Source organism: Strix uralensis, chromosome 2 (genome assembly GCF_047716275.1).
Source record: "Strix uralensis isolate ZFMK-TIS-50842 chromosome 2, bStrUra1, whole genome shotgun sequence".
Classification (NCBI taxonomy): Eukaryota; Metazoa; Chordata; class Aves; order Strigiformes; family Strigidae; genus Strix; species Strix uralensis.
In genome coordinates, this window is record NC_133973.1 from 98000096 (window position 1) to 98072184 (window position 72089).

A 72089-nucleotide genomic window follows, 5' to 3' on the forward strand; every position below is an offset into this window, starting at 1 on the left:
GTTTTAGTACCCATATGAAGGACAGAAATAACTAGAAAAATATTAGGTGTTTTACTTGTCTGAGTGTAGGTGAAGGGAAGAAAGCAATTTAAGGAAGTGGCTGTCCTGGTTTTGGCTGGGATAGAGCTAATTTTTTTCTTACTAGTTAGAATAGTGCTGTGTTTTGGATTCAGTATGGGGCTGTTTTGTATTTGTGCTGAAAACAGTGTTGATAATTCAAGGATGTTTTAGTTATTGCTGAGCAGTGCTTACACAGAGACAAGGCCTTTTCTGCTTCTCACACAGCCCCACTAGTGAGTAGGCTGAGGGTGCACAAGAAATTGGGAAGGGACACAGCTGAGACAGCTGACCCCAACTGACCAAGGGATATCCCATGCTATATGATGTCATGCTTAGTGTATACAGCTGGGGGAAGAAGAAGGAAGAGAAGTTCGGAGTGATGGTGTTTGTCTTCCCAAGTAACCGTTACGTGTGGTGGAGCCCTGCTTTCCTGGAGATGGTTGAACACCTGCCTGCTGATGGGAAGGATGAATGAATTCCTTGTTTTGCTTTGTTTGCATGTACGGCTTTTGCTTTACCTATGAAACTGTCTTTATCTCAACCCAGGAGTTTTCTCACTTTTACTCTTCTGATTCTCTCCCCCATCCCACCAGGGAGGAGTGAGTGAGTGGCTGTGTGGGGCTTAGTTCCTGGCTGGGGTTAAACCACTGCAGTGACTAACCTCTGTGTCAGCTATATATTTAGTTAAATAAAATCTAAAGGAAAAAGGAAATGAGTTAAAATATTAAATGTAGAAATTTGAACATTTATCAAAGATTTGGAGTCTAAAAGAACAGATTTGGGACATACCTAATTCAATGTCTGAATGTGGAGCTCAGAGAAAAGATCAAGGGATAAAATTTGCTTTGTGCTTAGGATCTTTAATTGTTTATGTATTCCAGAATTTTGAGTTTGAATAAGTTATGCTTTACTCTCTCTCTCTCGGAAATGACCCACAAAGATGCTCAGTGTAGAGCACAAACTGCAGCATAATAAGGCATTCTACAAACACGCAAGCTACATAAATGTGTAAAGCAAAGCCATAATCTTTCAAAACTTCATCTGCAATAGTATAATTACATGATTACACCTCTGAACTTCTCTTTTCATCTTTAACCTGGTAATCAAAAATATTTTATTATAGAGATGAGTGATAATACTCCTGCATTTTGAAGGTTACTTCAGTGTCAGTAATATTCTATTTTTCAAGGTTCATAATATATTTGCAACTTCCTATAGTCTGAACTTGGCAATAAAAGTTTCATTCCTTCAGGTGAAATTGTAAAGGATGTGTATTGTTCTTTTACAGAACAAATCAGAAATAAGGATTCTTTCCTTTTTCAATAAAAATGCCAAATGAAAGACAGAAATTAATTACAAGCTTATTTGAAATTACTATTTTGGGAAAAAAAAAAAAAAAAGCTATAGCAAGAATTGAAAACTTACTTAATCCTTGACGAAAAACTTACAGGATTTCCTGACAAAATTGCATTTCTAATACCATTACAAATCTCAGTTATACACATACAAAGTGTAATTCTCAACTACAGTACAGTAATATTAAATAAGTAACTAATTCTAGGGCTGTGAAGCATAAAAAGTGATGAAATTAGCACAGATATTTGCCAAATCTGGATGGTAAATTCAGTCGATGTGAGGAGAGAAAATCTTGGAATACCTTTTATCTTTCAATTCAGGACAGGCCAGGTGGGTTTTCATCTGCAAGTGAGTAAAATGAGTAAGTAGGTAAAAAAGATAGGGAATGAACTGTTCTGTTGGAAAGTATGCCTCCAATTTTTTTTTTTTTTTTAAATACATAAAGCAGTAAGTGCAAGTCTATGATTCATGTTTTACATCATCTCCCAGTGTTTTGAAGTCAGTCACTGGGGGTAAAAAAATGCACAAAGTATTTTTCTGCATAAAAGATATGTGAAAATATATTCTATATACCTTCGTTTAAAAGTCAGATATTATTCTGACTGCATGGAATGAAACTAAACAGAAACAGTTAGTTTGAAATTAATGAAAAATGAAACAATAACAAAGATAAGAAAGGATATCTTATTAAAAGTCTTTGATAGAACCATGGAAGAGCTGTTAATTGGAATGTACCCTGTCTGATTTCATCGGGAAAACAGGATTTCTTTTTCTCAGGACTAAACCTAATATCAAAAAAAATTGCAAAACCTTTAAATTTCTGAATTAGGAAAGATAAAGTGCAGAAACTTGTCAGAGTAGCGTTTGCATATACATGTGAATTCATTAAAGAGTCTGTGTGTAACAGAGAAAAAAGAGAGAGCCAATGAGATGTTGTTACAGCAAAACAGTGTGTTGTTTTTTTCCAGACAGAAGTGTGATTAACTCAGATGAGAAAAAATGTAAAAGGCAAGTACCCAGAGGCTATATATATGAGTGGATTTCTTTTTTTTTTATCATTTCACTCAGTATTTTTTTCACTTTAGTTGTTGCTATTTATGTTGAAGTGCAGAAACTGTTCTTTTACTCTTTGAAACCTTTTGTCAGCCACTGGCACAATATCCTCAAGTGAAAAGGCTTACATATGTTGAAGACAGTGGGCTTGTTATCATAACATAGATGAATAGAGAATAGGAAGGGAATGAAGAATTATTTTATTCTATTTCAGGATGACTGAATCATATGATTTCATACTGGGAGAGGTGAAGTATTGTCTGATGAAGGAAGAGTATTTGAGATGAACTTATAATGAACTTAAAGTCATTCTGAAAACATGACAACCACCAATGACAGAAGCTATTCGGAGTGAGCTATATCTAAAAACCAGAAGTTCAATAAAAGAGACTTCTTAGCAAAGATGTGAGTTTCTTCTGCATAATAAGGTGTCAGTTATTGTTAATGGACCACCCTCATTATCTCTTCTGGAAGAGAGACTCAGGGTTTTTTTATATTTATATACACATACAAACATAAGGCTCATCTTCAGCTAATGATTAACAAAGAATTAAAGTGTTTTTTAAAAGTGCTGGAAAAGGTCCTTCTTGGGCCTTCTGTTCCCCCTGACTTTCATCAGATGTACTGTACCAATGCATCACTATGACAACAGTGATCGGAACTCTTATAGATTATGCATTGATGGCAGACATATTTATAGCACTTTTGCCCGAATCATGCACTGTTATAGTATTTCAGTACATCAGATGGAAAAAAAAAAAAAAAAGATCCATATTGGAAAAAAGGAATTATATACCTGAAAGATCAACAGAGGAATGAAGATTCTGTAATATATTTTGTGAAAAATAGAAGTATTGATTGTACAGGTGAGCCTCAACTTTTAAATAGTCCACATTTTCTGAGAGTTAAATTTAAAATAATCAATCAAAAACCGGAATTGTCTTGTTTGTTTAAGGTGAAAAACATAAACCTTCAGGTAACAAGTATGTATTAAAAACTTTATAAATATTTGCAAAATCAGACTACTGTCCTATTACTTCAGTAAACAAAATTGTATAGACCCCAGTAAAGAACTCAAGAGTGTTTTCATCATCACATGCTCATCCATGCAGAAATGGGTAAACTTGTTGATAATGAACAAAATTGTGTTAAGACACTAGTCAACATACCTCATATTAGTAAAACTCATTTCTCTTCCCAGTTCCAGTTTCTGGTGTGATATGAACAAGTGTTTTCTAGCAGACTACATACACTTTACTCTTATTTCCTGAGCTCTCTGTTTAGCAAACTGAGCATGTAGTGTGTGTTACTGAGTCTAAAAGAAAGGATATAGCATTGAGGGAACAGCTGAGGGCCTGCTGGATCTGTCCCTAAAAATGAACATTGAAAGTGGCACTCTGGCTTTCTGTCTCAAATACTGTCTCTTTTGCAAAGAGGCGTAATTTGCAGGTATTCAACTAACATGGAGTACAGGAGCACTAATTAGGAGTTATCTTCACTTGTTCTGCACAAGCAATTCAAACCTTGGGAAGCCTGAACTGTTTGTTTCAAGAGTCTGCCATGCTCCATTCCCTATCTGAGAAACTTTGAGTGATATTTATGTATACTTTAGGTTTCTTCTTAAGGTCAGAAGATATTAGGAAACTTGTGAAGAAAAGCCTCCATTGACACATTTGACCTTTTTCCATTTTAAGTGTCCAGTTCTCCAATGCATTAAAATGTCTGATATGACAAGATAAGAATTAAAAAAAAAGCAAAACAAACAAACAAACAAACAAAAACAAAAAAAAGCCCAGCCTGAAAGTATATAATTACAGACTGCACAATTGAACAAATGTATCAGAAATACTTAATTATGGTTATGTGGCTGATATAGTAAGCAGATTTTGTTCACTGTTTTTCAGTTTTGGAGGAGAGGGGTTTTTGAAGAAAGGTTGATGCACTATGATACTGAAAAACCTGATATAATCTAAACATTAATCCTATTCAGAGCACAGGGATGGATCAAAATATTCCTGGTTTCACTTCCAGCATATTTTTTTCTGTGATTTTATTTCTACACAATATATCAGAAGACTGTTATACTCGCATTTAAGCCTGGTATTGTCTTCTGTATCATACGGCTTACCTCAAAGTTTCAGATTATAACGTATGCCTTTCACTTCGTTGTTATTAAAGGACACGAGTTGCTCCTTGAAGAAGGCATTTAGAGAATTTGGCACATGGTCCTGAAAGCCATTTTGATAATATTATTTACTTAACTGACAGCTAGGGCCATCTGTCTGCTGTGCTTCTTTATCTGTTAAAGTATGTTAACTAGTGACAGGCTTTAAGTATATACATTTGTTCTGGTTCAGCTAGGATGGGGTTAAGTTTCCCCAGCAGTGGGGAGGGAGCTCTAGCCGGGTTATTCAATACCATGCTGACATCATATCTGGGCGCCCAAGCGCAGGAAGATTGGTAGATGCCCCTTTTGTGCGGTCGCTGTCCCTCACTGCTGTACCTATACAGTATATCTCTGGCTCTGTTCATTGTTATTACTGTTATTGTTATTGTTGTTCATTTTGTTGCTGTTACACTGTTGTATTAAAACTCTCCTTATCTCAACCCTGGGGTTTGTAGTTCACTCCCTGTCCCATCCGGTACGAGGGTGGGGGAGGGGCAGGGGCACCATGGTCTTGGGTCCCGGCAGGGCCTAAACCACCACATCATTGCAAAATTGTATATTACATCATTCAGTCTTGCAAGAAGGCCAAAGGTTGTCCATAGTAAAAGTAACGTTTAACAGTCCCTGAGATTCAGATGATCATTGCATCTTATTCATAAAGTAGTCAAATTCATTTAATCAGAAGGAAAAAGCTACCTAAGAGAATTTTCAGTGCAATCACTGACAGGTAGGAAATTGAAGGTTATTCTTAGAATGAGGGGTTTTGTGATACAGAAATAAATATTAAAGAGAGTCCAGGGCTTCACTGCTATTCCCATACCAAACCTTAAGCCAGTGTCTACCTTAAAAATTGTACAATCACTGTGTAAAACAAGAGATTGCAGATGAACACTGGTCACTATAGCATAGACACAGAATAACTTGTCAGTTAGCTACTTACATTTAACAAACCATTCCACTGAAGATGATTTTAATGAAGATTTTAATGTACCTGATTGCCGCAGTGCATCCATCTTCTTATTAAATTCTATTCCTAACTACTTTCTGTGTGACCTTACTTTCTATTCTGCTGGTGTGGGGGGACAGTAAGTGTTTCACTATTAAATTTTAAGCAAGACTAACAGGTGAGGAGGTGGAGACCAGCATCTCGAAAGACATAGTCTCTAAGCTGGAGACTGGATGAAATGCCCAAACTCTGGGCATGGATGATGGGTGATCTTAAAGTCAGTATTCGAAAGACCATTAAGTGTGGTTGGACATGTGACTTAGTAAGTGGTGGTATGTATAAGTTCCTATAAGCAAACTTACTAGTGGTTAGCCCTGAGGAGGAATAGGATCAGGCCATTTCCATTGCTCATGTTTATTTGAGTGCTGTTTGTGTTTATGTGAATGCCTGTAAAAGTACTGTTCACCTGTGCTCAGCTGTTTCTGTTCCTCTGTGTCTGTATTGTGTGTCTGGATGAGCCTTTTTGGGAGTACATGCTTAACCTCACTGCTGGCAGGACCCATCTATGAGAACCATACGAGTCTCTCTTCCAGCCAGCTGGGAAGGAAGTTCCCACCTGAGTCTTCAAGTCAAGACTAGGTTTTGCTTTCCTTTTACAAATACTAACTCTTTTACATACAAAAAAATCAGAAAGAAGAAATTGTTTTGTGAAAGAAAATTTCATAACTGAGAAGAAAATAAGATATCAATTATCAGCATTTATTAAAAAGACTATGTTGTCAGTATGTTGTTTTGTAAGGATCCGTTTGAGGTACCAAGGATATGCACTACATGAGTTTGAGCACAACCTCCTCAGGTTCAGAATCATAAGACCCAACTTACATGCAGAAATTAGAGCAACGGAATTAGAAATAAAGTAACTGGATCCACACAGGAATTGACCTGTCCTTTAGACGTTCCAATGTCTCTCATTCAAGTATAAAGCCAGATTTCTGATATTGGTGTATTCTTTTGTTGTGGTTTGAACTCAGTCGGTAGCCAATCACCACGTGGCCAGTTGTTTACTTCCCACCCAAGTGAAATAGGGGAGGGACAAAAGAAGAAATTCATAGGTTGAATAAAAAAATGTAGTAATAGTAACAAAACCAACAGTAACAATAGTAAGTTCAAAACAAGTAAAATGCAGCAGTGGCTTACTGAGCGTGGTGACAGGTACACAGCCTGCCCCCCCCCCCCTCTCACAGCAGCGATCCGACTGCACCAGAAAATCCCACCACGCCGACCCGGAAACTGAAACGAGGTGTGAGAGAGCCCATGTCCGCCTATATACTGAGCATGATGTCACATGATATGGAATACTCCAATGATCGATCAGGACCCGGCCCTCTAGCTGTGGTCCCTCTCAGCCCAATGAAAGTTAACTCTCTCCTGGCCAAAACCAGGACACCGTTGGGTGCTAAGCCTTAAAGAACATAAATTTTGTCCTGCAGTCTGAAATTCACTAAAAAGACAAAGTCAAAAAAAAGCAAGGTTGTAGTAGTTGGCATTTTTGTATGAAAATACATGTCTATGTAACAATAAAAAAAGGCAACACAAAATTGAAAAGTATGTTTTATATTTATCTGTATTAACAGTTCATTGATCTAATTTGTCCATCTGTTAAGAACTGATAGGAATAATTATTACTTATCCTTATATTTTAGTATATTTATGAAGATCTTCCACTGCACAAATCCATAGTTCTGTAATATAAAAGTATATATATATCCAAATAAGAAGGGTCTTCAAAAATCCAGACTGATAGATCAAAAAAGATAAAATTAGATAAAGAATAAAAATATTACTACCAAAACCTATCATTTTTGTACAAGAAAATGAATTCACTATCGAATGTATAGCTCATAGAACATGTGGCTTTGATATGAATAGACCAGAGGAAAACATAAGGCCAAGATTGTAAATAAAATTTGAAAAAATGATTGTGAAAGACACTTTTCTGTTCACAAAAAAAATGCTTATGCTTAAAAACAAATAAAAATTATCCATATACTTTCTAGGTCTTTATGGGGAAAAAGAAAGATTCAGGAAAAACAAAAACTATTAATAATATGTTTTCATATATTCATATATGAACCACATTTTCTTTGTATGTTTTAAATAAAAAAGTACTATCAAACAGGAAAAGAAATATTATTTTTTATCCAGAAACATTTCAGATGTTTATAATATGATAAATCCTATATTACTATCAGGCCTTATCCTGATATCCACATGAAGAAATATAGAAATTTTCATTAAGTCTTTTCAAAGTTTGGGGTTTCTTTCTTCTATATGAACTTTCATTACCTAAAATTAGTTTTCTAGTTAAACTAATCATCTGAGTCTCTTCTGTAATCACAGAGAGAGGAGCTACTAGAGGGTGAAGCTGCATATGAATCTTAAATTCTTTAATTTAGGATGGCATTCATATTCCTCTGAATATACATACCTCTCTACCTTAATAACAGAGGGAGTTTACATAATAGGTTTAGACATAAGGTACATCCTAACTGCCGAATAAAAGTAGCTCAGAGAGTGCACTCCAACACTGACCACTTATTTTTCATATTGTTTAACTCTTAGATCATTTCCTGACTCTGTTTTTCATTATTACATTTAGCCATCTTCATTAAAATCTGGCACAAAAGTTACTATCTTTAATCATCATGGATGCTGAACATTCGACATTTTATTTTAGGCCTAGGGATTAGCTAGTCCTCTTTTGTTTAGCAGTATAGACATAGCTTTACAAACCTAATTTTCAGGCAGCTAAAATTAAGCAGGACAAGGTAGAAGAGATATAAAGCTGTTATTTAATAATATCTGATTAACCTTTTTGAAATGTGGGCCACCGGGTTGGTGGGTAAAACTGTGTCAAGTTAAGATCTTTCTTGTGTGAATGCTTTGATCTACTTTATATTGTGGTCCTAGGAAGGAAAAACGTGAAAATAAGAGCTTCTAAGCAAGTAATATCTAGGTATTCTCTTGAAAGATCATGGGGAGCCTATTAACTTCACAGACTTGTACTGTTTCTCTCATGCATTAACATTTATTTTGTCAGAGTTTCTAGATTTAAAAAAAAAAAAAAAGACAAAACAACAAACCATTGACATTATTTATTCATGAATGTGTGTGTTTAGGTGACCTGGGTGGGGAGAGAGGAAAGGAAAAACTAATAACCTGTTTGAAAATATACATTAAGTTAAAATTTGAGACAAAAAACCCAAGATTTTTCAATTGGAAATGGAAAAAAGGGTTTATCTTTCTTAAGCATACACAGAGAATGGGTAAGTCTTAGAAAGCAAAATAAAATATATATGTGTGTGCATATGAGTATAAATATGATTGCGAATGAGAGAGAAATTGTCTTTAGAAAAATTATGATTTGACATAAATCTGGTATATTGAAATATTGTAACCACTGCTATTAATGAAGGCCTGGAATTAATGTAGGAGAAATGTGTGATTCTTTTTGGAATCAAAGGACTACTAGATGCCTAAGTTTAGAGGAAGTGATGTAAAGAAATCAACAGTAATTGGAATTGTAGGTAGGCAATAAGCTTACTCAAATTTATGAGTAACTTGAACCTAAATATTTCAAATATCAGACAAGTCAGTGACTCCAATAATGAAACAAGCAAAAATATAGCTGTATCAATTACTTATTGTAAAAATGAAATATAGGTCACATCCTCAGATTGCATAGCTCTGCACAGATCATTTGAATTCAAAGGATTGCTCTGATTTACATCAGTGGAAATTTGGACCATGCAGCATCCTTTTTCCTTCAAGATATATTTCATTGTCATCTAGCAGTAGCTAAAACTTGTATACCTTAAAGGGCATAAAAAAGGATGCATTACTATATCTGGAATATTTTCACTGAAGGATTTGAACTGAAATGTCTGGATCATTGGTTTAAAATTATATTTTGCTCTTTGAACAAATAAAACGTGAAGGACCTTGTGTATTCTTTGGATCTGGAAGAAACATTAAATTCACTGACTCTTGTACACAATTCGGGAAATGTCTATTACTAAATAATGGCTAAACAATACAAAGAACTTCAAAAATATAATGGGTAGATAAAGCTATTCATATGTGAATAGCACATTATCATCAACTGAATAACAGAATGGAATATCATTTATCATTGTCAGTCACTGGCAACTCATGCACAGTGTAAAAGACTGTTGATTACTGAATAATTTTGAATAATTGTCATATAAAATATCACCAGCTTATTTTACTCTCCCATTGCAGCAATAGTAATAATGTAATACCTCATTTTCTTACCACCTTTACATATATTTTATACCATTCCTTCCTTATTTTTAATTGACAAAGCAAAATAGAAATGAAAAGTGTGCAGAAAATCAGTAGAATTTTGAGTCTGATTTAATGTTTAACATTAAATGTCTTATGTGTGGTAAAATAAGTCTTTAGCTCATTGGAAGCAAATTATTTTCATAATATTTAGCACCTTTCTGATAATACTTAAGCAAAATATTATTCCTAACATAGAAGAACATTTTTTTTTTTTATTATCCCTAAGGAACAAAGTTCTTTAATACTTCTGTTCTTAGCACCAGATTAATTTAAATTTATCTTTGATAATAATAATGTGTTGCTGCTCAGATTGCTACTATAAATTCTAATTTTTAAAAATTACAGAACATCTACACTACCTCCAATCTGAAACTCTGTGAAGATCCACCAGAGAAGGATTCTTCGCTAGAATACAGAAACAACCTTAGAATTTTTAAGCTGGGAAAGCAAAAGAGAGGCAAAGGCAGACATAGGAAACAATTATTAATGAGAACCTTTGTATCCAATTACAGTACTTTATTTCAGTGTTGCTCTCTTTGTGTTTCTAGAGTTTCATAAATTGCAGGAGATTATGTCAATCAAATCCTACAATATGTATTGAAATCCTCAAGAAAAATGAGCAAGGTGGTACCTTTGAAATAAATGGGACCTACTCCACTCCAAGTAGGCTTTTAATGTTATCCATTAGCTGGGAAAGCTCAATGCCTGGAAAGAAGATGTAGAAGCACTCTCTACTCTTGTTGAAATAGAGATGCCATGCCACCAGTATTGAAGTTCATCAGGAAAACAGAAGAGATAATGCCTGTTTCAGTGTCCTGGTTTTTGGCCAGGATAGAGTTAAGTTTCCTTGGGCTAAGAGGGAGCACAGCTAGAGGGCTGGGTCCAGATCGGTCATTGGAGTATCCCATATCATGTGACGTCATCCTCAGTATATAAGGGGATGGTGCTCTCTCATTTCTATTTTCCAGTCAGCGCGGCGGGATTTTTGGCGTGGTCAGAATTGCTGCTGGGATTGGGCTGCATACCAGTCAGTGGCAACTGCATTGTATATTACCTGTTTGGACTTACTATTGTTACTATTGTTTTGCTACTATTACTAAATTTTTTTTATTCAACCTACAATTTTTTTTTTTTTTTCTTCCCCTATTTCACCAAGGCGGGGGGGGGGGGGAGGGGATGGGGGCAAGGGGGAGTAAATGACAGGCCACGTGGTGATTGGCTACTGGACGAGTTCAGACCATGACAGTCGGGTATTGTGCAAGCCTGGGTTTACAACCCTTTTTCGTGAGAGCATGTGAGACTACCAGTGCAAACAGAAATAGCCTGCCTGACGGCAAGACTCTGACTTCCCAAACACTCCCATCACCTGAGTAACTTGAACGTTTGGTAAAACTAAGCTTCCTCATATCTGATCTCCTCTGCCCAAAAAATTCTGTCATTCATGGCTGTGGGTTAGCTCAGTTTCACAAGCGGGGACAAGTACTGTCTCAGTTACTCCATGGACTGGAATGTGAAGTACTATAGATTCAGATGCATTCAAGATGCAGAATCTGCTCTTTCAGGAGGTGTAGACCAAATCATTTAGGTGGGAACTAGCAGTACTAACTACTGTAGCTGTAGACCTGCAGTGACTTCTGTTGTTGAGATGGGCAGTTGTAACAAGTCCAGAAGAACATGGGGGTTGGAGAGAAGGATTGGTATCCCAACATAGTCAGGCACTACAGTGCAGAGTTAGGCAGGATTTAATCAGATTAGTTAAATAAGCAAGACTGAATGAGCAACTTCCTAGAAAAGGGACAGTGAAGGGGTTTTAGGTATTGCTTTCTCCCTGGGGAAAACCATCCAGTTAAATGATCCTTAAAACCTCATCAATGCAGAAAAAAATGGTTAAAAAGATTAAATGGGGTTACGGGAGCAAAAGAATCAAGGAAAAGGCAAATTGCTAGCTTTGTCAAGCCTGGTTTGTAACCCCAATGATAATTCACTTAGTAATTTTAATTCATATTCTGCATGACACTTTTAGACAGTAATGACTACACATGGTGTGTCTGTGTTGTTTTCTCATTGCAGGCAGTACAATTGGTAATGAATTACCAGGGCAATTAAGATTGTCAAAGAAAAGGGAGCATTTTTATTACACTACCTAATTCTATTTGTTCAAATAGCTCTAAAGACTATGCATAACTATTGTAAAAAACTGTCCAGTGGCTGTCCTGGGAAACTGTGCAATAAAGCTTCCAACATGAAGAAAAATGTGATAGCTATATTTTCTAGATAACCAGCATGAGTTTGAGTGCTAAATAGATATTGTAAGATTTTCTGTATTTTGAATCAAAGATATTTTTCCCACATGACTAAGTTCAGTTCCGGGCTGCATAAACTTGCTATGAATGTTGCAAAGAAACACTGAAATTAGAGAAATAACAAATGGTAATTGTGGACAGTGTCTTGAAATCTTCTTGGATTTTTATTTTAATACTTTGCCATGTCTCTTTTGTTTTAATTGGAATCAATGTCCCTAGCCTTTTCAGATTTCTGCTGGGTCAAACACCATGGATATCATGTCATGATCTGGAATTTTCATGGCTCATACCCAGCCTTTTCCTCCTTAAAGATATTCAGTCTTGTTATTATGAGTATTCTCCTTTTGTTTCCATTTCTCTTTTTGTGAACCTCATCTGGAGTTACAAGAGTTAACGTTTTAGAGCAAAATCATAGAATCATACAATAGTTTGGGTTGGAAGGGACCTTTAAAGGTCATCTAGTCCAACTCCCCTCCAACCAGTGTTTCACCACCCTCATTGTAAAACTTCTTCCTTATATCTAGTATAAATCTACCCTCTTTTAGTTTAAAACCCCTTGTCCTATTGCAACAGGTCCTGCTAAAAATGCCCTCCATCTTTGTTATAAACCCCCTTTAAGTAGCAAAAGGCTGCAATAAGTTCACCCTGGAGCCTTCTCTTCTCCAGGCTGAAAAACCCCAACTCATTCAAACTTTGTTCATAGCAGAGCTGTTCCATCCCTCAGATCATTTTTGTGGCCCTCCTCTGGAACTCCTCCATGTCTTTTCTGTACTGAGGACTCCAGAGCTGGATGCAGTACTCCCAGTGGGGTCTCAGGAGAGCAGAGGGGGAGAATCACTCCCCTCAACCTGCTGGCCACACTTCTCTTGATACAGTCTAAGATACGGTTAGCTTTCTGGGTTGCAAGTGCACATTGTCAGCTCATGTCCAGCTTTTCATCCACCACTACCCCCAAATCCTTCTCCACAAGGCTGCTCTCAACCCGCTCATCCCCCAGACTGTATGGATACTGGGGGTTGCCCTGATCCATTTGCAGGACCTTGCACTTGGCCTTGTTGAACCTCATGAGTTTCACATGGGTCCACTTCTCAAACTTGTCCGGGTCCCCCCGGATGGTGGTCCATCTGTCAGGTGTACAACAGCACCACTCAGCTCAGTGTCATCTGCAAACTTGCTGAGGGTACACTCCATCCCACTGTCTATGTCACTGATGAAGATATTAAACAGTATGGACCCCTGAGGGACACCACTTGTCACCGATATCCATGTGGACATTAGGCCATTGACCATTACCCTCTGGATGCAACCATCACACCAATTCCTTATCCACAAAAGATAAGAAGGAAAATAATTTGTAGAATGATGAATATTTAAAAATGTGTTTGTGAAATTTATTTTTAATTTAACGGATATGGAATATTTTTTATTTCTTCTACCCAAAAAGATAAATTGAATATTTTTAATGTAAAAAATGCTTTGAAGTAAAAGGTTTCCATCTAAAATATCCTTGTGGATAAGACAAGGATTACGTATTTAATTTGGAATATAATATTTATCATAAAATCATAGAGTCATAGAATGGTTTGGGCTGGAAGGGACTTTAAAGATCACCTAGTTCAACCTCCCTACCATGGAAAAGGGACATGTTCCACTAGATCAGGTTGCTCAAAGCCCCATCCAACCTGGGTTTGAACACTTTTAGGGAGGGGGCAACCACAAACTGTCTGGGTAACCTGTTCCAGTGTCCCACCACCCTCACAGTAAATATTTTCTTTCTTCTATCTAATCTAAATTTACCCTCTTTCAGTTTAAAGCCATTACCCCTTGTTCTATCACTATATGCCCTTGTAAAAAGTCCCTCCTCATCTTTCCTGCAGTCCCCCTTTAAGTACTGGAAGGCTGCTATAAGGTGTCCCTGGAGCCTTGTCTTCTACATGCTGAACAACCCCAACTCTCTCAGTCTGTCCTGATAAGGGAGGTGCTCCAGACCTCTGATCATGTTTGTGGCTCTCCTCTGGGCTCACTTAAATAGATCCATGTCCTTCTTATGCTGGGGGCCCCAAAGCTGAATGTAGTACCCCAGGTGGGGTCTCATGAGAGTGGAGGAGGAGAATCATCTCCTCAACCTTCTAGTCATGCTTCTCTCGATGCAGTCCACGATATGGTTGACTTTCTGGGCTGCAAATATACATTGCCAAGTCATGTTGATCTTCTCGTCAAAAAACACCCCAAGTCCTGCTCTGCAGGGTTGCTCTCAATCCATTCTCCACCCAGCCTGTATTTGTGCTTGGGATTTCCCTGACCCATATGCAGGACCTTGTACTTGGCCTTGTTGAAATTAATGAGATTTGCATCTTCTAGAGAGTGCGTCAAGTCAGCAGATGGGTGTCTCCGTACCTCACAGAAGAGTCACCTGCTGCTATCACCCGTCACCTTTTCTCAGTTGTGCTGGTTGTTATACGGGCAGCAGGCCAAGTTGCCTTACTCAGCTCCAGCATCTCTCCTGATGTGATGGGTCTTTCCTCCTCAGTTTGCAGAGTGCTGAAGCATTTCTGCAAGGGCACCTCAGGCTTTGGGGGAAGTCTCTTCCTCCTGCTGGTCTTTGCTGTTGCAAGCTTCCATTCTTCTGCATTATTGGCCCCCCTCTCTTTCATGTGTGCCAGTGGGAGAGTTCTTGGCTGTTTGGCTGTGGGTCCACTGCTGACTGCACTACAGTATTAGAAAAGCATACATTAAAAAGAAAAAAAGTATACAATGTTACAAGTCATACATGATTGGAGTAAAAAGAAAAAAGTATACAGTGTTAAAAGTCATACATGACAAAGTATACTCACAAGGTATGCTCAGAAATTATAGTCACATAATTTAGATTATAATTGTTAAAAAGTGAGAGTTTTGTTTACATAGTAATGATCATTAATAACTTGTAAGAACCAACCATTTGCAAAAATATTTTGCTAATGAATGTATATAGTAAACTTTAGCTTTAAAGTTTAAAACTGACTGGGATTTGCTAGTCTTCTAAACACTCCATCACAGCCATCTCTAATTCCCTGATAAAAGTATACATATATTCATTTGCAACACAGGAGAGAAAGATAAACTTCTCAAGCTTTCAGACATTCACTTCAGTATAGGATCCTCTGTCCTCTGTTTCAGTGACCTTAACTATCCAGTCAGGATTATTTGTTTAAAGTCCATGTCCAACTTTTAGACAAATAAAAGTGAGATAAATTCCACCTGAAGTCAGATTTCTGGAGAAAGACCAGGAAGGTGATCAGAAGAAAGAAATGTCAGAGACAAATAGAGTTAGAAAATAAGTAAGGAATGTATAAAAAACTGAACAGGGAGGTAAGGAAAAGAAAGGGGGGGAAAAAAAAAAAAAAAAAAAAAAAAAGAAGAGCTAAGAGACCATTTGTTATTAACACAGCTGAACTGGAACAAACTCAGGAAAGAAAAAACAGAATATAACCAAAAGAAATAATATGAACTACGTTCATATGTCAGCCCAATAAATAGAAGGTTTATTAACAAAATATCACACCTAATGGATTGTAAAAGGATGGCATATCTCTCCCACCTTCCAATTTGTAGACCAGATGCCTTTAAGAATATCCTGTAATGATACTTTTTTAGAAATTCAAGATTGGTAAGAACACAGCCTTTGAGAAGCTGTATCTGGGCAAGCAAAACAAGTGCTCTTCTCCTGAATTACTAGTTTTAGTCCTGAAATTAATAGATAGAGGTTACATTTTTCAAGGCCTGATTACCCATATGTCCTATGACAGTACAGGTATACTAAGAAATCACAGGGTTTGGGTTTTTTTTTTAATAAAGAAGAAATTTAAAAGAAAATTAACATAATTTACAACCTATGATGATATCTTTATACAGAATTAATAAAGAAAAAGAATGAAGAAACAAAATAGTTAAAAATATAATCATGGTCTATATTTTTGAACAATTGTATCTTTGCCCTCCATGATATTAATATTCCTCATTACTATACTAAATACATTTTTCTATTAAAAGTAATAAAGCCTGTATGAAACTTGTTCATAAATATGTCCCAAAAAGAATACAGCAATTAACCTTTAGTTCAAAAATGCAAAATAGACCAAAAACTTTGTTTCTTTGTGTACTAGATTTATCCTTGACTGAGATTGGAATATGAACAGATAAACTATATGAAAGACAGCATTCTCTGCCATTATTTGAAAGGCATAAAACACTTGTAGAAAGTTATTATCAAGGAACTAGTATGATTTACAGAAGGGATTGTTACGGAGGCTCTCAAATAAACAATCAACCACCAAAAATTAAAAATTTATTGTCAACACAATTAACTAGCACTCCACAAATCACAGGTTTGAATGTCTGTAAGAGAACTTCCCAGGGTTTAAGGACAACTCAGAAGGCATAACAAAGCACTTCTTAGATTTTAACAACAACCCAAAACGCAGAACAAAGCCCCACTCCCTAGGGTTTAATGACAACCCAGATGCTCTATCACTCACCTGACAAGTGAGGGCTCACAACCTCGAGGACCTGCTCAGGGCAGCGTCTGGACCCAAGGCACCTCGAGGAGTTTCCTTGGGTGGCGTCTCGACTCAAGGGGAGAGTCCTTGACCGCAACGTGCTGCTCCAGGGGAGGAACTCAAAATGGCTCCCCCAGGGGACTCCATGTATACCCAGGCAGAATCTGACCTGTAGTCAATAGCAGCTCCCATTGGCCAAAGGTCACAATTACTGTGGAGCCCAGAGAACAAAGGCAGTCAGGAGCTGCTTCAGCAGCCAAGAAGCCTTATTTTCATTGGGTGGGTACACCTGCCAAGGGATCTTTTCTGATGGTTTGATGCTCTCTGCAGTTGTGTGTATTTTTATTACTATGGTTAACAGGATTAAAAACTGTATAAGAATTTCAATAGGTTGCTATATTTTTAATTTTAATACTGAATGTTCATAATATTTGATTTCTCAAAACTTCTTATTAACAATGAACAATGAACCAAAATCTTACATTAGATCATTAGAAAGCAGTATAGAGTATGCGATAAATAGCCTCTGTTATCCTGGAGAAAAATGTGTCGGTAACCATACCTTCATACTTTGAAATACAAATAAATTTATTTCCTAATAAAAAACATTAAGAGAATCACAGACTCACAGAATCATCAAGGTTGGAAAAGACCTTGAAGATCATCTAGCCCAACTATAAACCTAACACTGACCGTTCTCAACTACACCATATCCCTAAGCGCTATGTCGACCCAACTCTTAAACACCTCCAGGGATGGGGACTCCACCACTGCCCTGGGCAGCCCATTCCAATGCCTAACAACCCGTTCTGTAAAGAAATGCTTCCTAATATCCAGTCTAAACCTTCCCTGATGCAACCTGAGGCCATTACCTCTTGTGCTATCACTTGTTACTTGGTTAAAGAGACTCATCCCCAGCTCTCTGCAACCTCCTTTCAGGTAGTTGTAGAGGGCGATGAGGTCTCCCCTCAGCCTCCTCTTCTGCAGATTAAACAACCCCAGTTCCCTCAGCCGTTCCTCATACGACATGCGCTCCAGACCCTTCACCAGCTTCGTTGCCCTGTTTTGGACATGCTCAAGTAATTCAATGTCTTTTTTGTAGTGAGGGGCCCAAAACTGAACACAATAATCGAGGTGCGGCCTCACTAGTGCCGAGTACAGGGGCAAGATCACTTCCCTGTCCCTGCTGGCCACGTAATTTCTGATGCAAGCCAGGATGCCATTGGCCTTCTTGGCCACCTGGGCACACTGCTGGCTCATGTTCAGCCGGCTGTCAATCAATACTCCCAGGTCCCTCTCTGACTGGCAGCTCTCCAGCCACTCCTCCCCAAGCCTGTATCGCTGCTGGGAGTTGTTGTGGCCCAAGTGCAGCACCCGGCATTTGGCCTTATTGAAGCTCATACAGTTGGCCTTAGCCCATCGCTCCAGCCTGTCCAGATCTCTATGCAGAGCCTCCCTACCCTCGACCGATCAACACTCCCACCCAACTTGGTGTCATCTGCAAACTTACTGAGGGTGCACTCGTTGCCCTCATCTAGATCACCAATAAAGATGTTAAACAGGAGTGGCCCCAAAACCAAGCCCTGGGGGACACCACTCGTGACCGGCCGCCAGTTGGATTTAACTCCATTCACCACCACTCTTTGGGCCCAGCCATCCAGCCAGTTTTCACCCAGCGAAGCCTGTGCCCATCCGAGCCACAAGCAGCCAGTTTTGCCGGGAGAATGCTGTGGGAAATGGTGTCAAAGGCCGTACTAAAGTCAAGCTAAACCACATCCGCAGCCTTTCCCTCATCCAATAAGCAGGTCGCCCTGTCGTAGAAGGAGATCAGGTTTGTCAAGCAGGACCTGCCTTTCATAAACCCATGCTGACTGGGCCTGGTCATCTGGTTGTTCAGCACATGTTGTATGATTGTACTCAGGACGAGCTGCTCCATCAGCTTCCCGGGCACCAAAGTCAAGCTGACGGGCCTGTAATTTCCCGGATCATCCTTCCGACCCTTCTTATATATGGGGGTCACATTGGCTGATTTCCAATCTGTCGGGACCTCCCCAGCCAGCCAGGACTGCTGGTAAATGATGGAAAGCGGCTTGGCGAGCACCGCAGCCAGCTCCTTCAGCACCCTTGGGTGTATCCCATCTGGTCCCATAGACTTGTGTATGTCTGTGTGATGCAGTAGGTCACTGACTATCTCCTCCTGGATTGCGGGGTGGTCGTTCTCCCAGTCTCTGTCTTCTGGCTGAGGAGGCTGGATTCCCTCAGTACAACTAGTCTTGTTATTAAAGACAGAAGCAAAGAAGGCATTAAGCACCTCCACCATTTCCTCATCACTCATTGCCATGTTTCCTCCTGTGTCTAGCAGGGGATGGAGGTTCTCCTTGGTCTCTTTTGCGGTTGACATACTTATAGAAACATTTCTTGTTATCCTTGATTGCTGAAGACAGGTTAGTTTCCAGCTGGGCTTTAGACCTCCTGATTTCCGCCCTGCATAGCATCACAGCATCTTTGTAATCATTATGAGTTGCTAGCCCCTTCTTCCAAAGGCCGTAAACTCTCCCTTTCTCCCTGAGTTGCAGCTAAAACTCCCTGTTTAACCAGGGTGGTCTTCTCTGCCGCTGGCTTCTCTTACAGCACCTGGGGACAGCCTGCTCCTGGGCCATTAAGACTTCCTTCTTAGAGAGTCCCCAGCCTTCCTGGACCCCTATACCCTTCAGGACTGTCTCCCAAGGGATCCTCTCATGCAGGTGCCTAAATAAAAAAAAGTCAGCCCTTTGGAAGTCCAGGATGTCAGTTCTCCTGCCCCCTCTCCTGGCCTCTCTAAGAATAGAGAACTCTATTATTTCATGATCGCTGTGCCCTAGTCAGCCTCCAACCACCACATCATCCACCAGTCCTTCTCTGTTCACAAAGAGGAGATCCAGCAGGGCACTTGCTCTGGTCGGTTCTCTCACCAGCTGTGTCAGGAAGTTATCTGCCACACATTCCAGGAATCTCCGGGACTGGTCTCGCTCTGCTGTGTTGTATTTCCAGCAGATGTCTGGGAAGTTCAAGTCTCCCATGAGAACAAGGTCAAGCGATTGTGAGATTCCTCCTAAGTGCCTATAGAATATTTCATCCACCTCTCTGTCCTGGGTGGGTGACCTATAGTAGACTCCTACTGCAACATCTGTCCTGTTGGCCTTCCCCCTGATTCTAATGCAAAGAATGTGTTCTTCTACATGTGCTCAAAGCAATCATAACAGTCCCTAACATACAGTGCCACCCCACCACCTCTCCTTCCTTGTCTATCCCTTCTAAAGAGCTTGTAGCCATCAATTGGCCCACTCCAGTAATGGGAGACATCCCGCCATGTCTTTGTGATAGACACTACATCATAATTTTTCTGTTGCATCACGGCTTCAAGCTCCTTCTCTTTGTCACCCATGCTGTTTGCATTGGTATACATGCACTTCAGATGGGCTGATGTCCCCACCACCTTTTCACATTTAGAGGTCCTAAGTGCAGCCTGAGCTTTTACAGATGTTACCACAGTTACTGATCCATCAATATCCATTGTATCTTTATTGTGCTGCATGTCTCCATCCATTGCCTCCACTGAGATGGCAGGTTGAGGGTCATCGCTGGCACACCAGCCCACAAACTCTGGTAATATTCTCTGGGGCTTATTCCCTGGGGCTTCCAGTTTTGCCCCTTTGCCCTTCAAATCTAGTTTAAAGCTCTCTCAATGAGCCCAGCTAACTCCTGACCCAAGATCTTTTTCCCACTCTGGGACAGGTGCATCCCATCTGATGTCAAAAGATCTGGCATCTTGTATACTAACCCATGAATGAAAAATCCAAAGCCCTGTCGGTAACACCAGTCCCGAAGCCACAAGTTCATCTGTTGCCTTCTCCTGTAATCTTCCTCATACATCCCTGCAACTGAAGGGATGGAGGAGAACACTTTTTGTGCCCCCAACCCCTTAACCAGTTTCCCAAGGCCCTGAAATCTCTCTTCATTAGTTTTGGACTTATGTTATCGCTACCCACCTGAAAAACCAAGAGAGAGTAGTAGTCCTTAGTCTCACTAGAGTGGGGAGTTTTACTGTGAGGTCCTTTACCTGGGCCTCAGGGAGGCAGCAGACTTCCCTGTGAAGAGGGTCCAGTCTGCATACTGGGCCTTTGACACCCCTCAGAATGGAGTCACCCACTACAATGACCCTTCTGGGGTTCTTTTTAGAATTGGTTTTAATACCTGGTCTAGAGGTACCTGGCCTTGGTGGACCTTGATCTTCCTCCTTGTTTGACTCATTTTCTTCATCTTTCTCTGCTTCACTCAAAAGTTCCAGGGCCCCGTATCTATTGTGAAGGGACACCATGGAGGGTGAAGGAGGTCAGGAGGCGATTTTCCTGCCTCCCTGAGCAGGGACCTGTTTCCAATCTCCCCCATCTCTTAGGTCCCCTCCTTCTTCCTGGCAGCAAGAGAGTGAGTGATCACCTGCCTCTTTTGGAGCCTCCATTTGCTCCTGTTGCTTCATGGGTGCTAAGGTGCTACTCCACCAACCAATTTCCCTTTCACACTCCTTCTTAATCTTTCAACCTCTTCTCTGAGTTCCACCACCAGGCTGAGCAGGTCATCCAGCTGATCACAGCACACACAGGTGTTGTCACTGCTGCCCTCTGGCAGGATTGACAGTCTCAGGCACTCCCTGCAGCCTGGGACCTGGACCACTGGATGTTTGCGTGGCAGCTCTGTCTGGGTCACCACGTTCTTTCTGGTGGTGGTTCTGACCCGAGTGGAGACCATAGTTCAGTGTACTCGTGGAGGATGATGACAGCTAGCTCAGATAAGTTCTAGAGCCAGGAGAGAGACTGTGCCCTGTCCACATACCCTGCCACACCCTATCGGCCCCTCTCCTGGTCGCTCATGCTCCCTGGGGGCTGCTCTCCTACCTGAGGGGCGTTGGGCACCGTCACTCCCATCTCCGCCCATGCTGAGTCCCCGCTGCCCTGGTTCCCAGCTCACTCTTCCCGCTCAGGGGGGAGGCAGCTTGAGGGGCTGCCTCTTCCCTCGGCTTCTGCCTTCTTGGCTTGCGGTTTTGCCACAGTTTTTTTCTGCAAATAGCTTGGTATGATATGTACCACAATTGTCATGAAGATCCAATTGGCAATCCTAACATTTCTTAAATGTCATCTTATTTTTCAAGACTTTCAGACTTATGTTCGTATCACCATCTTTGCCTGTACCTTTTTTAGAATATATATCAATGACTGTATATATAAGTTATCTTAATGGTACTGAGGGCCCAGAGTTTTTACCTTTGTACTGTTTTTTTCTTAAATATAATAATGTTTTATATGCAGGCTGTAATATCTAAGTTTTAATAGAAAGTTAAAGAATATTGTGAAAGCTCCTGCTGAGAAAATCCAAACTTTAAATTACAGAAGCGAGAATCAATACTAATAATGTGAGTATATGGAATATTTTCATAAAGAAAATAAATAATACTGACAATATAGATAAAACAGTGACTTTTTACTGTAAGTGAATAGAAGTGTGGGAAAATAATTTAAGTTTTACAGTGGAGTTTATGATAACAGCCTTACATCATCAACTGCTAAAAGTCAGTGTATGTTTTACCATCTATTTTTAGATTATTTTACTTACAAATATGTATTAGCCATCATATAAATAGATGGGCATAAGATCTGTAGACATAATATTGCTGTGTAAGAAACCTCAGAAATAACAATTGAAACATGATAAATTTTGTCATTACCTTCTGTTGAAAAGAGAAAGCTCAGAACAGAAGATCTACAAAATTACATCAGTGCGGGCTTTCTCATGAATTTCAGCTGGATCTGAAAACAGTTCAAAGCAGACATATAGATCACCTGGACCACGAGGTGACCACTAAGACAGTGACATCAAAAACATCAGGAGATTACAAGTTGCAAAAAAGAGGTGCTAGCTGAACAGAGCTGAGGATCAAGCATAAGTTGCCAAATAAAATTCTTCTCAGGATCCATGGGAAATGTTATTTTCTTCTGTAAATTCTGATAATTACCTGTTTTCTTTATGCTTCCCTGAGGAAGCTTAATTCTTGGTATAAAATCTCTGTTGTTTCTCTTATTTCCAATTCATCTCATCCTGAAGTGTTCTTCAAAAGGTGCAATCCCAGTTTTTCCCAAGGCCTTCCTCTTCCATGGTGATTCAAACTGTGTGCACCAACAAAGACAAGGCCCCAGAGTAGTCTCTTCTGGTACATAGACATGCCCATTAAAATAGAGATGACATCTGCAATGACAGATCAGTCAAATTGGTAATTTTTTTAATTCTGATTTCATTGTTTCTATATATTATAGAAGAGATTATATCAGAGTTTGTTAATACATATTCAGTTCCTCGATTTCAAAACACGTTTATAGATAACGTCCATGACTTTCTACTGAAATTATACATTTATATTTTTCTTTAAAGCTTATGGAGAGGTCTGATAAAATAAAATTTCTTAAACTGATTAACTACTTAATCTGTATTGAAATACCTTCATGCTGTAAATAGATAAAACATTTCTCATATTTCTAATGAACTTTATTCTTTCCTATACCTGTACTGCTTGAGTTCTGTAACTATCACTGTTGTAAAACAGAAGATATATGTACTTTCATGTTGCTTGCTACTTATTTTTAGAATACATCATTCAGAAGCTACTTAAAGATGCAAATTATTGTAGCAAAACATCACAGGGCCATAAAGATTTATAAGCTGTTAAATGATCTTCAGGGCAGAAGCAAATAACATGTAACACCTGGCATAGACAGTATGTTTAACGATAATACAAATCCTTTATGGTACATTAACACCTTCAGAAATGAATAATGTCCTGAAATCAGTTTCACAAAAAGTTACAGATGAGGGTCAACACATAATGTAATTGCGCTGAACAAAATCAGCAAATAGAATTTATCTAACTCCTTTATGCAAGCTCTCTTACCATTAATATTTCCTAATAAACAGAATTTAAGGTGTGTTTGTGATGGATATTTATTTCCTTGGGGATCTGAACTATTTTGCTATTTATCAGAATTAGAGTTATCATGCATCCTATTCCTCATTATGTGCCCAATTAATTTGCTGTATTAAAAATTCATCTTACTTTGTTCAGATCAGGCAAGCCAAAACCTTTTAATTTCATTGTGCTCAAAAGATTAATTTTCTCTGCTAGTGTAAGGACTAATAATTTATTCATATTACCTGAATCAATCAGAAAATCACTTCCCCCCACCTCCCCCCATTTATTGCAAAGCTAGAGGGCTTCTCTAAGCATGTGTTTTCCTGTAAATTTAAAATATTTAATTGGCAGTAATGGTGTTAGAGTGAATTAAATAATGTGAACTTTTGCAACATATATAGGGATATATAATAGCTTCCCCATGAAAGTAAGGCAGCAAATGGTCCTGTTGAATACCATACCTTTAATGAAACTCGCTAAAGATGCTTTTTTTCTACTTTGAAAGATAACTAAGGGCTTGTGAAAACTGATCATATATTTTGTATTTTGAATAATTAATTCCATTACTTGTTTTTCAGTCTGTACAAAAAAAAAAAAAAAATCAGTACAATTAAAATTTCTATGACAATACAGTGGAGAAAAGAATTTTAAAAGCAAACAAATCAATATTCACAATTTTCACTAAGAAATATGATAGCTAAGATGTTCCATTTATCAGTGTCTCAGAATTAGGTATATGTTGGCAAACATTAACTGTTTTAAATTTGGCATATATTCTAAGACAAACTATGGTGATTAATTTCATTTCAGAGTCAATGATAAGAGACTGAAGACATTTGACCACCAGATAGATGGAAACAGCCATTTTCAGGTGTTCTCTTTTCATAGATCACAGGGCATAGATGATAGGAACTTAACTTATAAGAAGTTGCAGAAAACCGAGATGAGTCCTACGCTTGACAAATGAAGGGGAAAAACAAATATTGTTCACCTAAAAGCATATCTGCACTACAGTATAGGTCAAAAAAGGAAGGATCCAGTTCTGACACTAATGAAGTCTTGTAAATTCCTAATGTTCTCAAGAAGTGTCTGGTGAAAGATCAGGGAAGATGCAGATATAAAATATTATTTTATATTATTTTCTAAAAATATAATATCTTTATATAATATATAAAGATTATAAACTTTATACTCATACAAGTCCAGGAACTTACCATCATCTTCACTTTTCTGCAACATACAGTGTCATTTACAGATTTGTTTAGGACCTTATAAAATTTAATTTTAAGGAAACAACTATTATATTTCCAATATTCATTAAAACTCAAAACAGAATTCTTTTTTTTTTGGTGTGAATTAGCCCCCACTACAATAGTCATAAGCATAGATCCAAACCTGAATGGGACAAGATTTTTTGTCAATTTCATCAACATATTTGTATAATAAATCCAGAACATTACAAGAGGTTAAAGTGCTTCATTCTGAAGCTTTCTGAGTCTTGTTTGAATTACTTTTCATTTTTAAAATATTCTTCAGATTTGTTACTTGTAAAAGAAAGTGAAAAGTAAGAAATATATATTTGATACCAAATTTTTACTTCATTTTCAAAGACCCGAAAGCCCCTTTATTTTTGCTGTTCAAATTATGGGGAAGTATATGTTCCATCAAAGTATCACTTTTTATCTAAATTTTTTTATTAATATTTAGCTTGTTATCTAAAAAGACAATCTTAATTTCATGTAAACTTATTTGTCAAAAAATTACTGAAAGCTGCTCAATAAGGGTCTAATCCCACAGATCTCTTATTATACAGGAGTTAAAACCCCAAGCAAAACCAACACCCAGAACCTGCAGAGAGGAAATATGACTCACCAGCAAAGTGATTGAAATACTGATCCAAGAAGAATGAATTCCAGTCCCTAGTACAACACAGGCAAGGGCTGTTTCATGTAAAACTGTTACACAAACAGGTGTTGGAAAGAAAACTCAAGCTCTGCATTCTGACATTTTGGGTGAGTATTCTTACCTTTAGGCAAGTTAGCCTTAAACTACTCTCCCCAAAAGTAAGAAATCAGAAGATGAATTACCTCAAGAAGCAGAGGTCTCTTAAGATACTGGATAGCAAATAGAAAGGCACAGCAGTTCCTCCACCTCAAAGATCCCATCTTAAAAGGTATTTTCTCTTAAGGCAGACAACTGTCTTACAGGCAATAGGATCCTGAAGAGCTGTATAAATTATTCTTTAAGAACAGGATATTCATAGGGTTGTGCCTCTCAGGCTACATCTGTCCCAGTAAACTAAAAAGGGAAGTCATGGGCTTGAATGCTGGAACATGCTGTTCTCTGCTGTTTGACTGCCTGCATGCTCCTCGGAATGTTTTGTGCCACACAGGATAGCACACTTCCAGAAGAGGTTCAGATGTAGTTTGTGGGATAACAAACTTGCTGTAAAAAGCCTGGTCAAGGCCACCCTGCTCTGAGATGGAAGAAAATCTAGCCATACAGATGTGCATCACTATTTCATGCACCTGCAGGGATAGAGAGTAAATCCTGGCCTCTTTTATGGCACACAAACATAGCTTAACAGAAAAAGGCCTTGTTTTTCAATCCCGTGTTAGGGATAGGCATAAATATTTGCTGTTGTGTAAAAACACATCTTTAATGTGTACAAAACTTTAAGGTCAAAAGCTGATTGATTGTACAGTTAAACATCCCCATGATTAAGCAGCACTGAACATGAGTTTTTAAGAATTTTAGATTCAGGTTGTGTAATTTTCAAGTGTAATTTTGCTTCAATAAACTTTCTAGACTTCTGTTCTCTGTATAACAACTAGATACAACTTACTTTGCCTTCACTCTGTCTGAAATCCCGGATATTATACTTCTCTGGGATTTATGTATCAGTTATTAGACATTTCTCCATCAACACAGCAGCTGTTAAGAGTGAGACATTGCAACACTTGCCTAAAAACATCAATCATCTGTCAGCATGGGGAAACTAGGCACAATTAGGTATCAGTAAAAGTTATTTAACATGTAGCAATAAGGAGTCCACATTACCTCCTCAGTCCTGTATAATGTTATGAAATGTGTGTTTACGGTGCCCAGTTCTGTTAAAAATATGCATATGTTTGCATATGTTACTGTAATGAAATTGACATAAATTAATTTCTGGATCTGAAAAGTTTATTATACAGACGTATCTAGGAGATTCTGCTAAAGCACTCCTTGTAAAACACAAATTTGAAATCTGATAACACAACACAGCTTTCAAGGTCCTTATATAATTTGCCATACAGTATCAATTCTCTGTTCAATCAGACACAATTTTTCAGTATGATATTCTGCAGTCTTTAATTCCTGCTAAAACCAAACACACATACCTTCAGAAATCCTTGATAATCTTTTCTTGTCTAAAGCTGCATGTGCGTTCTGCAGCCTTCTGCTCTGTTACATAAACAATTCATAGGAACAGCGTGAGCTGGTTGCATACGTGATTTTTTAATGTACAAAAGATATTTTAATTATTTGGTTGGCTTAATGGTGATAATACACTTAAATGATATCCATAGATTTTAATTATTTAGTAGTGGTGTTGCATATAGGACCACTATGATGCAATGATATAAAATTAAGAGGGTTTGGGGATTTTTGTTTTTACTTTTAATAGCAGCTATTAACTATTGTGTATGGAAGGTATGCTCTATAGATACAAGTCTTCTGATGCAACTTACTTTTGATTTGTTCAATTTCATGCCCGCATAATAAGTCAATTAAATCTATTTTCTCAACATATTGGGCACATTCTAAAAAATTCATATTGTAACGTTGCAGCACATGCATGCATGATTGATATTAGTAAACTGATATCACAAATACATATACAATTTATATGCATAGCAAGACTAGCAATGAGCTCACTCTGATATAAAACTGTAAAAACCCAGGGGGGTTAGGTGCAGCAGATTTTTTAGAACTTAATTTAAATTTTTGCTGAACATAGGTGCATATATTCAAAACTGCAAACCTGATAGTCGTCTGTCAACAGCTACCTGACAATGAAGCACAGAAAAAAAAGTTGACTTGAGTGACACTTTGACTAGAAGTTTAGTTTCTTCAGGATGTGCTTCTGCATATAACAGAGCATTTCTGAACTGGTAAGAGCTCAACAATTCTTTGAGTAAGCTGATGTGGCTGAGGTCTGCAAAACTTGTAATAGTATGAGCAACATTTGTAAATGACTACTTTAAGTATATATATGTGTGTGTGTGTGTAAACCTATATATAAAGAGGAGTTGTTCTATTCTAATTATTAAATTAATCACTAATTAGAAGATTCGACAAAATGGTGGAAATAATGGTTTCTGCATTTTCATCTATTTGAATAGGTTCTGCAGTTGCCATAAAAATGCATGATATAATAAGATACTTAAGTTATCAGTTCTTCTATTACACCTACTGCACAAGGCCCAGAAAAATAAAGAATTTATAAAGATAATAAAAAGCAAGAAGAAATGTAGGGATTAAAATAGTTAACATGAATGTAGAAGAAAAATCATGGGCTTTACAGGCAAATTCCACTGGTTAAAACACAGAAGCTGTCCCATGAGTTGGCAGTAGATTTAGGCTTCTCGCCATCTTTGTAAGGTCTGTAACTACTAAAGCTACAGAACTGTGCTCCTTTTTGTGTTTTCTTTGTATGACCGAATGATTCTTGAATTATGTTCTGCAAAGTGGAACCATCCTAATAGACTTAGTAACTTACACAATGGTTAGGGCACTTAAGTGGAAAATTGAAATATGTTTTTTAATCTACTCATGCACAGAAAGGAACTGGACCTCTATCTCCCTCTTCCTAAGTAATTTTTCTTTAACATACAGGCAGTTGTTGAAAAAAACAGGTAGATTCACAACTGGTTTGTTTTTTTTTTTTAAAAAAAGCAAACAAACAAACCTGAGCTTTGCTCAATTATTTGGAAGAATGAATGTGGATACCTGACCTTACGTCACAACTCCAGACTGTAAAAAGACCTTTTGGTATCTCCTGAGCGAGGCATTCAAAGAGAAGCCTTAAGCTTTGTACCTTCACCTAACCTATTCTAAGGGTTAAACCTAAGCACATTCTTACTCAGTGTTTTGAAAGATTTGACCCATAGTCAGTATCTTAACTGTTCCTCTTTTGACCCATATTCACTATTAATGGTTATTTGATATGATAGAGCTATATTTTAAGTTATAGTCCATACCAGAGTAAGTGAAGTGGAATTATCTGCTGTGTGTCAAGAGAATTTGTCTGTACACACATTTATCAGGTATAGTGATAGAGATGCAACTTACAATTTTGCAGCAGCAGTAAAATCCCGTGGATAATGACAAAATCTAATGACATGGATGCTGAGTGAGGTGGTTGCATCTGAGAAGAAAGTGATAGCTTTATGAAGAGAGTGATATAAAAGTATACACATCACAGTGCTTGCATTTATGTGAGCAATTTTTTGACACTGCCATCAGAGCATGTGGTATAGAAAAATATACACTTTTATAAGATTATAAAATTAAAAGCTCTTTATGCTGGTCATTTATGATTATATGCTATCTTACCTTCCATGGAAGATAAAGAACAAAATATGATTGGTTTTAATCCAATATATGGAAACCAGAACTAAAGGTAAAACATTCATTTTTTTTTGAAAATATAAGTACTTTTTTATGTGGGGTCAGTAAATATTTTTAAAAGTGAATTAATAGAAACAAATTAACCACCCCAAATAATAAAACCCCAAAACACTCAGATACAAACATTTTCAGCTTTGCATGACAATAGAAACTTCAGTTTTTCATTAAATTTACAATGGCAATTTTCAATATCTGAGGCAGTGTTTGGGAAAGATTCTAGAAACATAAAATATAACATTTACATAAGAGAGTCCAAACATATATAAATTGTATAAAATATGATATATAATGTGTCATGATTATTGTTTTCCTCTGAATAAACATGCTAGGACTATCTTACATGACAAAAAGAACAATTTCACCATCTCATAAAATGGCAATATTTTCCCAGTTTAAGTCCAAAGAAAGTTTATTTTGTTGATTGTTCATATTTTTCATGAACACTATATGCTCATTTGAGCTCTTTTAGATGACATTTATCAGAAAGTGCAATGATGAGACTGTTTTTTGTTTTTTTTTTTTTTTTTAAAAGCTGCAGACTGCAGTGCTCAATTTCCCTGGTTGAAAACCATTTGGGTTTTGATGATAACCCACAAAGGACAAACCATTTTCATTACAAAAAGTAGGATTAAATTTCTGTGATTTGGTTGAAAGCATTTTCTACCTAAAGTAATAAACTTCATGAGCTTTTTCCCTGTGAAATTTCATCTTTTACCATTTTTATTAAAACTATTTTTAATGACAGAAGCACAGAATCATCTAGGTTGGAAAAGACATTGAAGATCGCCTAGTCCAACTATTAACCTAACATTGACAGTTCCCAACTAAACCATATCCCTAAGCGCTATGCCTTCTTGGCCACCTGGGCACACTGCTGGCTCATGTTCAGCCGGCTGTCAATCAATACTCCCAGGTCCCTCTCTGACTGGCAGCTCTCCAGCCACTCCTCCCCAAGCCTGTAGCGCTGCTGGGAGTTGTTGTGGCCCAAGTGCAGCACCCGGCATTTGGCCTTATTGAAGCTCATACAGTTGGCCTTAGCCCATCGCTCCAGCCTGTCCAGATCTCTCTGCAGAGCCTCCCTACCCTCGAGCAGATCAACACTCCCACCCAACTTGGTGTTGTGTGCAAACTTACTGAGGGTGCACTCGATGCCCTCGTCTATAAAGATGTTGAACAGGAGTGGCCCTAAAACCAAGCCCTGGGGGAAACCACTCGTGACTGGCCGCCAGTTGGATTTAACTCCATTCACCACCACTCTTTGGGCCATCCAGCCAGTTTTCACCCAGCGAAGCCTGTGCCCATCCGAGCCACAAGCAGCCAGTTTTGCCGGGAGAATGCTGTGGGAAATGGTGTCAAAGGCCGTACTAAAGTCAAGCTAAACCACATCCGCAGCCTTTCCCTCATCCAATAAGCAGGTCGCCCTGTCGTAGAAGGAGATCAGGTTTGTCAAGCAGGACCTGCCTTTCATAAACCCATGCTGACTGGGCCTGGTCATCTGGTTGTTCAGCACATGTTGTATGATTGTACTCAGGACGAGCTGCTCCATCAGCTTCCCGGGCACCAAAGTCAAGCTGACGGGCCTGTAATTTCCCGGATCATCCTTCCGACCCTTCTTATATATGGGGGTCACATTGGCTGATTTCCAATCTGTCGGGACCTCCCCAGCCAGCCAGGACTGCTGGTAAATGATGGAAAGCGGCTTGGCGAGCACCGCAGCCAGCTCCTTCAGCACCCTTGGGTGTATCCCATCTGGTCCCATAGACTTGTGTATGTCTGTGTGATGCAGTAGGTCACTGACTATCTCCTCCTGGATTGCGGGGTGGTCGTTCTCCCAGTCTCTGTCTTCTGGCTGAGGAGGCTGGATTCCCTCAGTACAACTAGTCTTGTTATTAAAGACAGAAGCAAAGAAGGCATTAAGCACCTCCACCATTTCCTCATCACTCATTGCCATGTTTCCTCCTGTGTCTAGCAGGGGATGGAGGTTCTCCTTGGTCTCTTTTGCGGTTGACATACTTATAGAAACATTTCTTGTTATCCTTGATTGCTGAAGACAGGTTAGTTTCCAGCTGGGCTTTAGACCTCCTGATTTCCGCCCTGCATAGCATCACAGCATCTTTGTAATCATTATGAGTTGCTAGCCCCTTCTTCCAAAGGCCGTAAACTCTCCCTTTCTCCCTGAGTTGCAGCTAAAACTCCCTGTTTAACCAGGGTGGTCTTCTCTGCCGCTGGCTTCTCTTACAGCACCTGGGGACAGCCTGCTCCTGGGCCATTAAGACTTCCTTCTTAGAGAGTCCCCAGCCTTCCTGGACCCCTATACCCTTCAGGACTGTCTCCCAAGGGATCCTCTCATGCAGGTGCCTAAATAAAAAAAAGTCAGCCCTTTGGAAGTCCAGGATGTCAGTTCTCCTGCCCCCTCTCCTGGCCTCTCTAAGAATAGAGAACTCTATTATTTCATGATCGCTGTGCCCTAGTCAGCCTCCAACCACCACATCATCCACCAGTCCTTCTCTGTTCACAAAGAGGAGATCCAGCAGGGCACTTGCTCTGGTCGGTTCTCTCACCAGCTGTGTCAGGAAGTTATCTGCCACACATTCCAGGAATCTCCGGGACTGGTCTCGCTCTGCTGTGTTGTATTTCCAGCAGATGTCTGGGAAGTTCAAGTCTCCCATGAGAACAAGGTCAAGTGATTGTGAGATTCCTCCTAAGTGCCTATAGAATATTTCATCCACCTCTCTGTCCTGGGTGGGTGACCTATAGTAGACTCCTACTGCAACATCTGTCCTGTTGGCCTTCCCCCTGATTCTAATGCAAAGAATGTGTTCTTCTACATGTGCTCAAAGCAATCATAACAGTCCCTAACATACAGTGCCACCCCACCACCTCTCCTTCCTTGTCTATCCCTTCTAAAGAGCTTGTAGCCATCAGTTGGCACACTCCAGTAATGGGAGACATCCCGCCATGTCTTTGTGATAGACACTACATCATAATTTGACAACATGACATACTGCCCAAAGTAGATCTAGACTTTTAGAAACCTTTTGCAAGTCCCAGATGCAGCTCCTACTCTGTGGTTAAAAAAAGCGGTACTGTAGTACATGTAGATTTGGGAAGGATTTTCATGGATATTTTTTATTGATCTAGATCCCATTAGAACACCTTCTGCTGATTTCTCTGAGGGACAGTTAAACTGACAACTTAAACAACTTCAAATGCCTTTCATTGTTATTAGGACAGAAATTCTACACATTATTCTACACAGTATATTCTTTAGAAAATCAGTATGGATAATTTCAAGTGAAACTATCCTCCACTTATTAACCATAGATTTAGGGGAAGATGACATGTTTTGTAATACTAAGATAAGACATGCTTTAGCCAAAAGAATATCAAGTTGTGCCTGTTCATTACAGTAAATGAATGGCTTGTTGACAAAATGTCCCTGCAGAGTTTGAGAAGCCAGCTGTCAGAAAATTAGAACAGGATTGTAGGAAGTGAACCAGGCATACGAAATATCCATGGTTGTTGTTCATGGACTTCTTGATTGCTTCTATGTGTCCTATTTCTAATAAATTTTCTAAACAATTGTTAATGAACAAGTTTGAACTTTGGATTTTTTTTGGGGGAAGGGCTCTTCTGCAAGAAAAAGAGAATGTTCTCCTCTACATTTTAGTTTATAAACATATGGAAAACTAATCTATTTAATTATGTTTGCTGACAGATTGTTCACATTCCTTGAAACAATGAAGTATAATGCTAACAGTGTGTCTTTTTGAAGAATCAAACTGAGAACTTTTGTTAATAACTTGGATGTGACCAGAGATAATCTCACATTACAGATAACTTAGAAGACCTCTGTTTCTGTTTCTTATCAAAAACATGCTCCTGAGAGTTATAGAATAAATTCTTGTAGGAAAACCATGAAAATCTTCCATGCTAAAGATAATTTTATGTGCTTGCTTCTGGAGTGGAGGTTTAACAGCTCTGAGCATATCAAATGGCAGTAGTTGGCTTTCTGTGGGCAACTGCATTGGGTACCAAATGCTTTTCATTTTTGCTAGTTTTTTTCCACTAATTTACTACCATGGTAAGTGACAGTAACTTTAAAAAGGTGTGTTAAGTTTCCACTGGAAGTAGAAATGCAAAGGAGAAGGATGAATGTGTTCATACTTTGAGTACAGAGCTCAAGAGTAGAGGTGTAGTACAATGAGGCAGGTAGACTGTGAACCTTGTTCAGAAGTTTCTGTGATAAGAAGTCACAAATAATGGACAGAAAACTAGTGGAAATAATGTCACAGGGAAAATGGAACAGGCAAGCAATATGAAACAAACCCTAATAAGTTTAAAATTGTGAAGTGTCCTGTATTGAGGACATGAGTTCTTGTTTTCTAAAATCTATTTTCTCAGATAAACAACATCAAGGAAAAATTAGAAGGATCCAAAATCAGTGCAGAGTGAAGAATTTACTGAAGGTATGATGAAAAAGACGAAGCAAACATGAAGTTTCAGTTGTTTCTTCTGCATAGTACAGAAAGGCTGCATAGGATCTATGGATTTGCTATGAAAAAACTTCCTGATGGGAGAGAAGAGAAAGCATAAAAATGTGCAGATGCATTGCAGAACATAAGAGATTGCCTTGTATGATAGACAGTTCTAAAAACTGTTTTTGTGACTACTGAGCAGGACAGTACATAGAGTAAAGAACTGTCTGATGTGCGCTTAGGGAAAAGCTGAAAGGAAGAAAAAAGCTTACTCTATTTCCTTCAATGCTGAAAATATTTAAACCCATCATATGGTAAAATTAAAGCAAAGCATATGTAGCCTGGACTTTAAAAATAACAACAGAAAACAAAATAAGGTGTGACCATAAAACACACTATTCCCCACAATGAATTCTTTATAAAAATCCTCCTTGGTAAGTAAATTCCATGAAACAAGAGCTCATGCTTTGAAAGAATAATGCATATGTTGTTACAGGGCAGCTTACCTTTCCCAGTAGCAAATTTCTCTTCCACTGGAGAAAGAAAAGAATCTTTACTTACCAATCCTTACACTTCAATACCTGATTTGTTACTTGTTTTGCCTAAATATAGTGATGTCTCTGAGTTTTCTGGGCAATAAATCATGCTCTGTCACAGATAATGACTGCTTAGCCACAAAAAGAAGTAAAGACATATATTGATAACTATTGCATATTAAAAATATTAACCCTTATATATTCCATTGTTGACTCTCTACAAGTAGCATGAGAAAATTTCCAAAAAAATATATTTTATGAATCACAGTCACATCTTAAAACCACTGCAGAAAGAAAAATGCAAAAAGTTGTTTTTTATTGAAGACATTTTGTTTGCATTTTTTAGTCTTAGAAATAAAAAATAAAATAAAATAAATTTTCTTCTTTGTGAAATAAATATATTCTAGTTCCTGTTCCAGAAAGAATAATCCTCTCTCAAATCTTTCTTCTTCAGAAACCTCAAGGACTTTTCAGACACCTGAGAAACCAAATTTATACCTAATTAGGCTATTAAACAACCACATTAATCTTACTGATGCTATAAAAAATGGTCAAGCTGCTACAAGTATCAGATACTGCAATGATACTACACTTGCATCTTAAACAAAACAAAAAAACCACCCACAATAAAATATTTAATTCAGCCTCAAAATGCTATGCTTGATATGTTGTGGGCTTCATACAAAGCATTTTCATTACTACTGTCTTTTCAGTTTCTGCGCATAGAATAGAAGATAGACACACTATCACGGGAAAGGACAAAGACCTTGTGCAAAGACCTTGTGCAAAGTCATCTACAATATAGCAAGGCTGTTCGCAGAAATGCAGTAGCAAAAGACTGGATTTGACATCTTTAAACTTACTGTTATGTAAATTATTTTTAAAAGAAAATTGTGACATTAAAAATATAACATGATTTCTGAATACTTGTGTTGGTGGTATGATCATCTGGTCAGCCTTGCATTCATTTCTCAAAGGAGAAAATAGTAATACAATTATACGCAAGTTTATATAGGAGGAGCATTCAGAATTTCTTCAAAATTAACCCATATACAGTTTTTTCCCATAGGCAAATGGGAGATAGGAACAGTGGAATGCAGTGTCCATTCAATTATCAATTACAATATTCAAGACACTCATGTTAACTTCTCACTCTTCTTCTTACTTGGCATTGAAAAAAACCATTATTTCCCTGCATATGTCTTCAGTGGGAAAGTTCCTGTGTTGTCAGCTAAATAAGGAAGAGTATTGGCAGTGAATGTGATCCCAGTAGTGAGGCCCACCGTCACGGTCCCTACTGTGAAAGCAGACTCAGCGTAACATTTTGAATCACTACAATGTACTGATTCAGCATTTCTGAGATAAGTAATTTAAAAGAATAAATTTAGCATAACATCAGGTTTGAGTCTAAAATAAGGGACATCCTTCACAATGAGGCACATTTGACAGGTAGATTTTAAATATGCCCACATGCCCTAGTGTAAAAATAGATAAATAAATAATGTACACTCTCCATGGCTTCATTTAAGTAGCAATAGTTTAAAGAAAATTGCTGTGTGAAGCAAGCAACACCTATAGAGTGTCTTCTTGATAGTTCAGTTTAAATTATTTGCTGCATAAATTAGGGCCATGATATGAAATACAGACAACAGGTCCAAAATATTGGTTTGTCTGAATGACTTGTCTAAATGTAAAAACGCTCTTGTTAAAGTACAGATATTATGTATACTTACACACATATTAAGGTGAAGTCTTGCCCAAGCTCTGGCTTCATATAGCCTCTCTACAGAAGGCCACAGATCTTGAATGAGTGAGAGATTTTCCCCACTACACAGCATATCCAATCAGTATCAATTCTAAAAATTTACTCCAGATGAACAGTAGAAGAGGTTTCTGTTTTAAGCATTCTGCCCATCTTACTAAAGACTGAAGAACACCAAAACAAGGAAATGTGGACCAGAAGACAAAAACCCAGTAGCTATTATCAATTAAAAAAAAAAAATACCCTAAAAGACAAAGTAAAAGTTTATACACTCATACTTCACCTACATTACCACAGATATTCATGATATGTTGGAGAGAAATAATCATTTAATGAATGTGTATTGTTTGCAACTGAGAGTCCAAAAAATAAGCTTCGAAAGAAGCTTCATCTTTATTCTTCCATGACTTAAGATTTTCCTTTTTGCAGAAAATTATTGACTTGAAGATATTTTGAATGTAAATCTGTGCTGTTAATCTAAGTCTAGTCTGTTTTCAAATACTGTTATACTATAACTCATTAGTTATACTAATCTTTTTAGAAGATTAGTATAACTGGTAAGTCAATGAATACAGCTGGTTGATTGGGAAACTATTGATTTTTCTTTTACAAAACATTGAAATCAAATGGTTTTCATTCCAAATTCAACCTACAGCTCTTAGGATTCCCTTTTTTTCTTGTGATGTGATACCCACAGAATCATTTTTAGTGGTTCATTAAAAATGACGATTTAGGTAAGTAATCTCAGCAGAGAACAAGGTAATGAGACATCCAACCTATGTTATATGAGATAATATGTAGATGTTTCTAATCTACATCTTCACCAGCATATTGCATCTTACCATGATATTCTTCAATGAAAATTGTTCAGATGATAGCAAAAGTTTCCATCCTTATACTTTACCAGTCCACATGCAGCTATGTCATTATCTTCTCCCACAACAAATCTGCAACTTTACCCTCAACAGTACTGAAATAACATGATATGGATTTCATGTAGTCACAGATGTCTTGGAATAACATACTTTTTGGAGTCTGTTCTTGAAACTATAACCACCAATAAAGCTGCAGTAATGCATTCAATACATTCTTGATAAAAATACGAGGCATAATTTAACAATTTTTGGGGCCACTCCTGTTTAACATCTTTATTGATGATCTAGATGAGGGGATCGAGTGCACCCTCAGTAAGTTTGCAGATGACACCAAGTTGGGTGGGAGTGTTGATCTGCTCGAGGGTAGGGAGGCTCTGCAGAGAGATCTGGACAGGCTGGAGCGATGGGCTAAGGCCAACTGTATGAGCTTCAATAAGGCCAAATGCCAGGTGCTGCACTTGGGCCACAACCCCCAGCAGCACTACAGGCTTGGGGAGGAGTGGCTGGAGAGCTGCCAGTCAGAGAGGGACCTGGGGGTGTTGATTGACAGCCGGCTGAACATGAGCCAGCAGTGTGCCCAGGTGGCCAAGAAGGCCAATGGCTTCCTGGCCTGTATCAGAAATAGCATGGCCAGCAGGGACAGGGAAGTGATCTTGCCCCTGTACTCAGCACTGGTGAGGCCGCACCTCGATTCCTGTGTTCAGTTTTGGGCCCCTCACTACAAAAAGGACATTGACTTACTCGAGCGTGTCCAGAGAAGGGCAACGAAGCTGGTGAAGTGTCCGGAGCACATGTCATACGAGGAGCAGCTGAGGGAACTGAGGTTGTTTAGTTTGGAGAAGAGGAGGCTGAGGGGAGACCTCATCGCCCTCTACAGCTACCTGAAAGGAGGTTGCAGAGAGGTGGGGATGAGCCTCTTTAACCAAGTAATGAGTGATAAGACAAGGGGGAATGGCCTCAAGTTGCGCCAGGGAAGGTTTAGACTGAATATTAGGAAGTATTTCTTTACAGAACGGGTTGTTAGGCGTTGGAATGTGCTGCCCAGGGAGGTGGTGGAGTCCCCATCCCTGGAGGTGTTTAAGAGTCGGGTTGACATAGTGCTGAGGGATCTGGTGTAGTTAGAAACTTGCAATGCTAGGTTAACGGTTGGACTAGATGATCTTCAAGGTCCTTTCCAACCTAGATGATTCTGTGATTCTGATTCTGTGAATTTTTCCCAACTCTAATCTGATGCAGACTGCAGGTTTACTTGAGCCAGACAGGAAAAGTTAAGACTTACTTTATAATTTGCATTGATGATTAACAAAATGTTTGTGGATGAGGCATTTCAATACTGCTTACTTTGTTTCTTTAAAGTAATCACAATAATTTTTTAAAAGAGTCAGTAGATTTATATGCAGGACAACTACATGTTTAATATCCAGTTTATCTTTTACTGAAAACCTTATACTTGCAAACTTTGTACCTCATACTTACAAACAACAAAGGAATCATCGATGACCTGAAGGTCAAAGCTGCCCTTGGCTTCAGCAATCATGACTTCTGGATCCTGTGAGGGCAAAGCAGGGCAAACAGCAAGATCGTAACCTTGGACTTCAGAAGAGCAGACTTCCTCAGGGATCTTCCTGAAAGAGTCCTATGGCCCTGGAAGAGAGAGGGGGCCTAAGAAAGCCCACTGATATTCAAGGATCACCTCCAAACTTAAGAGTAGTCCATCCCACACTCCAGGAGGCCTGCATGATGAACAAGGTGATCCTGGAAAAAAATCAAACATAAAAAGGAGTTATGCAGAAGTTGGACACAGGGGCAAGTAACCTGTGAGGGACATAAAGACACTGTCAGAACACACTTTCTTAACCAGAGACCTGATTAAGAAAGCCAAAGCCCACCTGTAACTGAATCTGGTCAGTGATGTCAAAGGCAACAAGAAGTGGTTCTATAAGTACATAGGTGACACAATGAAGACTCTAGAGGAAATGTGGGCCTGCCACTGAATGAAGAAAATGACACAGTACATGAAAAAGACTGGGGTACTGAATGCTGCCTTTGCCTCAGTCTTTACTAGCAAGACCAGTCTCCAGGAATCCCAGGTACCTGACACCAAGAGAAAAGGCTGCAAGACATACCTTTGGTGGAAAAGGATCAGGTTAGAGAATATTTAGGCAAAGTGGATATGCAGTCTACAGTCCCTGATGGGGAACACTGATGGAGCTGGCTGATGTCATCACAAGGCCACTCGATAATCTTTGAACGATTGTGGCAATTAGAAGTCCCCAAAGACTGAAGGAAAGCAAATGCCAGTCCTATTTTCAAAAAGGGCAACAAGAAGACAGACCCAAGGAACTAGAGGCTCGTCAGCCTCACCTTGATCCCCAGAAAGGTTATTGAACAGCTAATCCTAGAAAACACTTCCACACACAAGAAGGACAAGACAGGCATCAGGAATAGTCAGCACGAATTCATCAAAGGGAAGCCATGAACCTGATAGCCTTCTGTGATGAAATGACTAGCTTTGTAGTTGAGGGGAATACAGTGGATGTTGTCTACCTTAATATCAGTAAGGCTTTGACACTGTCTCACATAGATTCTCATAGACAAGCTGTTGATGTGTGGGATGGATGAGCAGTGAGCTGCATTGAAAACTAACTGAATGCCTGGGCCCAGAGGGTGGTGATCAGTGGCGCAAAACCAGTACCTAGTGGTGTACTTCAGGAGTTAATAATGGGTCCAATACTGTTCAACATCTTTGTTAATGACTTGGATGATGGGACAGAGTGCACTCTCAGCAAGTTTGCTGATGACACCAAAGTGGGAGGAGTGGCTGATACGCCAGACGGTACATGCTGGGGGCCACTCAGATGGAAAGCTGCGTGGCATAAAAGGACCTGGGTTTCCTTGTGGTCACCAAGTTGAACATGAGCCACCAATGTACCCTTGCTGCAAAGAAGGTTAGTGATATCCTGGGCTTTATTAGACAAAACAGGTTGAGGGAGATGATCCTTCCCCTCTATTCAGCACTAGTGAAGTCACACCTTGAGTAGCATGTCCAGTTCTGGGCTCCCCAGTACAAGAGAGTTATGGCCATACTGGAGAGAGTCCTGCAAAGGGCCAGGAAGATGATGAAGGGACTGAAGCATCTCTCCTATGAGGAAAGTCAGAGAGAGCTGTGACTGTTCGGCCTAGAGAAGAGAAGGTTCATTTAGCTGAATTTTTAATAAACATAGTGTACAAACAAATGTGAATGTTAAAACAGATGACCAGTGTACTTTAAAGTACCTTTACCACTATTCACACAGCTGCATGTATGGTCTGAAATTAATGCTGAGTTCCACTGCAGTTTCCAATTTTTTTAGCTCTTGCTCTCCCTGGTGGATCTGCATAACATAACACTAATGCCTTCTTAAATCTAGATTTTATTCTAAAATGTTAATTAGCACATTTTCTTCACCTCCAGTAAAAGCCTATATTTATGGATGGAACGTTTTTAAGTTAAAAGAAAATTCAGCTACTATGAACCTCTGTTGCTAAAAGAACTTAGATTTAAAACTTACTATAACTTGCGGCTTAACAGATACATATAAATTAATAACTATCTATATTTACTGAAACAATTTGGTAAATTAAGCAGTCAATCTGAAACAAAATTGTTATCAAAGCAAATTCTCTCTTCTTAAATAAGTACTGAATAAATAAAAGAGAAAATTAGCAGAGAATAAATTAGATTTTTAAGTGTTTTTCTCTTAGTAACTAAAGCATTATTATCTTTAGCTCCTGGGAACACATGAGGATTTCTCCAGTGCTCTGGGAAGAGAGGAAATGCTTTTTCTAAGTCTTGTCAGCTGGGGACAAACGGCATATATAGAGAGTGCCTTTAAATTTGTGTCTTTCTTTGCCTAGACAACAACTGATTCAAGGTCTCAGATCTCTTTTTTTACAATAGCTGGTACACAGAAGCAATAGATTTTAAATGAGGAGAGCCCCTAGCAGAATACCTTTTATCACTGTAGTATTTGTGTTCCATTAGTTCATTTGTATGTTTCATAAAACTGTTTCACCATGCCAAGCCTGGAACACAGATTTCTGTTTTCCAATAACTTTACGGTATGTTTTGCTTGTTTTCCTAACAGTGTCAGTGCTGAATTACTAGTTTTCTTAGCTAATCTGTTTATATTATCATTGAAGACATGCATGTCTGAAAATCTTTTTTTACATAATTGTTTTGTCAGCCACAAAAGGATCTTTGGCTGCTGTTTGACAAATTATACATCCAAAGGCCAAAAGCTCTAGCCAGTTATCTCCTACCTACCTAGATGAAACATCAGAGATAGAAAGAACAACTAAATTGCATGCTATCTGGTCTTTTTCCCATTCTGTATATTTTTAAGGTGGCCTTCATATGGGGCAAAAACATAGACATAACAATGTGAGGTGAATATTCTCTCACCAATGGATGAAGATCTGTACTGATCCACTGAACCTCAGCAGTTTTTCCAGCTTTCAACTACTCCAGTCTACTATTCCTTAACTGACAGAGTATAAGAAAATAATCCCATTATGTAATTGTTACCTTTGGTCTTTTCCTACAAAGTAGATGATAATTGGTCCTTGCTTGTAGCATCCTTCTTTGGTATGCAGGGCAGACTCTTTAGAGAATCATCCAATCATCCTAAATTTTACAGTCAACAGTAGGGGATAAATTTCTCCATCACCTATTCCTGTAATATATGCTGGAGACACTTTTACAAGAATGTCATACTAGGAATATGTAATCAACACAGAATTAAATTCAACCTGTGAGGGATCTAAAGAAATGTTGGCTGGAAAGTGGAAACTACAATAGAGACCTTTGTTAAGTAGGATAGAATTCTTTTAAATATATTTTTCCCCATTAATAAATTTGCATAAGACTCTTTTGAGTTTTTTAATGTAATTTAGATAAACTATCTAGCAGATACTGGCAAAATGCTTTTCCCCATCACTGGGAATTAGAAACATTACATTTTGGATTTATTTTTCCAATATAAAGTTGAAAATACACTGTTTCTGCCAGTCCTCTTGCTGTTATCAATAAACTAGATCAAATACACCAGTTGTTCTGAGGAGAAGCAACATGTTTCCAAAATAGAGTCCAGTTTTCAATGACACATTAGTTGCTTCTTGTAACTTCTCTACATCACCTTAACCCTTCTGGGTCCTTCTTTTCACCATTTTCAGGGATTAAATATTTCTTATGTCCTCCTTACCAACTTTTTTTTGTTTGTTTGTTTTCTGATTTCCTCCTTATATACTTGAGTTTCTCACTCCTTTCTCATGATGGACATAGCTTGAATTAGGATTTTTAAAGGTCCCCTGCTTGTATCTTGTATTCAGGAAATAAAATGCTGCTTTTACCTATATTGACTCCTTAAAGCAGGGGAAATAGATATGAAAGAAGATAGAATCTTTCTTTATTTTCTGAATATAATATATATATATATATATAAATTGAACATATTGCATTTGTCGTAATAATTCAGTTCCCTTCAGAGAAAACATATTTCTAGTTTTAAAGTTTTCATACATATTACATTTTAAATGCAATCCAGTAGCAATTTATAATTCCTTGTTTAAAAACAGAACTTAACTTTGTGTTGGGTAACACATTAATATTTTGAAGGAACTTCTGAAGAAAATCCTTAGAATAATTAAATTGTCAACAGCTAAGAGCATCAAAACCAGTTTTTGCTGTTCACCATAATTGCCTCAGCAGGAAAAAAAGTATCAATATTGCTTTCTGAAGTTCAATGTAGTTTCCATTCAGTGCACTCTTACTTTGATTTTCTAATATATTACTTTGAAACCTATGAGCTGAGACACTCATTACTTTTGACTACAAATGGCTGCAAAATTGATGGGAAAGCTGATTTAGACAGCACACTCAATAAAAAGCCCCTTTTAAGATGTTTTAGTGACAGAACCTTAGTGACAAAGGATCCATGTATCTTTCCTGCATAATTTAAAACCAGAATTCTGTTTTGCAGTTTTTACTTCCCAAGGAGATACAAGTAGATTTGAAGATTATAGTCGCATCTCCAACATAATCATATTCACTTTAAAAACATCTGTAGTGTACACAGAAGTATATCTCAGAATTATTTAATACTTATCATAAAGATGTTTGTGTATGTTGGAAACAGTAAAAAAAAGGGTACAAGCAGAAAAAATAGATATGAGAAACTAAGAGGATAAAAATGCAGAGACACTTTCTACATATAAAACATGAGTATACCAAACAAAAAACAGCAAGAGAATCAAACTAATAAACAAATATTTATACATTATTCCATTTATCTATTTTCAATCAGCTAAAGCAATCAAGATGTTAATAAGTAAAAAGAACTCTGAATTTACTGTAGAAGCCAATTTGCAAAACTGATTAAAAATTCGTTTTACCTAGCTTGTTAACAGAGAATCTCTATCTCTGTAGAAATATTGAATCTATCTCTGAATGAATCCTGTAAATAATCCCACTTTTCTCCATTCAGAAAATTGTTAAATTGTTTTTAAATACAGAACTGAATAAGCATAACTCATAAAGAGTATTTCAGAAAAAGAAAGGCCTTATTCCCTAGAGTATTTCCATTGTCAATACAACTTGAGTATTGTGCCTCTAGAAAATAAATGTCATATTCCGTTCAGAAATTAAGAACATCATCTTGACTCTTTCTGTGCATTGAAAGAGTAGACTAAAAGATTTAATACATATATGAATAAAAGGAAATCACAGGAGTATTCGCTAATTTTCATCATTCAAAACATTCTCTGCAATGTGAGGTATTTGATCCTTTTTGTTCACCTTTTGACAGATTCCTACAGGAGGCAAAATACTGATATAGGAAGACAAAATCTGTATTCATATGTTTCAATAAAAATTACAGAACCTGTGTTTAGAAAGAGTTGTATATTATGTTGCACTGATTTTCACTTTGTTAAAACCTAGTAGGATAATTCTCTGGTATATCTTATGTTTCATGCCTTATAGTGAGGGGAAAGAATTTTTTTAAAAAAATAAAGCATTATGTGAAAGCTGAATAGTTAGTAGCGAATGTCTGAAGTTTGGTTCATTTATTCTCAAATGAGAAACACTTGAAGGGGCATTCAGATCCTTTCCTACAACCTCTTCTTCTTGCAATTTTTTTTTTTTTTTTTCCTGCTGAAAGAATCAGGACTCCGTGTCAGATAGGTTTATACTGATAGGCTGAATAAGACTTTCTCCATGTATACTCTTGCTGTTTTAGAGTACAACATCCTATCTCTCCTACTTATTTAAGCACAGATTTATGATTATAGTGTCATAATGTATATGATAGACAAATATATCCTGATAAAATGTTCATATATACAGAACTTTAAAATTGTGAGTAGCTCTAGTCTCAGCACTTCACTTATATATGGACACAAAGTTTGTGGACCCTCAGGGTTAGGTCTTTGAATCCGAGGCTATATTCCATTTTCAGTGAATTTCCAGATATGTAAAGTCTCAATCAGTGAAGAATGTCTAACTAACTAGACGTTGTTCTAAGTATTCGCAAGTCTTTCTCTGAGAAATGCTGAGAGCTATTTACCTCTTTCCATCAGCTACACTGTGGATTTAACAAATCTAACTCCCTGCATAAAGTATCTTTAAAAGTATGATAAAGAATAGGTAATACTACAGTTCTAAGGTTTTCATTCAAACAGTTTTATTAACCCAGATTACTATTTTATTCCAACAAATAAAACAATTAGTTATGCAAAAATGTGAGTTGTAATGACTCACAATAATTGTGATTTATAAACAAAGGTATTGCTTGTAAACAATAGGTGAAATGGAGTTCAAAATCCTTTGTCATATGTTAACAAAACAAAGTATACACTACAATTGATTTCTGTAATTTTGCAGGAGAGGGGGAATAACTTTTTTTTTTTTTTTTAAAGTGTAATATCAACTTTGCAATAGTTTTCTGGGTTTCAGGTTTTCTGGAACCTTATGATGTGCATCAGCAACCAACAAAACACAGTCTGTGGACTATTGAAATATACTGGGCTTATATATGTCACTTTTTAATTGCTGTACCAATTGCCAAAAAAATATATTGCAGAAATATTTTATTATTTGTCTTCCATCTTATTCTGGCCATTAAGCAATTTTTTTTGAATATCCATTGTAAACCATCATAATTAACTCCAGTATTGTGAAGGATCATTACAAAATTATGCTTGAAGATGCAGTTGTATCAAAGAATTAATCTGTTAACAAAATATAATACAGTTCTTCAAATCCATCTAACTGTCCTATGATTCAATTTATCTTTCAGTCCAGGGCGAAAAATTGCTGTATGCTACCTAGCCTTCCTTTAATTTTGCTGTTCATATTCCATTTATTTCTCTTATCCTTCTCTTCTAAGTCTTTTCTTTTTTTTTTTTTTTTTTTTTTTTTTTTTTTTCCTCACAAACAGGAGCCATTTTGGTAAAACTTGACAAAAAAGAACAGAAAGGCATCTGAATTTTCTCTTCTATAGAAACAGATTTTAAGATAAATATTTCTGGATACACATATAAAATACAGATAAGAGGAAAAACATTTTCAATATAACCTAGCCATAACTCAGAATATGTTGACCAGAGACATTGTGGAGTTCATCCTTGGTGATGCTCAAAACCCAACCAGAAACAGCCCTGAGTAACCTGTTCTAACTGACCCTGATCTGAGCAGGGTTGGACTAGCGGATGTCCAGATATCCCTTCCAAACAAAATTATGACTCTATATCACTGGAAGTCTTTGCTTCAGTGTCAGGGCTGCTTTGCAGAGAATGTCCCATAGGTGAGTTTGGAAATTGGTAGTGAAAACAGCATTCAAATTAGCATTAAATTTGAAGCCATGGCAAAGAGTAGTAACCATTCAACTAGATTCAAAAGTTTTTAGACTATTTATGTAATTGGGACAACAGAGGGTAAATGCAGTTCAGTGTGAAAAATCATAAATAATTAGTTTGACAAGTTTCTAATGCTGGTCAATTTTTGTTAAATGAAACAGTCATTGAACATAATGATCTGAAAAAGGTTTTTTGTTGCTATTCTGAAAAGGAAAAAAAAACCAAACAAACAAGCAAATATTCTGCAAGTGACAAAGTATTGGAAATACACTGTGTTTGCAATCACCATTTTTTATTAACAGGGGAATACTGATTTTACCCTGTAAACTTTCAGCCAATTTTGCAAAGTAGACTTAGTCTCAATGTCAATGTCAAACTAAAAGTTAATATTAATGCCACTATGATGCTCTTGCAGTATCTCATTATCTCATAACCACTCATCAGCTTTTCTTTACCACACCATGATTAGATAGTGTTATGAACAGAAATGACAGTAAACAAGACACCAGGTATAGATATTAATTCTTTTGCTCAGAGATTCTGAGGAGGTCAGAAACTCAGAGTCTTCTTACAGAGCTGTCCAAATTAGTTCATCCTCTCTACACTATTTATTGCACACAAAATTCTGTACATACACATGTGTATACATACACCTGTTTCTATATACATACACATGTGATTTTTCCTTTATTTTTTATTACTGATTACCATGTTCTAGAAAAATAATTTTGTAAGAATGTTGTTCGTTGCAAAAAATGATAGCCTCAAGGCCTGAAGCATCAATGATAGAGTCCAATACTCTCTAACCAGGTTCTTTTAGATACTTCACAGATGGAGGGTGTACTGCTTAATATGAAATTTACTTATTTTAAAGTTAGTTGATGTTACACAGAATTTCTGATTTAGCAGAGTGATACAAAATACACTGCATGACACAATCAAATATATGGTACACTTGGCAAAATACAGCAATTGCAATACACAGTTCGATCACAATACCAATGTGATTCCCACTACTGGTCTCCATAATATGCTGTCACTGTCACAATACAGGGCATTTCCAGCCGCCAGGAGGAACACATGGGTTCAAACCAGCTCAAGCTCATTGCTCTCATCGAAATTCTTTTGCTAGTTGTGTAGTTTTTATACTCTATGTTGGGCTGAGACATGTATATGCACTTCTCCCATGTTGGTCTGTCTAACTCAGGGAGACATTCACACTCTTTTAATGAACTCAGGGAGAAACATTTACACTAGCACTTGATACACTCGTTTGTTGATATCTTCTTATCTAAAGCAAAGGCCACCCTCAGCCTTTTGTCACACACACACACTGTTGCTGTTGAACATAGAACGGTGTCACTGATTTCAGCAAAAATATATCTGCCTTTCTGAGATTAAAACTAACTAAAACTTCATAAGCTAGTGTAGGCAATTAATGTAACATACAAGAGGTTTTCCAAGCAGAAGGCTAGGCTGACAACTTAAAAAATCTTCAAGAGGAAGGTACTATTACCCTCTAATTGAAAATAGAGTGTAGCTTTAGTTTACCTTGATGTCTTCAGAATCCACAGGCATACATTGTCAGAAAAGTTCTTGTTTCTATGGACAGCTCAGCTGCTGAAAAAAATCAGGCAATTGCAAATGAACAGATAAGTGACCAAGCTATGCAGCATGTCAGCCCAGAGGCCCATCAGTACAGCATTCTGTCTTCAACAGTAGCTAAAAGGAGATTACTGTGAAGCAGCATAGTAATAGGACCTACATGCAGTGATATTTTCACAGACTATTCTGCCAGCCTCCAGCAATCTGCAGATTCCTGAGCCTGAAGTTATATTTTTATTTTTTAATGGCCATCAAGGGAATTATTTCCCCCATAAATTTTTAACAACCACAATGCCTTGTGACAAGGAGATCCGCACCTTAATTATACACAGTTAGAAGCCACTAAGTTGGACTGATTTCTGCTGTTTCTTTAATCGTCAATAGCTAGGTCTGTGCTAGTTAGTACTACTTTTCCCAACCCAAACTTCTATTTTATTCTGCAGATTCATAATTAATTCATTCAGTGTCATTGTTCTTAGCTGTCTTTCATTCTTCCTGTAATAAAAACATTTTGGTAATGACTAACTATGTTTGTGGAGATTGTATAACTGATATGCTATGATGGATTTTCAGAAGAGCTGGTTTAACTTAGTTAGCTTAACAAGGAATTGATTTAAATCCAGATGAATTTTTTTTGGTCAAACTATGTGAGATGGAAACTTATTTTAAACTATTCAATGAAAAATGAAAATAGAATAAAAAATGTTTTCTGCAACACAGTTCTTATTTTCTTTATAGTTCATGCTGTCAGCAACATTCAAATAAGAATAAAAGATTCTCTTTGGCTTGTAATGGAGCTGTTTGTCATTTCTTTTTTCTGATGTTATTTTCAATATAACTTTCAAGTATACAAGTAGCTACCACAAGGTAAATCATTGTATTGGACTCAGGAAGCTTGCTTGATGCTACACTTTTTCATAAGCCTTTATGATTTAGAAGTTTAATTCCCACTTACATTAAGTGAAACAGTCCTGTGAAAGGAGACAACAAGAGATGGTTGTCATGCCCACAAAAAAGAGTCATTATTCAGAATTCTATCTTTGACAGTTACAATTATTTTCTTGGGTTTATGAAGCATTTTTTCTTACAGACAATTACTATTTAATTATTAATATAACACAGAAAATCTCTAGAAGGAGAAATTAAGGTAAGCGTATCCCATAGTCTGTAGCCATAACCTGATGAGTTTGGCAATACCTGAGTTACGTGAACTGAGGTTAAAATTTCTACTTTGATTACTGAGACAAAGTTTGAACCTGAGGCTATGGCTATGATCTGCCACATCTGTATTTTAAATTATTAAATAAAATAAAGGCAGGAAACAGTGCTTGACTCCATACATAAGTCACATGGGTAAACTCAAGTTGAGTCTAGGTGGAACTCATCCCTTTTACAGCTGGTTAGATACATCCATAATATATCGATGTTAGTTAAGTGTCATCTCTGACATCCTGCCTACTAACACCCTGCCCCTTGACCAGCATCATTGTGGTAGACACATTGCCAACACTCTGCCTCCTGATACCCTGACCCTTTACTGATATCAGCAACATGGGCAGGATGTCATTCACATTATCCATGTAAGATGTGATTCTCTCAAATCACACTGTTGGAGTCAAGGGACAGCACAACTCTTATCTTCATTCAAAATGCATTTGCGTATTTGGTTGTTGCTGCCATATTACCAGGATACTAAGTGTCCCTGGCATTCTGCCAGAGCCATAGCATCATTTATGATCCTGTATTTGCTATTGGTGATCGGATGAGTTGTTGTATGGGCATGTTGTTGCTCATCTTTTTTACTGCCTCAATAAAACATTTTATAATGTGTTGTCAGACTCCATTACTGTTCAGACCACAGGTACCCAGTCATAACCGTTATTTTTAATGTTTTTCATGCCAAAATGTCTGAAATGTTAGGATTCAGTTGTATGCGTTAAACAGTGCTTCTAAAGAAGAGGGTATATGTTACATGTTTTCAGAGACTGGGAGATATAACTTCAGAGTGAAAGTGCAAAGTATTTTGGCATTAATGTAGAGGACCATGTAGAGATGAAAGGGTCAGTCCAGTTGCAGTGGAATCCTCTTGCCTTCTGGGAGCTGTAACGGAAGGGAACTGTGATCCAAGCTATGCTCAGTCATTATCTTGAAAAGACATAACTGAAATGGCCTGAAACAATTAAGCAGTGTGGAAGATCTGCATCCAGTGCCTGACTTAATTCACTGGTGCTCTTTTACATACTCAGACCCTGAGAGTATAGTTTGACGGTGCCACCAAGACCACCAAATGGTTTAGTGTCATCAAAAGGAGCAGTCCTGTTCTCAAAGCGTCATTCTTCATTACTCCTCTACTGTCAGTTCAGTCCCTTTTTCTAGCCCTACCTCATGCCTGACAAATATGTTTCTAAACCACCTTAATTTGCATCCACTCCATACCTTATGTCCAGATTCTTCACATCTTTTACTTAGCTTCCAAAAGAACATTAACAGTTTTGATTCTGTACAGTAGATTTTGTTTGCCTTTTTTTTAGTTTGTTTTATTTCCAGATTAGTTATGTTGATGCAGGAGAGACATAGCACTGCAAAAAGGTTTTTGAAACACTTTTTTTCCATCAGGACAAATTTTTTAAGAATTTCTTTAAAAAAACCAAGGAGTTGGCTGAGTTGTCCAGAAAAATGAAAATTACTCTGCATATTCCATGTCTCCTGAATTTTAAGAGTAGGATATAACTGTGAAAAAGATAAATGACTTGAGTTACATCCCAGCTGCAGTTTATTGATTTCCTTTTTAATCTAAAAATTATCCTCCAAAGATACAGCACTGTACTACGGCTTAAGACAAAGTAACCTATTGTAGGGCTGTGGATGTCAACACAAGGAGAGCAGCAAAAAAGATTTAAGTAATTAGGAGTAAACCCTGGAAGGATGTGTATGAGTGAGAAATGAAAGGAATTTACTATTAAAAAAATTGAAAACAAACTAACAGATGTTTATGCATTTATTAAGAATTTATTTAAATTCTCCTATCTCAGAATGAAATAACAGTTAAAAAATACATGGTTAACATTCACTGACTATAAAGAGAACTCTTCATTAATTATAGTTTTAGAACTGAAAGCAAAACTGCAGGATAAAAAATGATATAGTAGAGGAAATAAAATGAAGCAGAATTAAATTTCTGTAAATTTTCCTTAATTTAAATGAAAAATACTGCTATTTTATGTTTCATAAAATATATTTTAGCTTGTTAACTTTCTATAACATCTCCTTAAAAATAGTTTAATTTTTACTTCTCAAAAATTTTATATGAGGCAAACATGGTACTAATATTTTTTAGCAAAGCATTAAGGTTTTACACCAACAAAGGAGCAAGGATTATGAAGTATTCATTATAATTGAGTACTTATTAAGCATTCCAAGCACCATTAATATTTCTAAGACATAAGCCAAACTCTACTGATGTTAATTACATGAATCATCTCATTATCTTCTCTGGGACTGGCATAAAGGAGTTAGACAATTAAGGTGGTTCTTTTTTAAACAGATAAATCTGTATCAACATACAGATTAGTAGTGATGGGTGGATTGAAATGAAATCCCATTGCTTTTCTAAATTGCTTCGTTTTATTTTCCTATAGAGAAAGATCAAATATAGTATTTTCACAGTATACAAAATATAATTTTCTGGTTAAATTAACTTCAAGAAATTCTGGTTTGCTGGGGGTTCTTTTTCTCATTTTTTTTCTTAAAAAAAGGCAAAAAGATCTGTAATGAACTTTTCTACATGAACTTGTAAATTCTTAATTTGTTGTGGAATACCCTGAACAATTCATAACAGATGGAAAGAAAAGTATTGCCCTACACAGCCAAGTGAAAAAAAAAAAACATAAAAGATAGAGATATTGGTGAAATGACTAAAGATCACTCAACCCATCAAAGTCCTTTTTAGCACTGCATGTCTCCTAGGATGCTATCTAACTGCTGCAACTGTTCCAATGCTTCTGACTCAACGATTATGCTTCATAGGCTGTTCTACATGTTTATGAGTCTCTGCACAATCAAATGTGTTTTTTTGACATCTGCTCTTTCTTTTCCTTTTTTTTTCCCCACAAATCTGACCCATTGTTTTTTTCACTATGCAACATAGAATAATTTCTGTTTAAAATCTGAGCAGCTTTTCTATTAAACTTACCTTAATTTAAAGTTATAAAAATTGTTAGGTTTTCTCTTTCTTTCTTTCTTTCTTTCTTTCTTTCTTTCTTTCTTTCTTTCTTTCTTTCTTTCTTTCTTTCTTTCTTTCTTTCTTTCTTTCTTTCTTTCTTTCTTTCTTTCTTTCTTTCTTTCTTTCTTTCTTTCTTTCTTTCTTTCTTTCTTTCTTTCTTTCTTTCTTTCTTTCTTTCTGTTTTCTGTTATCACTTATTCATTCTCCATATATGGTGATCAAATTATACCTTCACTTTTTTTGTTAAATTAAAATGATTGAATATGTGGTGTTTCAAACTATTCGGAATGCTTTTAGAGTTAAGAATAGTTCCTTTGGTCTTTGAATCTTCTGCAGCTAACACAGTCTTCTTGGACTGTAGATACTAGAACTGGCTGTAGTATTCCATTATTAGTTCCACTCATACATAGTGCAGAATTGTCCTTCTCATTGATCAGTACTATTCTCTTTATCCAGTCTTTAATCTTTACCAAAATCATACTGGCTTAGTCACTTTTATTTGTTTCAGATTATATTGACTTTCTTATTTCAGATAGTTCCAGAAAATATAGGAGATGCTTCTGTTCCTTTAGAAATGTAAAAGGCCATGGAAAATGTCTGTTTCTGAAATTATCACTTCTCCTTAGAAGAAACAAAAGCTACTCTTTCTACAGTGTGCATAATTCAGTTTTCTTGTTTCTTGAAACTAATAACACAACATAAATGCAACTTTTGAATTATAGTATATTCTTAATGTGTTTGAGAAAAGTCCCTTTGAAGTCTGATGAAAAGAGTACAGGGAGAACCTTTTATAATATTTCTGATATAGCTTTCTCTTTTAATAAGTGATTCTTGTTCACAAAATGGAATCTCCTTGTTGCCATAGTTCATGCAGGTTTTGCTGTTAATTGGGTATCAGCCTTGCTGGAATTTTAAATAAGCTTTTACAGATACTGCTTTTTGCAATGTTATTATATTGTAGGTTAACAAAGATTTGCTGTCTAGAGTGTAGATCTAACGGTCTGTAGCACTATCCTGAAAGTAAGAAACAAAATTTAAGAAGGTGACATTTCTTAATTTTCTTGGTTTTTGAAACATATATATATATATAGGTATGCATTCATATACACATAAATCTACTATGTGTTTCAGATTTTATAGTTTAACTTCATTCTTATGGAAAAGAGTAGGATGCTGTTCTGCTGATCGAGGATACCAATTAAACTCAGACACCAGAGTGAAAAGAGTAGGCTGATTTTATTGTTAATAATTAAAGGATATAACTTAAGTACTACAGAAAATAAGCAATAAAAAAAATACAGAATAGTACACTTAATTATTACTACATACAGTTAAGCAAGGCAATGCACCTAATCATTACTACACGATGGGGAGAATAGTGATTAAGAAAGATACATCACCACTTGCATACATTACCAACATCCAGATCCGCAGTTGCTGGGAAGCCCTGGTTGCAGCGAGGATTTGGAGAGCCTTTCCCTGCCAGTGGGAAGTCCTATATGATGCATCCATCCGTAGGTGAGGCATCCAAAGTCACGGCAAGAGGGTCCAGCCTTATATAGCAAAAGTCTCAGAGCAGAAACATCTGGTTTTATCCTCCTGTTGGATTCCACTCAAAGCCTGGGCAGGGCTCAGGGAGCAGAACCAAGGGAGTTTCTAACAAGGCCAAACACTTGGATTCTCAGCCGTGAACAAGGCTAAACAAGGGAAGTTGGATACATTCTCTCAGCATTTTATCCTCGTTACTAATTACATTTTGTCTAAGCTACATCTTTCACTAGTGAGCATACATGTTTTGTTAATGATCAGATACTAATTAATAAATGCTAATGGTAATACAGATTTTACTAATTAGCAGATACTAATAATGGATAATGTTTGGTTGTGAGGTTCATCTAGAGGTCAGCTTTGTTTTAGGGCCTATTATTCAGGCCCTAGCACTACAGATGCTTAAAGACTTTTTGGGTTTTCTTAACTGCTACCAATTTTGGTGTTTTTATCATTACAAACCTATCAGTTCTCCAAGATCTAAAAAATGTGGTATCTGTATACATGTGTGTGTATTTAGAAAAAGACATATAGATATAGATAGAACGATAGAATAATAAATAGATAAGAATGATTAGATAGTTAAATATCTTGTCTGTGGAGGAAAAGAAAATGTGATATGAAACAGAAATATGAGATATGAATTCTGGTGGCAGCACCAGTGAGGAAGTAGCAGCACTGGCTGCAGTTTGATCTCTTTGCCTGATTACACCATAAGCCTTCATAAAAGGCTTTAACTCTGTTTTTCTTGTCTACACTGAAACCTATGAAGCTTTTCAGAGCTACTGCAGATACATTTTCCTAGGCTTTCATTTTGACTTATAAAAACACTAAGTAATTTCAGTGTGGAATTACTTTTACATTCTAAATGGGCAAAGAGAATAGGATTTCACTGCATGTTATGGAGTGGCTGTTGATAATTAACCTTAGCTATTTTATTTCATTTATTATTTGTTTCCAGCTTCTACTTTTTGCAGAAAGAGACTTCTACTTTAAAAATAAATTCATTATGTTAAATCGAATGCTGTATTTTTGAAATACTTTTCAATTGATCCCTTCTTATTAGGGACAATAAAAAATGTGTGCAATGGAAAACAAAGTAAAATTTAAACACACATGCACAAATAGATTAACTGAACTCCTTTTTTTACTTATGAAACTAGTTACTATTAGTGATTATTTGAGCATCCGAAACCAAATATTTCTACATATGCTGAATATCTCATGGACTTAAATGAGACTAAGGGAACTTGCTGTTAGGAAAAAAATGAAAGGCATGATGACAAAGGAGAACAGTGGAATGAAGATTAAACAAATGGGATAGATTAAACCATAAAAGTGTCTTTTGTTCAATAAATTTTGAAGCACTTAGTACACAGACCTAATACAGTCATGTAAAGAATGTAAAGTAACTGATAACACTTTCTGTCTCCTCCCCAAAATGTGTATCTTTTAAGAATTATCTTTGACCTTCATTCTGTAATACCATCAACTTCTAGCATTTGGAGAATAATTTGGCCTTATATCTTATTACTAAAGTATAGAGCAAAGAGTTCACTGCATGAGTGTTTACTGAAGATATTTGACATTTAAAACATTACCCTTTAAGTATGAAAATACTAAAGAGCCAGTTCTGGTGTTTGTAATTGAATTTCAGAAGCAAATCCTCTGACAGGTGCATTTGCAGAATTAACTACTATTCGCTTTATCATACTTTGGCCCAAAGTGCTGCAGCGCAGAGCGGTTCTAACACAAATCTCACTGTCTCTTTCTAGTTCTTCCACACTAAAATATTTGGGGGTCTTTCCTAAGATATTATAACTTGATAAAGCAAAGCTGCTCAAATGAAATTTTCCATTGAAAAGTCCCAAAAGCACATCAGTGAGAAATGTGTCTTTGGTTCAAATTAAAAGGAAAAAAAAATATATATATATATTATATTCATTTGAGCATACCACTGTTTTGGTAGAAAACAAATTTCCCTAAATGTTACTTACTGGTTGAATGTTCAGATGTTCATTTAATGTCTTTAAGATATCATTGGTATGTAATGACATTAAAATACAAAATTGAAAAATGATAGGTTTCTTGTATATTCGAACACCAGGTTGTTGCTTTCAAGTAGCAGGCAAAACTATTTATTCACAGGGACTCTAAGCAGAGCCTAATATTGGCCACTTTTACTTCCCATTGTCACTGTTTTCTAACTTATGCAGGAGGACTTTTTCCTTGGCCAGAAACCAACATTTTCCTGTTTGTTGCCCTTAAAATTAGCTCTGCATGGCACTAAACCAGGATTTTAAAATGTTAATTTAAGGTCACCCTACAATATACAATTCATATGTAGTGTATGAAAAAAAGATCCATTTTGAAATTTTGTTTTCTTTATGATCTAAAATTCCATAGTAGAGGATGAAAAGGAATAAATGTTACCATTTTGTAGAACTCTGAAGTACTGAATGAATACATCTGCACAGTGCTTCAGTGATCCTTCTAAGCATCTGAAAAGCATTGAATTGTGTACTAAGAAACCACTTGTTTGTTGCTATTCTTGTTAAAAAGTATTCATTTCACTTCATGTTGTCTGTTTCACTTAAGGTGAATGTAATTGTTTCATGGGTAAAAACCACAATAATGCCCATCAGTAATGTAATGTGTTAATGTAGAAGTGATTTTGTATTATATAAACCCTCAATAAAGTATATTGACAGACAAGAAGGTGTTAATCATTTCATAAACTAAACCATTGTCACGGAGTGTTCCAGGCTCTGGGACAGACCGTTTATCTAGCTAACTTGTATGAACAATCCAGGCACAGTCTGGCTTGGACCAGCTGACACTCTGCACCACCACACAGGCAAGAATCCAGTCCCTGTTGGGTGGTTGTTTGTGCACTTGTTTGGAGAGAAACAGAGTACAGGCACAAACCTTTCTGTGACAGTTGGCTTTGGTGTCAGAAAATGGCCCTGGACATGTTTAATTTATTAGCCCTGATAATTATGATTAAGTACCAAAGAGTAGATGCATTTTGTTCCTTGAAACAGGCTTTAAAGTTATGAGAATTTCATGGAAAATAACCTTTTAAACTTACTGGCATGTAATAAGGCATACAGCAATTTTACCTAAGTTTAGATCCCTACCAGCTGCCATGTAAGTTATCGTCAGCTTTCATTATGACCAAAGGAGAGGAATAAATACCTCCACATCTAATTTATGGTAGATATCTGTCTTATAACAGACTGAAATTTCTTCTAGAGATGTTTATTTTCTTTTCATTGATTACAAAGTGATCCTTGCTCAGATTCTGAAGGCAAACTTTTAGATTTCTAATATAAACTTGAAATTAATCCCAACCTGAATCAGTTGTTAACTTTTTGATGGTAAATTACTAGGAAGTGATTTCTCAGATGTGTTACAAAAGCATTTAATTTCTGCTATGTTTCCTGTAGTAGAAAGTGAAACTTTGAAATGAAGTTGACTAAGCAAACATTTTAAAAATGTTTAATGCAGCAGAGTACTTATTTCAAGGTTTGTACTGTACCTTTTGTTCTGCTTTGGTTAGCATAACTCCTGGAATCAGGGACTTCTAGTACTTTAATGGGCATATATGTTAAATATTTATCATTGTGATCCTAAGAAATAATATCCATATTTTTAGGTTATATACATAAAATAAAAATATTGATGGAATAATGAAAGCAGGTATATGAGTGTCACGAAACTGTAAACTGTTTCATAGATCAAATGCTTCTTTTGCAATTTTGTTCTTATCTGAAAAGTAGGACCAAAATACCACTATCATTATGATTTGTATTATTTCTATGTAATTAGTAAATTCAGCTCTTTTTGTTGTCAAAAAACTCATCTTCTTATTACTGTAAAAATCTCAAAGCAACTTAATCACCTTCTCATCTTTTGACTGAAAAAGCTATCTCCATACTAATCTAATGATCAAGTAAAGAGGCATACTTCTGGCACTTATTGTGATTTTTTAGGGAAAATAAACAGTAATGGAAAAATAAAAACTGGACAAGACAAACCATATATTTTGACTTAAACAGATATCCACAGATAGTGACTAAAGCTAGCCTAAGTTATATTGACCTTTTCAGTATTTAATTAAGGAGAACATTTTCTTATCTTTGAGCTAAACCTCCATTAACAGATATTTAAATGATAAAGAGAAATATTTCTTATAAGGTTGTAATCTCATGTTTTCATAGGGTCACACCTCTGTTTTCTTACTTGAACACTCATGGACTAAATTAAATATTTTTGTAAATATATGTTTAATTTTTATTTTGCTACTCTTAATTTTTTGGAGAATAATTACATTAGCCCACTTTTGAGTTACTGAATAGGGGAAAATAATACACTGTTCACTATTTTAGAGGCTTTAAAGGTTGTAAAAACTAAAAAAGTTGTAAAAAAACCCCAAAACCCAAAAATGTAGTAAAACCCCTAAAAGTTGTAAACTAAATGTCAGACTAATACCAACAATGTCAATAAATAAATTTCATGAGTAGATCGCTTACTATATCGTGGGAGGAGAACATTGTCTAATTTAAGAAGTCCTCAGAATAGTCTGAAATTAAAAGTCATAAAGTCTTAATGGTGACTTTTTTCATCATAACACAATAGATTGAGCCCCTTTTCTTCCGTGTTGAAAGATGTATATTCCTGTTCTGTTAATTAGTGAGACAGATGTAAGAATTTAGGTTGTTAGAAAACTAGAATCAGAAAACGTTAATTGTCCAAACCTTCAAATTCCTTTTTTTATTTTTGATTCAGAGTTTGACTTCGATTCATGGTTGAGATGGGCTCTCTTGATGATGTTCACCATGATGGCAGAAGTATTTCTGAGGGTGATCTGAGCTTCAGACAAGATGCCCAGCTTTTTTTATGAAGAATTCAGGAAGGTTCAGAAAAAAAAAATCATTTTACACTACACCCAGGGACTTTATAGGCCCTGGATCATCTCCAAAACTATAGTACTATTCTTTACCTCTTAATTTTAAATTTTCTCTTTTTGGCACAGGATTTACTCTAGGTTAGTGCCAATTATTGGTCCTCTTTCTATTAACTCTGTGTGCTTGCCTGCCTTGCTTGCCTTTCCTGCCTTGCTTGCCTTGATGATATGTAAAGCTTGACAGGAGTAAATTAAACTGTAACACAGAATTGAATCAGAAAGTTTATGCCCTACATACATTTGATATAGATGACACAATCATTGTCTGTATTAGCAGCTTGATGCTTGCAGAACTGACTCACCTGGAAATCGGTAATACCCCTAGAAATATTTTCAGTCCCTAACTCTGCATGCTGCATATTCAAAAAATACTATTTTAGTCTCCCCCAGCTTTGTGAATAATAACAACGATAATAACAATGCAAAATTGCTGAAACTTTTATCAAGGAGCTTTCTCTGGAGGCATTCTATTCAGGCTCCAAACTGATGAGAACTCTCAATTACTTTTCATAATCAGGCAGACACACAGACACATGGATATATGTCCACAGCCAAATTCTGGGGCTTTATACCTCATATAGAAATGAATATTAAAGTTTGCTAAGGATTTAAAAGAAAGAGAAAACCTTAAATTGCTTACTAAACCACTTCTTTCTAATAGGATTAATGAGTGCTGGACTTCATTAATTTTATGTATTTGTTCTGAATTAAAAGCTCTCCTGGTGTGATTTGCAATGTAAAGCCAATATGGGGTCAGGCTCACAGTAATCCTCATGATAGAACAATTCTCTTTACTTTGTATTTCTTAGATATTAGATCCATGTGTATTTTACCTGCCCATTTCTCCTTTTTTTTTTTTTTTTTTTTTTTTTTTTTGGAGAGAGAGAGAAAGAAGCATTCCATACTACATTGAAATTCATAATTATAATTAAACACACTTATGTATGAGCTACTGGACAGACAATGCCAAGCATCAGATAGACTGGCAAAGGTCAATAATGTTTCAGACATACCAACATAAACTCAAAGAATTATACTTCAGGGTTCAAACTGACAAATTCTGTTACCATTTGAGAACTCAATTCCCAGTCAGCTGATGATAACATTTTAATTAAGTTTAGCTGTCTTTGGATTTTCATCATCAGTATAAGTGAGAATGAATTCTGACCAGTGTCTTTGCTGATTATAGTTTATTGTAAATTTGTTCTGTCAAGAATATGATAGCACTCTGGAACAATCTGAAGGTTGTTATTCTCTTGCTGATGATAGTGTGAGCAGAAGGAATGTTGTTTACTGATGACATGGAAATAAAAAAGGCTGAAACCAATGTCATCCCAAAAGAAGAGCTGTGGACCTTCCTTCCCATTTGTAGTGCAGAAATCATGTGGCTATATGGACACAAGAGTATTCTGCCTGATAATGATGAGAAAAGACTACAAATCTTCTAAACCTGGTGCAGTTTTCATAAATTAAAAGCAACATGGTGAAATACTCAGTCTTAGAGAAGCTGAAATATTTTTCTTCCTATAAATCACGTTCATTATTGTGGGCAGGATATTATGTGGAAATTATCCCATAGCTGTTCACTGCAACTGCAGTGGTTTGCCTTTACATTATTCTAAGTATGAACAGACAGGTATTTAAAAAAAATATATCTTCCTTCTTTTCTTTAAGAAAGGTAAGAAGAAAATCTCAGGGAACCCATCAGTCTGCCAGATCTCTCTGTAAGCCATATCCAGTTACAAGAAGGACAAGAAGGTGATTAGGAACAGCTGATAAAGAAATAGCAAGGCCAAAACATGCTTTGCCCATTTGATAGCCTTCCAGGAAGAAAAAATAAGCTCTGTTGACTATTTAATATCATTAAATACATACAAGATGGGAAAGAAACCCACAAGTCCACAGATAATAAGCAGTTGTAGGGGACAGCTGATATGATGGGGAGAGCTGCTACCCAGAGGGACCTCAACAGGCTGGAGGAATTTAATTAAATTTAACAGGCAAATGCGAAGTCCCTCACTTGGGCAGAATAACTCCAGTGCAACTGCACAAACTAGGTTCCTGATGATTAGAAAGCAGGCTGCTGGAAAAGGCATAGGGATGCGCAGGACAAGAACCTAAACATTAGTGATCAATAGGCCCTTGCAGCAAAGAAGAACATCAATCACCTGCTGGACTATATTATCAGGACTGAAGCCAGCTGCCACCAGTTGGCACCTGGAGCACTGACCCCTGCACACTTGGGTATGCAGTACAAGAAAGACTTTGACATGCTGGAATTGAGTCAAGTGGAGGACTATCAAGGATGCTTGGGGTGTTGGAGCACAGGATGTGACACTAAGAGGAAAAGCAACACTGCTGAGTTCAGTTTATCAAGTAGAGAAAACAAAAGATAAGCTCTCAGGGAAAAGCTTCTCCCATAACTCATGAATACGCATCAATGGAGACCCACCATAGTTTTTGATCCAGTGACATGGCACTATGTGGTTTGGAAATCTGCTTAACTGTATTCCCCCAGCCTCTAATGCTGTTGGTCTTTACAGCTAGATGCTGTAAAGATATGTGAAAGCATACTGTCCCTCTAAGGATATCTGATTAAGGGCCTTTTCAATTAAAAAAAAAAAAAAAAAAAAAAAAAAAAGGAGGAGGCCATAAGCAAGAACATACAGGGACACAAGACTAAGGGACAAATGTTAAAGAAAGGAGGCAGAGGAAGAAGAGGCAGTGAGGAATTGTGAGAGACTGAAATATCATATGACTGTCTGAAAGCTTGCTTGTGTCTGTGCAAACCTCAGGGACAAGCTGCTGCGGCCTGTGAATTGGTCTGGGGGATGTCGCCCAGGGAAGCAGGAATGTATTGAAGGATGCACCCCGCCACTTCTTTGCAGTTGCATTGTCCAGACCCCTTAGACAAACCTCAAAGGGCAGATGTGTACTGAGCTGGCCCCATCCTGTAGCCATTTGTGGCTCTATTGTGTAGGCCAGACCCCATGCATGCATTGTTAATGAACTGACAAGAGGCAAACCTTCCTGCCCTGAAGCCAGATGCAACAAAACCTGTGGGACCAGAGAAAAAAAGACTAAAGGTTGGAAGATATGCTAATCGGTGGATATGATGAACTTAAAAAGGCAGCAGAAAATTTTGCTCAGTGTGCATCCACCATGGAAGCCAAATCCGTGTGCACCCGCCACCGAAGAACTGAAGACTGAGGACCAACAGGACGCCGCTGGATCCATGGTGGTGACTGCTCTTGCAGCCCTATCCCGCATCCTTGCTTTATTTCTGTCTTTTCCTTCCATTCTGCCCTATCGCTACCCCTCTTCCCTTTTTTAATAATAAAAACCTGTTTTGGGTATATGGCATTTGACCTCGTTTGTGTCTTATTCTCGCTCTTGGGATCATATCGAAACCTCCCCCGACACTGGATTGGGACAGGAACAGAGTGGGGAAATGGTCACAAAACATAAAAGGGGCCACTCAAGTGTAGAACAGGGCTGGTCAGTACACTTGTCTGTCTGAGCCCTTCACCTGATTACCTTGGGTCTGGGCAGGGGTATCAGATGGGCAGAGGGTCTGTGTTAGTATTTGGTGAGACTCACAAGTGTGGGATGCATGTGGGATGAGTGTGTGCCGGGCAGGCAGAGGGACCGTGCTGGTGCTCAGAGGATCCACAAACATGTGCGTGTGCCTGTGAACCTGGAGAGTGCAGTGTGTGTGCTGCACTAGTGACCTCCTGCCTCTGCCAGCCCAAGAGGAAGAGGGGACGTGGCTGTCTGTGCCTGTGTCTGGTGCGAGTCCTGAATGTGGGTGCTGCTGTGGGGCAGCGTCTTGTCTGTGGCCATCTGTGTGACCAGCTGTGGGCTGTCAGTGTCCTCTGTGTGGGGGGGAGTGGGTGGGATACGTGCTCATCTTTACTGCTGCTTGAACCTGCAAAGGGGAAAGAGGCAGACATGTCCCTCAGCCTGGGCATAGACCTGGGTCCTCAGGGCACTGGGATGGGCTACAGCTGCCTGACAAGAGGGTCTTGGGTGGGGGCAGCTGGAGAAGGTGGTCACTCCTAACTTTCCTTGAGTTGACTACATTGGCCCCTAATTGGATAAGCCCGTAGTGATATCACAATGCACCTTTCTCACAGTATCAAGTATTCTTCTCCTTTCTCTTGTTGATCCACAGGCTGTACCAAGGCTTATCACATCCTGCTCATTTCCATTGTCCTGTTTGCCACAGCTCACTACACCGTGTGAAGAGAAGATGAGAAAACTGGGTTTAGACTTAGTAGGAGCTAACTAAAGGGATGTCTTACTGCTGTCTTCAAGTACCTAACAGCACATTATACAGAAGATGGAGCCAGACTCTTCTCAGAGATATATAGGGATAGAATGAGAGAAAATGGACACAGGTTGCAACAACAGAAAACCAGATTAACTACAGAGATTTTTTTATTCTTTTTTTTCACCATTGCAGCACTGGAACATGTTGTCCAGAAACATTATGATTCTCCATCCTTGGAGATTCTAAAAATTCAACTAAAATATAAACTTCAAATATAGGAAAAGGGGGAGAAAGAAAATATTTTTCTCAAACATTCATGAAGTACTTAGTCTAGGGGAGACTTGCTACTGTCAGATACATGAAGGGTCTGCATACGTACAAATATCTATCTAAAAATACAGAAACCAGATACATAAAAATAGATTTTTCAGTCTGCTCACAATGTTTAGGAAAGGATCTTAAGTATTCTTCAGTTGCACAATCAAAAGATACAGTCACTGAAATACTAAAAAAATACTCAGTGCTGATTTAAATGTTGCTGCTAAATCTGACTTAGTTTCTGCTTGCACTCTGCACATAATTACAGTCAACAAAGATCCATTGAGCTTTTATAAGAAACCAGATGATATGAAAGAGTATCTGGGTCACACTAGAAAAAAGGTGAAAATACTGAAAATGTTTGTCTGCTTATGCTCTTACTGCTTTCTAGTGACTAAGCAAATAAACTTAACATGGTGAAGTCATTAGGGCAATCACATGACTCCCAATTTCTGAGTTGTTTTTTAAAACTCCTTTAAATCTAAGCCTGCCGGGAATGCCTACAGTCACATGTAAAGAAGATTCTTTATTTTTCCCACATAATGTTAGCAAGTCCTTGTTTTATCTTATCTTAGATCAATTACTGTGCAGTGTAGCAATGGGATGTGATGACTTTGTATTTTAAAAAGCTGCACAAAAAAAGAAATATATTCCTTTATCTCTCTAATACCTTCTTCTTACAAAGCATGAACATAAAACAACTTGTTAGAATAGGGGTATCTTGTGTAATGTTAACTCCTCAGGGAGTTTCACTGTTAGATGCTTGGCATACACAGTTCTTTAATCTTTTCTGCTTAATCTCCCTGAGAGTAAACTTTATAATTTTTTGGAACATAGGGGCATCCGATTCTTTAGCTGGCAATAGATACTTGGATAAAATAGAAAAGAAAAATCAAATGCAAATTCTTCGTGATGTATAGTAGACATTGTATCAATAATAATAATTTAAAAAGTAAATCTTTTAATAATCTGACATGTAATCACATGAAATACCTGTAAATAATAAAAACATCAAACACATGTCGATATTACTGTAAGAATGACCTGTACTATAGTCACAAATGCAAAAGTAGGAGACTTTAAAAGGGTTTATGTAACCTATCTTCCTGCCCCAACACAAACTCAGTTACATCTGCATCATTTTTGCGAAAGTTTTTTAACATGTTCTTAAGGACCTCCTGCAACAGAGATGTCAGGATTGAACTACCCTATAAGGAGACATAAGCTGGGGATGACAGCAAGGCAGGCAGGACAATGATCCCCTCCAACAAAAGTGCAGACCCAACAGCACCCAAACTAGAAGAGCAGTGTAGGTCCAATGATGGTAACCAGTTTTAGCCAACACCTCCATGCAAGTCTGTAATGTAAAGGCAGATTGGAGCTCAAACCAGGAAAGCAAGGCAAGTTCAAGCTCATTAAGGTACAAGAGCAGGCACAGCATACCTACTGTGCAACTTCATCAAGGAGCAGCCCAGGTAGACTATGCTAATGTTCATATCACAATGAAGCCTTTCCTCATATCTGTCCTAAGGTTTCCCTGCTGCAAGTTAGATATATTTATTTCTTGTTTTATTGTAGATATAGGAAGTCAATTATGACTTCTTTTTTAAAATATTTTTTTACATATTTAAATGTAAGCATATCTCCTTATTATAAAATGTCTTAAATTTAAGGTCATATTGTCCTGATCCCTAATCGTTCTGTTTTTTCCATATGGATTTTCTTGAATTAGCCCCCATCTTCCCAGATGTACAGTACCCAAATCTAGTTCATCTGATGTGTAAAGAGGACAGAGAAGAGAAGAAAAAAGTTCTTTTACCCATCTTAAAGGCTATACTTTTTCCAGACAGAAAAAATATTTTTCCTTTTTTTTCACAACAGTATGATATTTAATTGCATTCAGGTTTGTAATAGCTTGCAGATGCACTTCAACAGAAGTAGTACTTAGACATATGAAATTACTATTCAGTAAGAAATATCAAACAAAACAGAAAGGAAATACAAGAAAAGGACAAAAAATACAACAAAACAAAAAAACCCAAAGAAAATTCTTTTGGATCTAAATGTAATGTCATATTTTTAAATTATTTAAATATCTTCAAGATAATAATTTTAACCTGTTTCATTGTAGTGAAAGCTAGTTTTGCTTTCTTGGGGTTGCTTATACTCCAATACCCTGAACTCTGCCAAAGATCCCACTTTAAGTCTGATTTTGTCTCTTGAAATGTTTTAAATAAAACTCAGGACAATTAAGCTTCCAAAAAGCAACCCATAAGTTTTCTCTTTGTTTTTAAACCCTTGATGATAAACACTAAGAACAAAAAACTTTTAACCAACTCATAATGTCAAGTACAGCAGTGGGAACTAACCTTTCTACTCAACCGTCCTACATTAAGATGTATAGAAATACCACCTTCAAGCTTCAGATCTCATGCCTTGTTGTTTTATCTGTATCAGTTTGTAGCTTATAAATTAGGTATCAAGATACAGTGCATACCAGACTCTGGACTTCAAAGTACGGGCAGAATTGCAGGAATAACCAGAGCAAGGGGAAGAGCAGACCCTTTCAAATCTCAGGCACACATAGCTGGTAAAAAAAGATTAATCTGTTATTCATCTTGTGTCTGCTTCAAGCCTTGGTTTGACCTTTTTGCCTCTTAAGTAAGTAGCTTTTGAGATCCTTCTGCTTAGAGAACTCTCTCTTCTGGAGGGTGATCCTAAGGGATAAATTGCACAAACCATTAGCAGACTACCACCTTGTACAAGACTTTCTCACCTCAACAGATCAAGCATCTTAAGAACCTAAGATCTAAGTTCCACCTATAGCAGCAATGAATGTTTAGGGAAAGCAAGTAAGGAATATGATTTTTGCCCTTAATAATAAAGGACCATAGACTTTGTACTTAAAAGGCAGTGCTGGGTGTAAGGGCTTCTCAGGATTTGCCTTGACCTGAGCTGGTTTTAACCATTCCCTAGTGGTGGAGTGACTACTGCCCCTACCGTGCCATAGCTGAAGCTCTGAATACCACATACAGTAAAGGCATGAGAAATCCAGTGATAAAGTCACTGCATAATAATGACTGGTGGAGGCTACAGTGCAGCTTTCAGACTTTAAATGAACATCAAACTCCTCCTGAACTCCAAACTCCTCCTACAGAGAACTCGGGTTGTTGACGACTCACTGTGACACCCCACTAAGTCCCTGCTTCAGAGAGACGTGATCAGCCTTTGGGCCTGGTACATGAATGAAAGGGAAAAACATCAAAAAGAAGGCATAGATATTACTAACTTTTCAAGCATACCAATGTTAGGGAATTATTCATGAGCTTTCCCTTTATTAATTTTGATTAAAAAAGCTACTATTACCACAGTGGGACTGAAAAATAAATGTGGCATTCTGATTAGATTTTAAAAAATTACAGACTAACAACAAATTCCTACATACATTCCAGTGTTTGACCACAATGAAATAAAGTATTTCCTTATATTGAAACAAATTTTCCCCTATTTCAATTTGTGCCCATTGTCTCTCATCCTGTTACCTCTAAGAGTCTGGTTCTATCTTCTTTACACCTTCCCATCAGGTATTTATGCATGTTGATCCCCCTGAGCTTTCTCTTCTCTAGACTCAACAGTCCCAGCTCTCTCAGCCTCTCCTTGTATGAGAGATGATTTGCACCCTAAATCATCTCCAGGGCCCATCTGTGGGCTTGGTGCAGTATGTGCATGTCTCCTTTGTACTAGGGAGCTCAGACCTGGACCCAGCACTCAAGATGTGTCTCACCAGTGCCAATCACCTTCTTGTTCATATGGAAATGATTTCCAGAATTATTTTCTCCATCACCTTCCCAGGGACTGAAGTGAGTCTGAACATGAGATGGTTCCAGTAGTTAGTTTTTGCCGTTTTTCTCTTATGTGTCTTTTTATTTCCTAGAAGAAGCTGCAACAAATTCGAGAGACATACTTTTTTTACACCTAAAGCATAATTACAGTTAAAGAACATGTACAAAGCCTATTCTTTACTAAAGATTCTATTAGTCAGTTACAGTCTGTACCTTATGCCTGGAATCCTTTAAAAATACTAACAAATTTACTGCTTTCTTTTATTTCTGCTATTTAAGCCAAGTGATAATTTTCATATTAACTAGTACGTACACTATTTCATATGTGAATTCTTTGAACTTGCAATGGGACCCCCCTTTTTTAATTCCTTTTGTAACTTGGTCATTTTTAAGCAGTATGGAATCTTTGAGAGTTTTCTTCCTTCTCATACAAATTATCAGTAGTTTTGACAACATATTTCTCAAAATCTTTTAACATCTGCTTTACTGAGGTACATATATGAAGTGTAAATGACTAATAGTGCATACATTGCTGAAGATACACATTTACAGTGCTAGAGATGAAGCTTATTTCATTTGAGTACAACTTTTCCTTTTGGAAACACATCTTTTTTTAGATAGCTATCTTTCTCTGATAATTAACCTTCGATACTTTTTTCCTGACCTACTCTATTGTCTTTTATCTACTTCAAGTTCTTTTGTGATTGACATAAAAAAGTATTATTCTGAATAATATTTTTTTAAATGAATTTTTTTCTGAAAATTTTATTTTTAAAAATATCCTTGAAAAGCCTTCATGCCACATGCAAATATTTTACTCTTTCAGCCACTTTTTTCTCATTTTCCTTTAAAATAACTGCACCATTTTTCTGTAGCTTTCTCTATCGACCTTATACTTCACTGTTGAGGGTCTCACATGTACCCTTTTTCTCTGAGAATTTTACTTCTGAGTAAATCATGGTATTTCTGTGGTCATTATTACACTTTTTTTTTTTTTTTTTTTTTTTTTATGGCATTGTATATCAGCCCTGTGCACAGCTAGAAAATAAAGAATTACTCTGATTAATATTTCCAAGGAGCAGTTATTGATGACATCTAATTTATTGTTTGTCCCTTGCGTGAACATTTACCCACATTACATGGAGCAATTGGAATCTCCTTTGTAACTTCTCATCTCCATTAGACACAGATGGATAATGTCGTTTCAGATGCCCTAAGGCAATGGGAGCTTTCACACAGAGCTGAGAGTGTGACATAGGACTTAAAGGTGATCTCTGAGCTTCTACACCAGCAGCTGGATATCACACACAACACCCTAAGGAAATGGCACAAGACACCTTTATGCTAACAACTGAACCATGCCCTCTGTTTCTTCATATATAGCACTATTCTCCTTCTGAAGCTAGGTAAGTCTCTTAGGAAACATACTTTGAGTTTGCATTAGAACAGTGAGCCATGCATGTCTTGTACACTCCCAAAGTGAATATCCACTCGTAAAAGGCTACTCAAAATCTGCTCTCACTGGGAAGGCATCACATACGAGATCCAATCATTAATTTCTTTTTTAAGAACTTAATGCTTGAAGCAAATCCAAAAATATCTTAGAATTCACAGTTCTATTAAAATCTATATGAAGTCCATGGCAATGTTGACCCACATTTGCAGCAATTAAGAAAATAATACAATTAACATCAATTTCAATTAATTTTACCTCGGTTTCCGAGATATAACACAAGTCCAATTATTTTAGGTCTCTTTGAAGTAGGAGAAAAAACATTATCCAAGAGGGAAAAATACACAATACAGTTGCCACATGCAGAAACAGTCAAGTTTCATGGTTATATAGCAAAGCTTATGGCAAAAGCTAGGATATTAAAACCACTTTCATTAGATTTCTAAACTCACTTTTATCTTTAAAGGTCTGATTTCATCCCTTGGGATACTTGGGAAAAAAACAAAAAAAAAAAAGAAGGCAGTTACTGTACATCAAAATTATGCTTATTTGTAAACTACCTTGTAATTACATCTGTGAACACTTAACCAAATATACTTCAGGTCTTTAAACAAAACTTGAAATTGTATTCTGTAAGGTAAATTCAAGTCAGGGAAGAAATTAAGTCAAAGAAGTAGCAACAGGAATTGAAAATACACTCTAGATATGATATGTAGCTGTAAAGTAACTATGAAAGTATATAATTGTGTTGACAAGCTTCAGCACATAGGCTGCAAAGTATACCAAAAACGTGCTTTAAATACACTCAAGGAAAGCATGTAAGACAGTTTTTGAAGCCAGAGGGACTTACATGCATGAAAAGATAGTGCTGATCATTCTGAATTTTTAAACATAAATAAAATTGCTCACTGATTATTCATAGAGGGAGAGGGGAGGAGAGGAGGGGAGAGGGAGAGGGAGAGGGAGAGGGAGAGGGAGAGGGAGAGGGAGAGGGAGAGGGAGAGGGAGAGGGAGAGGGAGAGGGAGAGGAGAGGGAGAGGGAGAGGAGAGGGAGAGGAGAGGAGAGGAGAGGAGAGGAGAGGAGAGGAGAGGAGAGGAGAGGAGAGGAGAGGAGAGGAGAGGAGAGGAGAGGAGAGGAGAGGAGAGGAGAGGAGAGGAGAGGAGAGGAGAGGAGAGGAGAGGAGAGGAGGGGAGGGGAGGGGAGGGGAGGGGAGGGGAGGGGAGGGGAGGGGAGGGGAGGGGAGGGGAGAGGAGAGGAGAGGAGAGGAGAGGAGAGGAGAGGAGAGGAGAGGAGGGGAGGGGAGGGGAGGGGAGGGGAGGGGAGGGGAGGGGAGGGGAGGGGAGGGGAGGGGAGGGGGAGGGGAGGGGAGGGGAGGGGAGGGGAGGGGAGGGGAGAGGAGAGGAGAGGAGAGGAGAGGAGAGGAGAGGAGAGGAGAGGAGAGGAGAGGAGAGGAGAGGAGAGGAGAGGAGAGGAGAGGAGAGGAGAGGAGAGGAGAGGAGAGGAGAGGAGAGGAGAGGAGAGGAGAGGGGAGGGGAGGGGAGGGGAGGGGAGGGGAGGGGAGGGGAGGGGAGGGGAGGGGAGGGGAGGGGAGGGGAGGGGAGGAGAGAGGAGGAGGAGAGGGGAGGGGAGAGGACTGGAGAGGACTGGAGAGGTGCTGTACTGATTCAAGCAAAAGATCTACCTAGAATCTTATGTCCAGGATTAGGCAGTCCAGGAATAATGACTGTCCCTTCCCAGTTCTTGCTACATTGTGAGTGTGTTGTGCCTACTAAAGGAAAGGAACCCCTGTGTCTGCCTCCTTTTCTTCTAGCCAGGAAGTCAGGAACATCATCACCACAGTTGCCACTGAAGCACTGCAATCCCAATACCAGTGTTACTGTTGCTGCTGAACCTGCCACTGCTGCTGGTGCAGACACTACTGAGCTCCTGCTCTCACTCCTAGTAGAGGTAATGATACCTCAACACCCAGACTACTGCATACCAAGCAACAGAAGCCCAGTATTTAGGACCATAGCCAGCAATATGGTTTTAATATGTTTAATATGGCTTAAACTTGGTGCTGAAATACCTGCATTTTCTACCCACACATGAAAATGTATTTTGAGGAGTGGGGTAAACTTGCCCATGCTCCTACTGCCTTATAAGATCATAGCTTTCCTTCTCCCTTTTCCTTTCCTCCCTTTCCAACCTTCTGCTTATTAGATAAAGAAGATGAATAGATGTGTATTCCCTCCTCACAGATATGGGGTTCTCTTTTTTTTGTACTTCTCTGTCTCCTTATTTGTCTTTTTGGGCATAAAGATTACAGGGAAAGAATGCTTGAAACCTCCAGCCCATGGCAGCCTCTGCAGCTGTAGCTCTGTTTCATCCATGAACCCTTCTCTCCTGACTTAATCTCTGGGGCATGAATCTGTCAGCTCTTTGCATGCTCCAATGCCTGCAGACTCTCCTGCCAAACCACCATGTCTTCAGCCACAACATCTCTGTATGGAGACATATTACGTAATGACAATAGTAGAACTGACTGGAGTATACGTTTTAACATAAGCTGAAAGTTTTTATGATACTTACTATTAATTTACTGCACTTTCAGCTTTTCAAATGAAAACTTCTCTGCTCCAGGAAATGTCTTTCTCATTTAGCTGTTTACACTTGCTTTTAACCTTTCCTGAGGCTTTCCTAACATACGGTACGTACCAGCACATCACTTCCACTATAGTATCTTTCAGTAGTGTCCATGACATCTATAAGGACTTGATTCACCTAATTGTTCCTTTGTACTTTTTAGTGCTTTTAAAGTTCCTTCATTTTTAGATAAAGAAGCTTTTGAAGGTTAACACAAATAGCGTGGACATTTTAGCTTTTTTACTGCTGTGAGAATGTTAAATTATTTTGTACATTTTGATCAGTGTTATGAAATGGTGGCTCCATTTAATGACTTTAAACTAGGTCTCCTGACTATTACAGAATATCAAATCAGACATTACATTTCCTTTGAAAGGCTTATTCACTGGCTGCTTCATAAATGAATCACAGTCACCATGTAAGATTTTGTCTTTGGTTCACGTCCTGATGTGACATTCGCACAATCTACATGGAAGTAATAGGCATGCATTTTATCCACTCTCTTCCCTTTTGATTTTGTTCAGAATATCAAATTAATTGCTGTTTTACTGGTGAGGTAGTCCAGGATATAGACCAAATGTATTCTTCTTGTCCATGATTGGGCTCTCAATCCTGAAGCTTTTATTCTGCTCGTTAAAGTACTTTAAAATAGAAAAGGGTGAGACAGTTTCATGATTTAACATATAAATAATGTGTATATATGTGTACAACACAAACAAAAATGGTAGTAAATAAAAGAAATAGTAAACATACCCTAATATACTGATGTCTTTCATCTACCCATTTGACTTTCAATGTTTTTCTGGATTCTCAGAAAACGAAAAAATGATTTTTTCTTCCTTACCTAAATCTTAAATATAATAAAGATATAAAAAAATCTTGTACATTATCTCTAATAAGGTAATTTCAGAACTGCTTAAATAAATGAAAAATAATCTTATTTGTGTAAAAAATTGAAAACATTAATTGTGATATTTCTAAAATATAGATTTAGAAAATAATACTTTTTTTCCCCTTCTGTTTCAAATTAAATTTTTCCTAAAGTTAGTGCGTTGTTTTTTTCTGGTGGTGGAGCAAAAGATAGATGTTAAGTGTTTAAAGGAGAAAGCAAAATGGAAAGGAAATGTCTTAATACCTTCCTATTATAAAATAAAACACCTTTGCATGCCATTTAAAAGGGAGAAACTCACACAGTAAAAGTTTCATATGCAAAACCATTTCCTTAC